We start from the raw sequence: 72,089 nt of genomic DNA on the forward strand, positions 1-72,089 counted from the left end.
TTACAAGTGCCTGCTCCCTTCCTTCAACCCATTGAAAGAACTGGTTTTCCTTTTCAAAATTTAACACTTCAAATTCTTCGTCAACTTCCTGACTGATCATATCTTGTTTATCCCAGTAATAGAAGCAAACAGAATTTGCCAAGTGATGGACAACTTGATTCTCACTTGAGCTAATAAGATAAACTCCACTTTTAGGTGAATAATGCTCCTTCATGATCTTTGTAAACATGCATGATAGATTGTAGTGTAGTCGAAACTTATGTTTTGCACCAAAGGCATGTTTAGTTGGAACTTATTCCACCGTTTAATTGATATATGATCATCTGTTTTAGATTAAGCAAAATGTTTTGGTACATTTAAATTCATTCTCTAAATTTCGTATTTTTACTGGGTGTTTGGTTGGAGGGATGGATATAAGAGGGATGAGAAGGGAGGATAAAGATAAGGGATTGATAGGTGGGACAAGGATAAATAATTTTTATCCAATGTTTGGTAAGTATGGGAAATAAATTATGGATAAGTAATAAATTTATAAAAATCCCTTACTAACTTCTACCATTTCTCCTTATCCTTTCAATTTCATTAAGGGTAATTTGGTCTTTTAAAACTCATTTCTAATCCCTTCCCCTTATACCACCCCCTTAGTTATAGAAATGGAGGGATAATTGGGTGTTTTTATCCCTATCTCTAACCCCTTTTTTTATCCCCATCCCTCTAAACAAACACTACATTTCTTCTATAATTATTTTTTATCCTTGTCCCCCCCCCCTCTTACCCTCTTAGTTTTTATAAAATTTTATTATTTACTTTATTTATCCAATGTAGAGAAATCAGAGAAATTATGTATTTTTCTATTAGAAAACAAGGTGGAGTTGTCCGCTAATTTAACGTAATTTATTAATATATAAATAATTTTAATATTATTTGTTTATTTGATTTTTCATATCTTATTAACTAATTTTATTTAAACTATAATGTCGATGCATTACACAAGGTTAAATTTAGTAGATGGATTATAATGATGTTCTCATGAAGAATGAAAAGTTGTTAACGGAATATTTTACACGAATTTGGCGTAAATCTTGTTCAAATTGTAGTTAATAGTAAGGATTTAGATAATGTTATGTTGATTAAGTCTAATGTGAGTGGTTCATTTCTATTAAATTATAATGGCTCAATCATTATTATAACATCTGGACATATAATTAGTCGTTATTTTGACATTCATGACTATATTATCAGTGATCGATTTTCTGAGATTGAGGTATATAAGTAATCCTCGAGTTAACACACGTCAAATACATATGATTATTCCGAGTATCAAGGAGTTGATGTGGCTTCGGATCGAAACTTCCCCTAGATCCTCAAGGGGTGGATTTTATATAGAGATGACGATTTGCTGGCAGTGTTGATCGGTGGATACACCTATAGTGTAGGTGGAACATTTGTCTTTGAGGTGAGCATCAATAAGTATTTGGAAATTTTGTCAATAATTTGTGATAGAAAATCAATTTCTAAATCGAATTTGATTGATATGTTAGAGTTGCTTGGGAAAAAAAAAACTCTTAGGCAACAAACAAAAAGCTCAGGAAGATGCATTATCCAAAGAAGGTCTAACGGATCAATGGCCGTCCATTTTCGACCAAGAGAAAGATTTAGGTATTTTCTAATTCTCCAAATTTTAAAATATAGTGTTTTTAAATAGTTTTTATTAATTTGATTATTTATTCTATTTATTTAACATAGAAAAATCATTTACTGATGACAAGCTAGAGTTGTTTGCTACTGTAAGTAACCTTACTTCCTTTTGTACTATCGTAGTTTATTTTGTAATTTATGATCTTATGTATTCTAGTTACAGAAAACTCGCTTATGTACTAATCATTTCGATGTCAAGATTGTCAATATTCTTGGCTACTTCTTCCATTATTCCGTAAGTTTCATCTACCATATCTCTTATCAAATAGCAATATTGGTAGTATAATATGATGTTGCAAAGCATGCAAATTTCTGAAGTATTATTGTAGGAAAGGAATGAAGGAACAAACTTGTATAATTCTTTTAAACTTTTTGATAAGTATTATGTTAATATTTATTAATCAAATATATTATAGGCTAAGGATTCTCCACTTTATTTAATCTTTACGAAAATAATAAATAGACAGTTATGCAGGAGTCAAATATGGACTTGGTAGTGGAAGAAATTATGAAATTAGAAGATCAATATGATGGAACTACTCTACGCAGTGATGAGTCTATTTTATATATTAGTTTATTGCCCGTCCCATGGTCATATTTGTTCTTATTTGAGCTCTACGGAGCTATTTTATTACTAATATACGTTTTCTAGTGTTTTTGTAGAGTTGATATTATTTTGTAGGAACTTGCAGATTTATGACAATTCCCGAGCTTATTAAGCCACTACGAAGATATTGGAGTTTGATCGTATTTTATGACCGGATATTTTAAGCCCAAGGCCGAGTTAGAAAAATTTAGTTCGGTGATTAAGGGCTCGATTAAGTAAAAGAGGTCCAAAGTTAGCACAAGAATACAGACCAAGCCAGTGAAGAAACTTAGGCTAATTAACTCTACAAGAGCAAGTCCAAAGCAAAGGAAACTTTGACGCCCAGCTTGCTTGCTATGTTGACCGGGCCCGAGGCGGATCCTGGCCTAATCGGACGAGTTTGTTGCTGATTTAGTATGTCGGCTTGCCTTTCTTTGTAAAGGGATTAGTGGGCTTTGTTTTTAATACCCATTACCGTTTCTTATATAAAGAGGGAGTAGTACGTAGGTTAGGGGGAGGCAGTAGTGAGTTATTTTTGTTTTTTATGCCGGAGTTAGTTTTGTTTTTTATGCCTTTTAGTTTAATTATTTTAGGATTAGTTTTCTTTAAGCGTTGTTTTTCTTTGTTCTTGATTGTTTAACTGTTAATACTTTGATTTTGAGTTAAATTTTACGTCTTTGTTTTATTTACATTTTACTTCTCTTTTAATTGCTTTCTTATTTATTTAATGTTATTGTTTTTATTTATGCTTTGTTTAATTGCTTTGTTTAGTTAAATTTTAATTATGTTTGAGTTGTTAATTTTAGGGTTCCTGGGGGATCCATAATTAATATGAAGGGAGAATTTGTTATTATTAATTGTTGATGTTGCATATTAATTTTGTATTGAATTGTTTTTAATTCTTTACAATTAGATTATGAATCGACAAGATGTGATTTGATTGTAAAAGTATAGCAATATTGAATTGATGAATCGAGCAAATGTTAATTTGATATTAAAGGTATTTTCAATAGGAACTTAGATCTAGTAAATTGCGAGAGCCTGTTAATCATGTTATTTGCAATATCGATTGTTGGTTATTATGTTTTATCTCTGAGTATTAATTATTGGTGAACTTGTGATCCTAGAATTTTTATTATTGATTTCTTAGTTTAATTCATACAAACCCTTATTTGTTTCTTAATAATTTAGATTATAATAATTAATTAGGAATAAAAGAACGTTATTTCCCTGTGAATTCGACGTTATCTCCCTATCTATTTTATTTAGGTTTTAGGAATTACTTTTAATTAGGTGATACGACTTTAGCCTGTCAAAATTTGGCGCCGCTGCCGGGGAAACAGTTTTATTTTTATTTCTAATTGTTGTTAGGGTCTAGATTATTATATTTATTTTTTCCCCTTCTTTTTCTAATGAGTTGAAAATATACATGCCTTAGAGATGGATGATTTATTTTCACGTCTTGCACCACGTGACATTTGTTCTTGTCGTAGTAAACTTTATCATGAAAATCCTAATTACCCTTATAATGTTTCTTTTGTGCGTGCTCCGGATGATTTTAGAATCTTTCTGTTTATATATGTTGATTTTGAGAGATGGTGGGTTTTAAATGATATTTATTTGAAGATTCATGATGAATACTATAATAAGTTGGGTGATACACCGGAGGAAAAATCATTGGTTGAAGAACCGATGGTTGAAGAATCATTACTTATGGAATTGGTTGTTGAAAATCATCTGTTATAGAATTTGTAGAGAAAGAATCATTAGTTGTAGAACCAACGGTTGAAAAGTCATTGGTTGTAGAACCGGTGGTTCAAAATTCTTTTTCCTTTCATGATATGCTTATTCATGAGCATAAAATAATAGTCATTATTGGGTGATGATAAAGAACAAAACTACCTCCATGCTCATTCTATTAATTCTAAATTTTTAGCGGAGGAAGTATAAGGTTGTCGTGTATTTTCATCTCTTTCTTTTGATTTTTCCTATTACCTTAATTTTTCTTTATGTGCTCCTAATTTTTTCTATGTAAAGATAAGTGTGCTTGCAATTAAGCCATATCTAGTGCTTAATGAAATGTTTGCAGAAGCATTTGATAAGTTACTCAAGGCGTTGAATTCTTCCGTTTAGAAATAAAGAATATGGTCGTGCGGGACCTTGATAAACTAGCCCTTTGCGGGAGACAACCATATTTTATTGCTTTGTAGTTTAGTTTTTTTTTCCTATTTTTATGTGTTTTCTTTTTGTTTTATTCTAGAGAGGTAAGGAGAGTGTATCTTATGCTTGTGGGAATTTTTATTAGTGTAGGTTTTGATCTAGAAAGGTGTTTATTTAAAAGGAGAAGAAAACTGAACTACATTCGAGTTCGATTGGGCAGAGCTCGGCCCGATCGGGCGGTCGTACGGATCAACAAAACTGCTCATCTTCGACAGGCCATAACTTTTGCGTTTCTTATCAAATTTATACGTATTACCTATCTTGGAAAGCTCTTTAAGTCTACTTTTCAACCAAATTAGAATCACTGCATTATCAGTTATATATCAAAAGTTATGATTGAAAGAGTGCACCTGACTTGATTTTGATGTTTTTTCCCACTAACACTTTGTTTTATTCTTGCACAAGTTTGTTCCAAAGAGATGCATTTCCATCCTCGAGGCTTTGGTGACGTTGATGCGGTGATGATGAGGAGTAGTCACCTTGACTACTAGCTTCTCTTTAAAACAATGAGGACATTATTTGATTTAGCTTGGAGGGAGGTTCTCGTGTACGCATGGTATATCTTTCACCCTCTCTCTTTTTATTTTATTTTTCTCTTTTTGGTGTGTTTAGCTTAGATTTATTTTCTTTCTATTGTAGATTTATTGCTTTTAAAAAAAATGCAAAAATACGTTCCAATGGAAAGATAAATCATGCTTCCCTGTGCACCTTTATTAAAATTGTTTGGAAAATTTGTTTTGACTCTTGGTTATTGATGATGAACATTGTGGATTAGTTTGTCATGATTTGATGTTTAATTGCCTTGAAATCTTAACATGCGTCAATTTTGCCCAACTAGTTGTGAATATAGTGCTTGACTAGTTGATTTGATAAGGAATGTGTATTAGTTTCTGGTATATATGTCAATGAAGTTAAGTATTGGTTTTTAACTATGAGTAATGTTTGTATGATTCACTATTATGCACAATGAGGAGGACGAAGGCATTTGTTCATTTAGGTAGCCTTCAAATGATTTTAGATACATTTGTTCCCTTCTTGCTACCCATGTTGTTGCTTGTGCCCTTTATTGTTTATTTAGCCACATTACAAGCCTATTTAAGCCCCATTGGTTACTAGTCCCAAGATTGTGTTGGGGGAGCTAATAGTGAGTGAGGTGAGGGAGTTGTAGTGTGCACATAAGTTGCACAGTGTGGGTGAATAAGAGGAGTAATTTGTTCTTTTGATATTGTGATTGAAAAAAATGAGAAATTGTTGTACAAAGTTGAAAATTTCAAATGTGAGATAATAAGGGAAAAAAAAAATTGTTTGAATGTTCAAGTATTCTAATTGAAGGTTGCTCAAGAAAAAAAAAAAAAGTTGCAAGAAGAAAAGATAAGTTTCAAAGAAAAAAAAAATCAAAAAAAAAAAAAAAAAACAAGAGTTCAAAGTTTGTTTGTTCACTCAAGTGTTTAATATCATATTTGAATGAGTAGAATTGTAAGTGTGGAAAATTTGTGATATGATAAGATTGGTTGTTTGGTGAATTTTTGTAGAGTTGAGTTGGAGATTTATGGTCATTATATGACCTTGGTTTTATTTATTAGGATTTTGGCTCCCTTAAGCATGGCTTTACTCTCACATTTTCCCAAATATTTCCTACCCTTTACCTAAGCCTTACATTAAAAGTTTTGAAGACCTTCCGACCTTTGTGCATAGAGTTGTATGAATGTGAAAGTAGTTGTTTATCAATGCAACGAATGATTTGACACATTCCGAGTCGACTAGGTTGAGTGCATGTCTTTTTAAACACACGAGTGCGTGAGCTGGGAGGGCATTATTCACATATTAAGAGGTGGTTGGAGAGCGATCGAGTACATCTTTTACTCGCCACATAAATGAGAGTTGAGTGTGTGAGGACTAGTATTGAATTCTATATGCTCTTGTGGTTTGCTCTATTTGACAATTGTTAAGGAATATTGGTAGTTGGATGGATTTGATTGATTGACTTTGATGCATGTTGTCAGATTTGCCTTGATCGTATTAATTGGTTTGAAATATTTTTGGAGTGAAGTATTGATTTATTTATTCATTGCTTTGTTTAGGGACAAGTACAAGTTTGGCTTGGGGGAGTTTGATGAGTCTATTTTATATATTACTTTAATCCCCATCCCATGGTCATATTTGGGCTTATTTGAGCTTTACGGATCTATTTTATTCCTAATATACATTTTCTAGTGTTTTTGTAGAGTTGGTATTATTTTGTAGGAATTTGCAGATTTATGACAATTTCCGAGCTTATTGAGCCACTATGAAGATATTGGAGTTTGATCGTATTTTATGACCGGATATTTTAAGCACAAGGCCAAGTTAGAGAAATTTAGTTCGGTGATTAAGGGCTCGATTAAGTAAAAGAGGACCAAAGTTAGCACATGAAATACAGACCAAGCCAGTGAAGAAACTTGGGCTAATTAACTCTACAAGCCCAAGTCCAAAGCAAAGGAAACTTTGACGCCCAGATAGATTGCTATGTTGACCGGGCCCGATCAGACGGATCCTCGCCCAATAGGGCGAGTTTGTTGCTAGTTTAATATGTCGGCTTGCCTTTCTTTGTAAAGGAATTAGTGGGCTTTGTTTTTAAAGCCCATTATCGTTTCTTATATAAGGAAGGAGTAATACGTAGGTTGGGGGGAGGCATTAGTGAGTTAGTTTTGTTTTTTATGCTTTTTGGTTTAATTATTTTACGATTAGATTTCTTTAAGCGTTGTTTTTCTTTGTTCTTGATTGTTTAACAATTAATATTTTGGTTTTGAGTTACGTTTTAAATCTTTGTTTTATTTATATTTTAGTTCTCTTTTAATTGCTTTCTTATTTATTTAATGTTATTGTTTTTATTGATGCTTTGTTTAATTGCTTTGATTAGTTTAATTTTAATTATGTTTGAGTTGTTAATTCTAGGGTTCTTGGGGAATCCATAATTAATATGAAGGGAGAATTTGTTATTATTGATTGTTGAAGTTGCATATTAATTTTGTATTGAATTGTTTTTAATTCTTTACAATTAGATTATGAATCGAGCATAGGTGATTTGATTGTAAAAGTATAGCAATATTGAATTGATGAATCGAGCAGATGTTAATTTGATATTAAAGACTATTTTCAATAAGAACTTAGATCTAGTAAATTGCGAGAGTTTGTTAGATCTGTGTTGATTAATAAATTACAAGAGCCTGTTAATCATGTTATTTGCAATATTGACTGTTGATTATTATGTTTTCTCTAGGAGTATTAATTATTGGTGAACCTGTGATCCTAGACTTTTTATTATTGATTTATTAGTTTAATTCATACATACCCTTATTTGTTTCTTGATAATTTAGATTATAATAATTAATTAGGAATAAAAGAATGTTGTTTTCCTGTGGATTCGACCCTACTTCTCTATTATTTTAGTTAGTGGTTTTAGGAATTACTTTTAATTAGGTGATACGACTTTAGCCTATCACGCAGAATGATGACTTTTACGACTCAAGATTATGAAACCAGAGCTAACCCTGTTCTTAACCTTGGGGGGGGGGGGGGCACTAGAAGACTCATGGTTCTTTATGTTGATATGCTTAGTGCATGGTGTTTATAAATTTATTTTCGAATATAAGATAGAAATCGTGCAATGTTTCATCAAGAAAATTAAACTTTTTGATATGTATTGTGTTACTCAAGTCTAACCATCAAGAATACGGTTACTTTACCTAAACACAAGAATTGGTTGTAACCCTTTTCATTCTCAACTCGATCAATGTTTGCCATGCTATATTTGAAAATTTTAAGAACAATTTATATGTGTATTTGTATACGTATGGTGTATTCAAATACAATAATAACCATGCGAATTGACTAAATTACCCCTATGCTGGTCCTGCACGTTGCTGGGCTAAGCGCTACCCTATTTCTATATACTAGAAATAGTTTTACTTTATACTATTGGTGTATTAACTTCAACCACATTTTCTTATATTATATGTATGAAATTCAAATGTTATAAAGTAATTTGTAGTTGTTATTTTATTTGTGTTAGTGTGTATAAGTAGGGTAGACATACAACTTTTTTAATTGTGCATTAAATTTTAAATTAAATATGCTTATACGGTTTTGGAGTTGTATGTATATCCATGAAATAATGAAAAAATTATTAAAAAAATGCCCCATTGTGTAAAAAATTGCTCGATTTGTTTGTTTACCACCAAAAAAATAATAATTTACCACCTACTAAAAAATTTAATTCTATATTTTACCACCGAGGGAGCCCCAATTTATCATCTTGATAAACAAAATTCGTTTATTAAGTAACAAAGTTGTAAATAAATCAACAAAAATGTTAATCAACATGGCAATTTCACAATTATATCAACAAAAATGAGGCCCATATTTAATAAAAATTATTGATTTGATGACAGTTTTGCTATTTGATAAACAAAATTAAGTTTATTGTACATCTAGCGTACAAAAAACAAATTACTACCTCAATTAAGTATTATGTGCAATTTTGAAATATTTTATACCACACAAATAATACCTCAAAGTTAAACATAATACTTAACAGAGGTAGTACTTCATTTTGACTTCTTATCATGAATCCCAATATCTACCTTACCATTGCTTCCTTTTTTTAAAGATGTGCTACACAATTGACCAATTGAACATGGTAATGTGTATTTTTGCCCTAATTGTAAATCATATGTTTTGGCAATTTCTTCAATAAAACCTTTCAGCCTTTTGTTGTCTATCACTTCGTATTTATTTGTTGTCTATCACCCAACTTTCAAAATATAACACAAATTCTCCAAAAAGGCAGATGTATATTAATTTATTACAAAACGGGTTAAAATTATGTTAAAAGTAACCACAAAAGTTATTATTTTTCTATTAATAAGTTTTATCTAACAAAAAACTATGTATTAGATTAATCATATTAGTCTTTATAGTATGTAATCACGTATCTATAAAAAATTACACATTAAAATAAAATTCAAACCAACGATAAATTAAAACTTACTTTTTAAGTGCTTAAAGTTACAATAAATATAGTCAAAATTACGCTCAAATTGACCGTTTTACGTTAAAATTAATATACACCCGTGGTACACAAGACTTATTCTTATATTAGATTTGAACTTATATACAGTATTCCATAAATAGATCAATAAATGTTCAAGCCACTTTTGCAAATGGCTGAAAATTATAAAACATAAATAAATAAATAAATAACAAAAAAAAAAAAAAAATAATAATAATAATTATAATAAAGAAAAAAAAAAATTGCAAATGGCTGAAGTGAAATTAAAATTGCGGAAAATTGATATGGTAAGGGCTACAGAGAAAAAGAAAATCTATTAGACAATCATTTTAGTCAATTACCAACTTCAAAGCTGGCATGCAGGTGCAAGATTTTGGGTTCAACCTCAGATCTCAGTCTTGCTGATGCAGTAAGTTGCACCCACTGTTCTTTTTGCCACAACCGAGTTCCTCGTCCCATCCATAAGTTGTGGCTTTGGAGGTAAGAAATCCAGCTTGTTTAAGCTGCAGAGTCCATTGCAAAGAGGTACTGCCAAAAATTTATGGGAAGAAAATAATATACTTCGTAAATGATTCCTGCTGCAAAAAAAATAACAAACAGTATTTCACAGATTATGGAGATAGAACTCTCTGAGTAATGTTTTCTTGAATTAGTAGCTTTGCAAGCATTTTGCAGCACTGGACAATGTTATATAAATATACTTCAGATAAAATAGATATGCTTCCATGATCATATAAAACATGATTTTTTCTCATTTTGATATGAAAGACTCATATAAGTTCATTGATTAAATTTGTGTAAAGTAGCAACGTAACCCCTTACGTATTCACGTAAACCTTAGTTAACAACCCTCTTGGCCCAGCATACTATAAATAAATATCAATAAGTCAATGAAGAAAACAATCCCATACCTTACCTCTGATTAGCACAAAGATGCTTCAGTTGTGATTTGTGTTATGAGCAAAGGATTGTTTGAAGATGAATGTAGACAGTAGACTGCCGTATTATTCAACTATCCAATTTTAGCCTCATTATTTACCACAGTGCTATCACTATCATTAGGAGCACTGCTCGTAGCTTTGTTGCCCTTCTTAAGCCTATCTTTGTTGATGTATGGAACATCTTTAACAACCTTCCCAGGAGGGTAAACATCCTGTGTTTTTTCCTTTGACGTGGGCTTTGAAGCATTTACTTTGACTTTTGTCAGTTCAACATTTTTAGGAGCACTCTTGGCAGCAGAATCTTGAGAGCCAGAACTTTCTTTGGGCACAGTAGTAGGTCGTACCTTTGTGCTTGGTACCAATGGATCCGTATCAGGAATTAAAGCGCGGCGACTAAGGCGAAGCTGCCCCTTCTCATTCACCTACACAATGTAGAGAAATTTCCATTCAGTCAATTGTAGCTTTACCTGAATTTGTCACCTGAAGACATTTTTTTTAAGCAATCTAGCCGTGTATCCTATCATATATGTGTTGGGGATTGCCTCAGTATGGCAGACCGATTCATAGTTCTGCCATTTGTTATGGAACCATCAGCTAGCTATTTACACAATTTTGAGACTTATTATGATCATTAAAAGCACTCGGACAATAAAATCATTCTTTCCACATCCAATAATTATTTTGATGGAAATTTCTCTTGGGTAGTAATTTTTAAGCTCTCATAAGAAACAGGTACGTATACATTTCAATGGAAGGATAAAGTACACAAAATACAAGTGAGAACAGAAGATTAACGCAGTGTATACATTGAAGATAGCCGAGCATTTAATATTTAATACATAAAGTAAAAATTAGGGATATCATTCCATTCACTGGTGTTCTAAGGTTAGTCATTTTACAGACAAGTTATTCGCTTGTCTCTGGTTCATGTTTCCGACAGGTTTAATAATTGACGACATTAATTACATCTGTTTTGTTTTCCTTATAAATATTCCTAGTAGAAGTAGCAATTTCTAAATGGTTAATTTCCCAAATAGCTAAATATATATTAGGGAAATTAACAATGGTATCCCTATATTTTGGGCTTTTCCCTTTGGTAGCCATACTTAAATCTGAATGTCAACGATAACCCTACAGTTTTGGTTCTACCTGAAAATGAGGCATTAATAACCATTTTCCTATATAAATAATTATTAAATGGGTTATTTTCAACTAATCAAGGTTTTCAGTGCCTAAAACGACATAGTTACTAAAAAATAAAAATTCAAAAAAAAAAAAAAAAAAAAAAAAAAAACTGAAATGAACTAGGATATTGATGTGAGACAAAAGCAAAGCAGTTTTTCAAAGGGATCTTATGTCATTTGAGATTAAAACGGCAATTTCATGAAATGTCACTGAGCACTTAAAAAATTCATAAAATGCCATCGTATTTTCCAGAATTCACCAAATGCCACTGACAAACAGTAAAATGTCATGTCATGCCATTAATGAGGTATCTCCGTTAGTTGACCGTCAGTGTCCGTTGGTTGACCGTTAGTTGACCCAGCACTTGCCACGTGTCACCTTCTGATTGGTTCTTTTTTTTAAAAAATAATATTTAAAAAAAAACAAAACCCAAAAAAAAAAAAAAAAAAATAATAAAAAAAAAAAAAAGAAAACCACCATCTTTCTCATTCCCTCTCTGTCATCTTTCCACCACCATTAATCTTTCCACCACCATTAAAACCCACGTTCAAGCTCGAAGGCAATAACCCAACATGCTCATTTCTTCACCATTTTCTACAAAATTACTATCAAAATGCTCACAATCAAGAATGCAACAACATGGGGCAAACAATTTCATCAAACAAGCATCATACGAGAAAGCCCCAAATCGATTTTTCAAAGGGGTTTTTCGAATTTTTCAAAAATGTGTATGAATTCGACAATGAAGCAAGGATTATACATGGAAATACTTACATTACAATGAGAAGAAGAAATTACACACAAATTGCAAAGGGGAGGGGAATGGAGTTTCGGGTTGTGTGAGTGGGTGGGTGGCCGAAAACAAAAAGGGGAGGGGAAGGGTGTTTTGGGTGGGGTGGCCGGAAATCGAAAAGGGGAGGGGAATGGGGTATTGAGTGGGGTTTTCTAGTGGGAGGCTGGGAGGCTGCCGGACTTCCGTTCTCCTCTACGCTGTGCTGCCGGACTTTGACTGGTGGCTGCGATTTTGGGGTTTTAGTGGTTGTTTCGAGGAGAGAGAGGGGGTTTACGAGGATGGGGGTTGTGGTTAAAGGGGAAGGAGGGGGGACGCGACGGGCAGGAGGAGGGGGTAGCTGGCCGGCAGGTGGATTTGGGTGGATTTTCTGGTGGGGTAAGGGGGGATTGGTGGTGGCTGGGTTTGGATTTCCGGTGGGTGGTGGGGCTAGGTAGTCAGGGAAGAGGTGGGGGGTGGAGGCTGGGGCTGGGTTTTCTGATTTTATCAACTAACGGTCTACCAACGGACACTGACGGTCAACTAACGGAAATACCTCATTAATGGCATGGCATGACATTTTACTGTTTGTCAGTGGCATTTGGTGAATTCTGAAAAACACGATGGCATTTCATGAATTTTTTAAGTGCTCAGTGGCATTTCATGAAATTGCTGAGATTAAAAGAACCTTCACCAGTTTGAAAAGTCATTTTTACAATTATTTATAATAAAAAAATGGTCATTATTGCCACATTCTCAAGAATAACAAAAATTTAGTTTAGTTATAAAAAATAACTTCAAAATTTAGGGTTACCGTTGAGAAATCCCCGTTCTTTTTTTTCCCCCCTTGCAAAACATGTACTACACATTACATATACTCAGTTTTAAAGGACAATATCTATGCATGTGGTATTACTCTAAACTATTAATCTTTAACTTTCAATGTTGCTGGGTTCAGCTAGTCAGAGTGCCAGACACAAAGCAGGTTACTTCAGCACCAGCCAAAAAAAAAATAAAAAATAATAATAACAATTAAAACCAACATTTGAAACACATTTTATTCATGCTCATACTTCAGTGTCAACTGCTTATTTAATCTTTTTCCGCTTATTAGCAAAAAAGAACAGTCAGTACGCAAAACTATCAGTAAGACAGTAAGAGTATCTAACAACATTGATGAGAGATCTGAGATTTGGAAGGTTGTAAGGGAGGGCAAACCTCAATAAGTTTGACATCAACCCGATCTCCAACTTTAAATGCCTGCAAATGACCACTAGCATGTAAGACCTTGAAAACACAACTTCATTATAAAATTCACTCAGCACTTACATCTTCAGCTTTAGCGAGATAACTGGGACTCAATTCACTTATGTGGCAAAGCCCCTGAAGAGAAAGTAAGCTCATCAGCATTAATGTCAAAATTTTAGACTATGTTGCTGACTCAGAAAATACTCTCCCTGTTCTATATTGGGGACTTGTTCACGCAGGTTATGCAATAAGATTAATCAACTTGTCAAAGTATTACCATGATAAAAATAGTATTGATAATCAGCCAATTATGTCAACATATAATTTTTTTTTTTTTTTTTTTTTTTTTTTTTTAATATTTGAGAAATGTCAACAAAGATAATTAATACGAGTAGGGGAAAAAGAAAGGTTCATTTGATGCAAATAAAAAGGTCAAAATGACTTTGAAAATAGGAAAATTTGTCAAAGCAAACCTTTTCGATACCACTTTTTGGGAGAAATAACCTTCAGCTTCAGACCTTAAACCAAACCTTACCTTGCTTTCCAGAATTGACCGACCACTTTTCTGCGTTGGCCCACACGTGCTTAACACATGACCTTTATAACCACTATTTTCCACCCTATCTTCCTGTATTTCATCTTCTTCACCCATTTCTCCATTTTGCCAGCACACCAAATCTTTAATAATTTAAGTACTTATATTTTAATTGCTCATTACATATTGGAAATTCTTCAATTCAAGTATAAACTTCAATCTAATTCTCAATCTCCTCTCAAAGTTACCAAAAATAATTTTTTTAAACCCCCTTCCCAAATTATCAAGCTCTTCATCTTATACTCTTTGATTCCCCACTAATTCTCAGTGGGGTAAATTTTTTCAATTAGCAAACATATATAGCAAATTGCAACCATTAATATACAGGAGGATTAAAAAGATTAAAAAAGGGGGGGAGGGACTTGGTATCCCATTTTGTGGAAAAAAGGACAATCATGTTTCAAGTCAAGATATACGAAGATGCTGGGATTAAAGCCAAGGTATTCACGGGAAAATGGAAGTTGCTTCCTATCAACTCATTGCTTTCCTTTCTTTTAATTCATTAAAAAATTGGGGACAAAAACCCTAAATTTCGATACAAGTATCAATTGCAAAAATTAGAGAAGTTGGAGATGAAAAGTGCATTGCCTTTACTGAATTGGGTTGAATTAAGATGGGAACATATAAAATGCAAGGTTAATGGAGAAATTAAGTGAATTTGGATTTTGGACCTTCAAAGTTCCATTGAAGAGAGAGAAATGGAAGCATGGGAGAGAAAGGGGTGTAGATAGGAAATTAGAATTATGTGACCGGCACATGCAAGTCAGTGCATGTAATTCGTTGGTCAACATCGGAAAGAAGGTAAGGTTGTTTTCGCAAAAAAATAAATAAATTGGTTTAAGGTTTGAAGTTGCTAGAAAACTTTTAAAAGGTTGTTTCTCGAAAAAGCTGATATTTAAAAGGTCTGCTTGAATTTTCCTTGTAAATATGATGAATTTTGCACAAGCGGGAACATTAACAGCAGACACCAGACAAAAGTAACAAACCAAATGATCGAAACATAATGCACCAAAGCAAATCACCTCACGTCCTGGAGCGATCTCAACAAAAACACCATAAGGAGCAATTGATTTGATTTCCCGATTCCTGGCAAGGAGGATAACAGCCAGTAGTCAGTTGTCTTCTAGAGTCTAGATACTGTCAAAATAAATTATAATAATAACAATAATTTTTTAAAAACACTCTAGCCATGTTTAATATAAATCTTTTAATATTGTAAGAGATAATGACAGGGCGAATTTCATGGTATATGATTACCTATAACAACTTCCTTATAAACTATATGAGCGGATAAACCAAAAGCCACTATTTTGAGAGCTAAAGCCTAATTAATTTTTTTTCTCCACCAAGTGCAAACAGCAGAAGTTCCCCCTCCATCAATATCTGTTTCACTATTATCTTATGCTGTCACAAAACAATTGGCCACTTTCCTAATAACTTAGATAGACACTATTCTCCTCACCTTTTTTTTTCACTTATCTCAGATCTAATAAATTCATATACATTCATGGTTAAGTTCAAGGTTAAGTCCAAGACTAATAAGGTTAAATAAAATAAAATAAGTGAAATTCAGGTGAAGAAAAAAAAAACTACCTTAATCCCATTGAATAAAAATAGAGAACTCTTCTGCCAAACGACAAAATATTGAGACAGAAATGACTTTCTACAAAGTATAAAAGTGACCTTAACTTGTGCTAAGTACTCATAGCACTTTTGATACTTTATCATGATGCACAGTCTTTAGGCAATAATTTAATTGAATGTGAGAGAGTGTAAAACTTAATTAAATTTATAATGGCACCATTTATCACATTATATAATAAAATTTATAGTTTGAAAAAGAGATGTATTAAATTTATAATGGCACCTTTCCCAGCTTAGAATTTTAAAAACTAAACTGGACATATAAGAAGGGAAAGTATAAAAACTATATGGGATGTTTGAAGTAATAAATGGAGTAAAAATTTCAGTCACATGGTAGAATTTGCTACTAAATTACTTCAAAAAGGACAAAACGTGTCAGCCATATATAATAAATTCCCTTTTCTACTGAAAATTCCAAACGTAATATCCCCTAACTCTTTTATGACTATGATTGGATCATGCAGTACATTGAATAAGAATTCTTTGCTGTGTTTAAGGATGTAACAAAGACCAATACATTGATTTCCATCGGTCAAAATTGACATTATAATCAACCAATATTAACAAGTTTTCCTCTGAATACAGCAAACCTGTAAATATCCCCAATGGTGGGAACCATTGTCAAATTACCGATCATGACCTTAGATTTCTCAAGGCTCTCCAAGTCCTTTGCAGTAATTTTTACCTGAAACCATCAGTTAAGGCAGTAATTAATTGGATTCAGCCTTTGTGGGCAGACAGACAGACATAAATGGAAATATAAACATGCGCTTACTGTTCCATCATCTTGTGTGTCAATTGTTTCAACTCCAGTTTCTTCAATAATGTTCCTCACTGTTTTTCCTCCACTACCAATGATAAGATTAACCTTCTCTGGCCTCACCTATATTATATCAAAAACAAGATTATGACAATTATGTAACATAACTGACAAAACCAATGAAGAATGTAAGGGACTGCTTACTTTCATGACATGGATTAGTGGAGCATATCTAGACAGCTGTTTTGATGGAGGTGGCAAGCATTTTGACATCTCAGCTGAAGAAAAAGACAAACTAGATCACAATCATAGCAAAGAAGCATTATATAACAAAAAAAGGTAACACAAAATGTACTGGAGTTCTAATAAACAATGATAGCATCTAAAAATGGTCAAATTGCTCTGCATCCCGTTGAAATATTAAGAACATTTTACAGTATATCTAATTTGACATGAAAAATAATAATAGCATTTGATGCTTTGCAATGCGGCTTAGATTTGATCTCATCTTCTTTAAGATTAATTTCACTTTTTTTTTTTTTTACCAACACTTCAGCTCATTGGTTTACAGGTTTGTAGATAATTTCCCAATAAATGAAGAATACAAAGCACAGCAACAGAAGTCTCATATACAACATTACATCTCAGCATTCTAAACAAACGTATACCTAGAATAACCTTCCGCCCATCTCTAGCCTGCAGAAGTGCCTGTTTCATAACAGGTAATGTTATGCCTCCAACCTGAAATTAGCAGAAGAAAAGGTTCATCCTTAGGAAATGTTTGGCACAGTATCTGACAAACTTTCAATCGCAACATGACAATTATTTTCTCTGCATAGATAGAATGAATATTTTTTCGCTGTATAGACGGAATGAATAAATGTTAACCTTGATGTCCATTTGGAATGCTGTAATGCAATCATCATTTCCTGCAACCTACAGTAACGAAATTAGTTCCAAAATAGCACACATGATGCATGCATCATAGTGTTACAAATTCTTGTAAAAAAGGATTACTTTCTGACTTCACCTTGAAGTCCATATCTCCAGAGGCATCTTCAGATCCTGTTATGTCTGATAAAATGAGGGGAGTTCCATCACCTCCAAATTCTTTTGTATCTAAAACCATGCCCATAGCAATCCCTGCGATTGGACACTTTACTGGAACCCCAGCATCTTGTAGTGCCAAAGATCCGCCACAAACAGACGCCATGCTTCAAAAAGCAACATAAAATTTAAAAATACACTCAATACAGGTATCTAGTTGAACAGAAACCAAACCGCTGGGACATATAAAGGAATACTGATTGAATTATTATTTATATGCTCATGAAAGCACTCTTTACTATAACATACAACCATAACCTTGAAAAGAATATTTACCTTGAAGAACCATTGCTCTCAGTGATATTACTCTCAACACGTATTGTATATGGAAATTCACCATCTGAGGGTAGGATAGGTTCGAGAGCTCTCTCTGCAAGTGTTCCATGACCAATTTCTCTCCTGCTAGGAGCTCCTACTCGTCCAGCTTCTCCAACACATGATGGGGGAAAAGAGTACTACAAAGAATACCATACAGCACAAGATCAGTGACATTCCAGTACTGCATCTCTATATTAAACTCCAAAGGAAGTGAAGACAAATGACAGTTGAAATTTTGACTAGCTGCAATACATGTTACAAATAAGTGGTAATAATTAACAATGCACATAACATTTCCACGCCATAATATTGCTTGGAAATTTCTAATGGTTGCTTTTACCAGTGTACAACTAGATTTAGGTATGTTCTCTTCACCTTATTGGACCCGAACTTATCTGAACTTATTGAAACTTATTAAACCTGATTGAACTTATTAGAACTCATTAAACCTTACTCAAATTATTGAAACTTATTAAACTTTATTCAACTTATTGGGACTTATTATTATAGTATTACTATTGCTATTACTATGGAGTTATTAAACCTGATTACTATTACCATTACTATTACTATCACTATTACTGATTAGTGATTACTATTACAGCTATTACTATGGAGTTATTATACCTGATAACTATTACTATTACTATTACTATCACTATTACTGATTAGTGTTCAATTTGATGATGGCAACGATGTTTGATTGTTAAAGGCTACTTATGTTTAAGGCTTCTTTCAATGGATGTTAGAGACTGCTTATGTTCAATAATTTTTTTTTTCAAGGTTGTCATGACTATGGATGTTAGACACTACTTTGAAAACTTAACTTCTTGACAAATGTTGACATTATTAGGTTTCTTGTCCCTATTTTTTTCAATATTTGGCTTGTAGAATGGACGAATCGTTGGTCGAAAGTTGCATGAAGTAAATAGCCATGCATGAGCTAAGAAGGTTGTTTACAAGCATGGATCGAATACCATTGCATGTTTGAGGTGAACCTGATTCTCATTGGTACATAGGTTATTGAATGGTCACCCACAATTGTGCAAAGAACAATTAAGGGTTGATAAGCACATAATCATCAATCTTGTGAACGCTCATGGAAAAACAACTAATCTCATATGGGAGGTTTGTGCTTGGTGCAGAGAGGCTGACATATGTTTATACATCCTAGCAAAAGCACAATATATCATGATGCAGCTGATCAACATCAACACTAAATATCAACTATTTGTAAGTATAATAAAAGGGTATAGCAAGCATTGGTCACATTGTCAAAAGATATCGTTCGACCATATCCAAGTCTAAATGAAATTCCACCAAAAATTTCCGACAATGCTAAGTATTGGCCTTTTTTCAAGGTTATAATCTCTTCCATAGTATGTTGAATAATGTTGTAAGTTGAAAATTTTATTGTGCACATAGGACTGTGTTGGTTCTTTAGATGGCATCCATATAAAGGCAGTTGTGGGAAACAAAGCTGGACAAGCATATAGAGGGAGTAGTGGATTCAAAACATGGAATGTTTTAACTTCTTGCTCTTTTGATATGATTTTCACATATGTTTGTGTTGGAATCGGAGGAAGTGCACATGACACGATAGTTTTAATGCATTGTTTAGGTAAATCTAAAATGGGATTCCACCACCCACCTCCAGGTATCGAATATTAGTTATGTTCATTTTGTATTCAAAGTTGATTATTAGAACATAGCTTGAGTTTCTCCGTTGTATGAACAGGAAAATATTATTTGGTTGACTCCGGATATCCAAATACTATAGAGTAGTTGAGTCCATATCAAGGTAAAGGTTTGAGAGTTCATACTCCTAATCAACCAACAAACACAAAGTTAGAACATTTTAATTATTGACACTCCTCATACGTGGTATTGTTATAAGAATTTTTGGTGTGTGGAAAAATAGATGGAAGGTTCTAAACATGATGCAAAAGATGGATGATGTATACTAATTTGCTATCATAGTGGCAACATGCACATCACATAATTTTATTCGTTTACATGATTTAGGGATTCTAATATCGCAAGTTGTTGAAAACATGGAACTAAGCGCTGTTTTGAATTTGATTGACAAAAGCGAACAGATGCAATGACAATTGTACGTGCGAAAATTGCCAATGAAATATGGCGTGATGTATGTACAAGAAACGTGATGTTTGAAGACAATGATATGGATGATGAAGAAAGATACTCCGATGACGAATTAGAAAATCAAATGATATGATGCATGTAAATCTGTCATTGTTATATGGAAAGAAAATTTGTTATAGGAGTTTTCTACATTTATTAAGGAAGACTTACAAAATATTTTGAATATTGCTATTAATAACTACTAATCTCTTATTAGAAAATTATATGTATTTTGTTTGTATGGTAAATATATATAGGATTTTTTAACGTAAATAGACTACCCTTTGGCCGGTTCTCCCAAAATGGACAAACCTATAAATCTGCCCATATTGGACAGAAGTTTGCCATTTTTCGCCCATAATGGACTGAGTTTACAGGCAACCGGTTATTCAAGTCAACATTACCTATGTTGACTTCTAAAATAAAAAAAAAAAAAAATTAAAAAAAAAAAAAAACTCAAACCCCAATCCACTGCCAACCCCTCCTTCCCTAACCCCATTGCCAGCCACCCCTCCTCCCTCCGTCTGACGGCTGCCATCATTATCGACCACTGCACCACCATCACCACCCATGTTCGCCACCAACAACAACCTCAAGCAATAGACACAACCACCAACCACCGTACGAACCACCGAAATCACCTTATCAGACACCGAAACCACCATACCAGCCACCGAAACCACCATACCAACCCACCCCACTACCACCAAGATCCAAAAACCCACCTTAGACCTACCAAAAACCCCGCCATAACCACCACCCACCCCGAACCACCACAAACTCACTTATAAAACCGGTCATAATCCCCCTAAATTCACCTCCCATATTTACCAATTTTGCATTAGATTTGAGTTTTCAAACTTAATCTACATTCCCCTTCTCGCTTTTCAATTTCTAGGGTTTTAGTTTCAATTTCGACAAGGGGGGCGGGGACTCTCACGAGGAGGGGCAGCGACTTCGACTTTGACGAGGAGGAGGGGCAGGTTAGGTGGGGATCAAGTGGTGGCTGTTATGGTGGTTATGGAGAGGCGGTGGTGGTGCTGTGCTTGGAGGTGTTGCTGCCGTTTGGTGGTGATGTTGTGGTTGTTCTTTGTTGTGGGGGGTGGCCGGCAGTGGGGTGGTTTTGGTTTTTTTTTTTGTTTGTAAAAATTATCAAAATTTAAAAATTAAAAAAAAAAAAAAACTTAACCAATAATTTAATGACAAGTGGACTTTTACCTGGTATAACAGGTAGGGTGACCTGCTTGGTCCATTTTGGGAGAAAAAATGCAAACTTCTGTCCAATATGGGCAGATTTTTAGGTTTGTCCAATATAGGAGAACCGGCCAAAGGTTTGTCTGTTTATGTTAAAAAATCCATATATATATATATATATATCTATTGGTATTATACAAGAATTTACTTATATAAGCTAAAATTAGGATTGCTTTCCTAATACTAAGTTGGCGGTAAGGTAGAGTAGTGTGTATGAGAAGAACAAGTCTCTCTGCTTGACACATTTCTTTATCTACTGAAATATAGCTAACTAATCTATTTTAATCTATTAAATTAATAAATTAAAATTAATTGAATCTGTTTAATTTTTAGCAATGATGAATAGGGTAAAATATATATTTTCTATATAAGAATTATTTTAAAATGTCATACTAAAATACTACGATGGTACATTAATATGATATATAACATTTATTTCTTAAAAAAAATTAATTTAATATATTACGATTGAACTTATTGAAACTTATTAGACCTGATGAAACTTATTTCAACTTATTAGACCTTATTGAACTTATTTGGACTTATTAGACCTTATTAAACTTATTGGAACTTATAAAACCTGAATAAACTTATTATAACTTATTGAAACTTATCAGAACTATTTGAAGTTATCGTAACTTATCTTAACTTATTTTTTTAAGGTGAAGAGCATAGGACATAAATCCATAAATACTACACCAATCCAGACCATAAGAACAAACAAGCATCTTTCCCATAATAGAATGGAGAAACCTACTAGATGAATTAGAATGGAGATTTACTGAGTTAGTGCCAAGAAGAGTTAGCATCCAGACTATAATAGACTTCAGCTTCAATGCTGTTCATTTTATTGCTTCATTTTCAACATGCCTTCCAATGACTAAAAATTTCTCTCTCCTAATACAGTGTTCAATAACACTAAATTTGTTCGAGCTTAATACTGTTATTTAGACACCTATGCACTACAGACAGCAGCATTAAAAACTGCCTTGTTCCACAATCCCCACAACTTCCCCTGAAATACTAGCTCATGCATCTAAAAAGTTCTAATAAAACTACCAGGAGTTATAAGGAATATATAATATTTACCTGAAGGTAAAATCTCTTTGATTCATCATCACCCTCTAGACTGTCTATTCTTTGTGCCATTTGTTTGTCACCAAGGGTCACAACTGCCAGAGCCTGCACAACAGATCATTTTGTTGAGGTATAATTACAAAATTCTGATAATAAGGACAGGGATTTAAGTAACAAATTCTACTGAATACATGTGGTAATACATGATGAAAGATAAGCAGCAGAGCCAATATGCCACCTTTAAAATTCAGATTATCGTTTCAGACAATGAAATGATTGGTATATGTTCTAGACTACAGAAGCGATGAATGTGAAAGAAGTATTCTGATAAGTGAGAGCTTTATAAAATTATACGAAGTACATCTAAAGAAGACACAAAACCTACTAAACAAAGTGCAAAGTAAGAAAGATCATGCAGCTGCAGTAGCAGATTACAAAGATCTAATGTCTTATGTCAAGGAAATCAAACTTTCACACTGAAACAAAAATGCTTAGTTGCTAGGAAAGACAACAGTAACAATCCTAAAAAGTCCTGCAGATCAGAATTGCACAACACTAAAGCCTATTAGTTGAACCTAGAGGTGGACTTTTCCCAAGAAACTCACAAATATTTACTAAGGCATTAAAATACTAGATATAATTTGAGGGAGGTCAATTTCCTTTTGTCATAGTAATAGTTGTATGCAAAACAATATAGAAATGATAGTAGTAACTTGAAGTTGGCATTAGTAACACATAAATGTTATAACAATAATATTGATATTTGTAGTAGCATAGTTAACTGTGATAACAATTAGAAAATTTTGTCAAAAAACACCTTTTTAAAAAAATAAATAAATAAAATTGTAAGCCGGCACATTATTCTTTTTTTTTTTTTTTTTCGCGAATTATCACCTTATGCAACCGGCATTGAATTTCTTTTAACGGTGTTGGCCACCCACATGCTATGCTCGTGACCACTAAATTCACCCATTTTAACTACACCAGTACACCACCACCTGACCCACCAATGCCGCCCCACCAAACCTCTCCAAAATCCACCCAACTACCTCAAAACTACCCAAACACCTCCAAAATCAATCACCCACTGCCAAAAACCCACCCTAACTCCCTCTAAACCACTCAACCACCTCCATAACAACCCACCTACCCCCAAAAGCCCCCCAATAAAAAACCCTAACCTCCCCTAAAACCACTTCATCTCCTTCGAAATCAAGTCCACCCACTCCATTAAACATCTAAAAAGAAAAGTAGCTTCCACTGTGCACCACTCTAGGGTTAAATCAAATTAGTACTTCAAACAAAGATACTCATTTTCATAGTGTTCATACTCAAATGACACTGTCTCCCATTTTCTAAATATGGATAAGCAATTAGGTACCTTTTTGTTACAGCTTTGGATATCTCCTTTGTTATAATAAAAAAGGATGCAAAGCCTCCAACAATTGGCATCTTAACAGTCTGTCGAATATCAGTAAGGCACCTAGTTGACCAAAGAAAGCCTTCCTTTTTTAAGAGACATCCACAGATATATAACTCTATCTGAAACTTATAATGTCTTATTATTTCCCTTCTGCTAGTCAACTTACTAAAAATCCTTTTTCAATTTTTCCTTCATACTATGACAGCAGAGCGCTAAGCTTTGTTATACTGAGTTCCCGAAGACTAATGTTCATCATACTGATCTCACTGAAAGGAAATTCTAGAACATTTGCCATATTCTCAAGAACTTTACTTCCTTAACAAGCACTCTTTCCTCTGCATTAATACACAAGACCTGATCTAATTCTCGTGCCTTACACCCCCTAATTCTGGCTAACTTAAATACATTGCTCACTCCTTTTGTATCCAACTGTTTGAAAAAGGCTCCATACGGCTTCTTTGCCATAATGCTATTCCTTAGCCCAAATCAAAAGCATATACTTTCCCCTCCCCCTAACAGTTTCAACATAAACCCCCAAACTCCTCTACACCACGATCAACTTCAATAACCACCCACACTACCCCATTGCTTGACCTCTACAGCTCTACCACCAGCACCGCCATATATCCCATCACATCCCTCTCATCTCCACCAACCACCCAAAACCCCGTCGATTCACCACCTGCCCTCTCCACCACTACCCACCAACCAACTCCATTTTTTCCTCTTCTTTCTTGATAAAACCCCCAAATACATCCGGCAAGCAAAACCTAAACCCATCAAACATTAACCACAACCACCAAGAGAGAGAGAGAAATCGTTCACATCTATTAGGATTTTTGACAACTGAATATAATAACAAAAACATTAATTTTGTAATTTTCATGGTCGAATATAACCATAAAATCAATGATTGTGCCAGATGGTGGTGAAGGATAGCGACATTTCCAGCGTGCGAGCAATGGTGGTGTAGTTATGGCGGTTTTTTATTATGGCAGTGGTGCATATCCTGGAGATGATGGAAGAAGATGCAGGAGTGAGAGTTGGTGGTTGGAGTAGGGTTTGATTCCATCTTTTGTCTAACCAAACACACATGTATATTAAGGGGTTTTAAATCTCTTTCGTTACCTATCCCATTCTTAACTCCTTTCCCATACTCATCTCCATCAAACGGCCCCTAAGTCTTTGTAAGCAATGACTTTGGCTTTCTTTTTGATCTTGAATTTCAGCATATTACTTACATAGTAAAGCTCTACTGTAACTTTGTGCTACCTTTTGGTACTGCCAAAATTACTCATGTAGTGCCACTCATATGATGTACAACTGTTTCCCACATCTGGTTTACACAGCCTCCTCCCAAAAATCTAATTGTCAGCATACTCATCACCTTGGTGTGGAATTGGAATGGCATCACCTTGTCATCTTTCAAGGTCCACCATTTTATTACTATAAACTTATGACAACTCTCTCTTTCATTAACCCTAAAATATCACATCTATAACAAAGGGACCAAGTAAAACACTCATTCAAGAGTACCTTACAATCCTTGCAATTACACCTATTGCCTCCCTAAGCATGATCAGTGTGTATTAGTTCAAGACTTATTCAAGATTCAAAGTGAAAACCAAGGGTGACTTTGTGCATTAAAATATCAGTTATTAAAGCTATACTTCAAGAAAATATTATAGATAACTGTTTTCCAAAGATTTGGGGATTTCTAAATACTTCACTAAAGTAGGGGTTAGGATTGCATCAATGTATATGGTCCACATGAAACTATCAAAATCTATCAAGTGAGTAAAAACCACAACATGCACAAAACCTTTCCATTACACTTGTCTTTGATGGCTAGCTGTAGTAAAGAACACACATTCAAGTATTTAATGGGATGTCAAAATTTATCAACATGCAGCGATAGAATTTGAAAGCACATTAACTATCAAAAATAACTAAGAACCTGAAATGAATAGCCAATACTCCCTCTGTCCCCAAATGTTTGTCACTTTTGATGAAAATTCACGGGAATTAAGGTGGAGAATGTGAAATAATGAAAGTATATGGGAAAGTGAAATTCCCAACCAATAAAGTAATAAAACTGCATGGGAAAGAGAAATTCCCAATTAAAAAAAAGTAATTAAAGTACATGGGAAAGAGAAATTGAGAGATTCAAGAGGGTAAAATATTAAAATTAGTCAAAAGTTGGCATATTTGAAAAAGTTGCCCGGAATAATCCCCCCTTTGTGGCGTCCGCCCAAAATAATCCCACTTTTGGGTTATTTTTAAATAATCCGACCTTTATAATCAATCCGCTCATAATGGTCCCGAATGACCAGTAACCGGTTGAAGAGGTAGTTTTTTTTTTATTAAGTTTGATTTACACGTGTCACAATTTGATTTATCCAAAATTTTAAAAAAAATTAATCAAAAAAATTAAGTAAAATCAAATAAAAAAAAAAACCACCACCACCTAAGCCACACCACTTCAGCCACCACCATCCCCACTACCACCCAAACCCAGACCCGAAACAACCGCCACCCAGAAAATGACCGCGCCGATCGGGATCCCACCCCAGCCAAGCCAACCCAACTCCAAAACCCCCTTCGAAAAATCGAAAACCCACCAAACCAAACCCCAGGATACAAGTTGGGGAGGTCGGCGGGGCCTGAATCGAGGTCGGGGGAGGACGACGTGATCGGAATGGGGGACAGTGAAGGTCGGCGTGGCCGGAAAAGGGACGGGGGACGGGCAAGGGGTTGGGATCGGGACGGAAAGGGGTTTTCGAGGGTGGGGATGGTTTTATAGCTCGCACACTGCTTGGGTTCTCGTGAGGGAGGAGGTTGGTGGTTTAGGGGAGGGGGGTCTGGCGCTTTCTACGGCGTTGTCGCCGGTGCCGTGGTTAGAGGTTGGGTAGCCAAAGCCGCGGGGCATGGGATCAGACTTAGGCAGCAAGGACGGTGGTGGGTGGTTTCTAAATTTTAATTTTTTTATTTTAATTTTTTTTAAAATTTTATTTTTATTTTATTTTTTTGACCAATTACAAGCCGCCACGTGTCCGGTTGGGACCATTTTGAGCGGATTGGGTATAAAAGTCGGATTATTTAAAAATCTCCCAAAAGTGGGATAATTTTTGGCGGACGCCCCAAAGGTGGGATTATTCCGTGCAATTTTTCCCAATTTTTATGGCAAATGTTAGGGTAAAATAGGAAGAGAACTTAATAAGGAAAAAAAAAGTGTATAAAAGTCTTTTTATGTATCTTAATAATTATGAAAATATGAAATGTGACGAACGTGTACGGGCACCCAAAATGGCAAAAGTGACAAACATTTAGCGACGGAGGGAGTAGCTTTTTCATTGAATTTAGAATTTCTTCACATGCATTTCAACAGAAAACTATTTATGTTGCTGTTAACTATAGCAATCTGAGATTACAATACATAACATTAGTTTCTGCTTGAAAAATGCTTTTTTAACAAGCCTCATAAAAAAGCATCTGTATAGCCCCCTTCGAACTTCTCTAGTTAAGGATGTAATATCTGTCAGCATATTAACATGCTCGATCAATGCTAAGGGCCAAAATCCATATTGAGATGTAATTGTTGCTGACATATCTCTAAGTATGAAGGTTTCTACTTGAAACTTATGGTTAGTCTAAAGAAAAAATAAATGAACATACTTAGAAGCAAGTTGATGTCTTATCCAATGTAACGGAAATGATGTTTTTCATACAAATTAACAAACCTCATATTTGTATTTGCCATACTAATGTGTTCAGAGTGTACATACATTACAGGGAAACTAGTGAAATGTAACACCCAATTAAAACGAATGATGCATTTGAACAATCAAGCAAACCTGTGTCTCTCCTCTCGTGAAAAGAGCACTTCCATGAGCTCTAGGAAGCAACCCACATCTAGAATTGATAGGACGTATCTCTTCAGAAGTTCTCCCATCACTTCTTCGTCCTCCCTGTATATAAAGAGTGTTAAACAATTGACATCCATCTCATTCAGACAGGCTAAACAAATTAACACAGTTCATTGCTCTACTTGAAGAGGAAAAAAATAAACATGAACCATATAAGCAAAATTGGTGTATCTCATTTTGAGTCGAATATGTGTGCATCAATAACTAGATTGGAGTATATAGACATAGGAGAACCCTGTACACAAAATTATGGGGTTGTTTTCAAGACTAAGGAAAGTTATCAAGAAAGAAAAACAGGAAAGGAAATTAAAACCCCTCCCTCCCAGCACCTCCTTTATTTGCTAAATTTCTAAATACAATACCACTTCTATTTGCCAATGCGTAAGTATGGCAATCAAATTTCCTAATAGCTCACTATTGAGAAATGTGACGGTGGGATCCACGCATTAACCTTTTTCATTATATGAAATTATGATAGCTTAAAGTTATCTAACCAATGTGAAAACAAGAACATGTGTACAAGAACTATAACTTCTTTTAAGAGAACTTCAATTTGTTCTGCAGCAACAAATTGCTCAAAATCTCAGCACTCTCACCAAACTTATCATCAAATCAAGCAGAATTAGGACAAACATGAACAACCTATCGTTAACAGTGACAAAACAAAGAATGCTAAATCCTTAGAGGTTCACCTCAACAATACGTTTTCGCAGGTATTTTGATGTAGTTTCTTTGAAAACCAGCTTCACATCTACCTCAGAGAACAACTGCCAAAAAATAATATTGTTAATTATGCTCCATACTTTATGAGACATAAAAATAGACTGAGTTGCACCAAGCAAAAAGCACGAAGAGACTCAGCATACGTACTAAAAAAACATTTTCTATTATGATCCATACTTTATGTGACACATATATAGAGTGAATTGCATCAAGTAAAAAGCACTAACAGACTCAGTATACCTATATGCAATTATGAAAATTGTCACAGTTCATTGCGAATTAAAAAAAACCCAGACTCGGGTATTTCATCAATCATGAAGCGCTGCTCCCTATCCTGTCCTCTCTCCTCAGACCTTGAAGTTAGAAGTTTAGCTTTTTTTTGCAGTTTGGAATATTTTACATATTTTACAGCAAACTGATGCTGATGCTGATGCTGAAGTTCTAACAATTTGAAAATGATTGATATATCTCCAATGTAATACAATCTAGAAAATCATAAGCAAATATATGAAATTTGGCACAGCCAATAGTGAATTAAATTTGGCAATAATGCCCACACTGGACACGCATCTTTATATAATCCTGTTGATGAATTCTCCCTTGATGTCCTGTTATATGATATTCTTGGCTACCTAACTGGACATGGAAAACAATATCCACATGCTGGTTTTGCAATTTAAAAGGCTAGATAACTGCTTCCAATCAAAGCAGCTTCTACACAGGAAGTTACCATCAAACTCTGGTATCACAAGGGAAAGATTGCAAGAGAGTTTTAAAACAGCTTCAATCAGAATCATGCACTATGCATTGTTTCATTTACAACGACCTTTTGAGAACTGAAGTTATAGAATTCAGTGAAAGCTGCTCTATTACGTAAGACAATTGTATTATGATGATTAAATTGCTGTTTAGTAAATATTCATCTAATATTTGTATTTAAATCACGTCACAACAAGCTATAGTCAGTAAAGTTACTGCATGAGCCATCACAATCCGTTATCAAAGCATTACATATAATGGTATTGAAATCACTTAACAGAAAAATACTGACTCATTATAGACGCTTATGATTATTAGGACCTCACATCTCCTCATACAGAATAGATAACACAAAAATTGTTACAAAGGAAGTAGGAACGTTCAAAGAGTATAAATTCCAGATAATATTTGAAACAAAGGCATCAAAAACAATATATTAAATATTGATAATCCACATTGTAACATCTGACATCATTCAGTAACACTAACAACATATTTATACAATCCAAAAACCATTACAACAATCATAAATTTTTTGCAACAGCAACTGCAATCCTAAGAACTTGCATCTTTACTGGATTTTTAAAGACAGATCCAAAGTTACAACTAGTAATTACAGACATAGATAATGGTCCCCTAAACCCTTCTCCACCCTGCTGGCCCTATCCCCAGGAATAGAAACTACATGCATGCAGTATTCCACCCTGTAGACATCAAGAGCAACACCTTGCACTTGTATGGAAAAAAGGCTTACATCAAACATAGTAAACAGGCTTTCAAACCTAAGACAGGTTTAAGTGAGAAAGCTAGATCTACAGGGCATATAGCAATAAAAAGTGGCTTATAACATAACTTGTAATTCATGACACAAAGTCATAGATTTGACTGGCATATACTTTTCCATCTATAGAGGTCCAAAAATGACACCAGCTAACTCAGATAACCATGAGCAAATTTCCAGCTATAATTGAATAGTATTGCTGAGAATTGAAAAGAGAGATCAAACAGATAAGAACAAAAGCATAACTTGACGACGACAGAAACATGCCAATCTGTGCTGCCATAATGCAGTCTGTCATGTTTTCTAAATCTACAATTTCAGAACTAAAAGCAGAAAATGATCGTTGAAAATTTCAACCTAAGCCTTAATGGTTAATTCATACTTCCTCCGTTCTATTAATATTGCAACAATGGACTTTTTGCACTATTCATCACTCTTGTTTGACCATATAATATGATTTATAGTTAAGTAAAATATAGTCATGTGGGATCTTGGTGGATTCGTCTCATAAAATACTTACAATATCAACATTTTATAATTTTTACTCTTACACCATTATAGATATTTAGCATATAAAATGTGCTTTGGAATGTGTAATTTCATCCTTGTTGCAATATTAATAGAACGGAGGAAGTATTACTATAACCATTACCAAGAAAACCCTCGAAATCGGGACCCACAGATGCATCAATGTCAGCAGAGAACGAGCAAACAACTAGACATCTAGATGCGTTGAGATTCAAAAACCAAAGAGAACGTCAATGATTCAAACGATGAAAAGAGTAAAGTCTTTACCAAGGGAGTGGAAATTCTTGGAGATGGCTTTATATGAACATCACCTTCATCAACTTCACCATCAACAACCACTTCCTCATCTTCCTCCTCATCCACGTACAAATCTGGCAGAGTTTCAGCAGTTACAGAAGCCCCAATCTTTCCAACATAGCCCCTCTGAGTAAGAATATCTACAACTTTCTCTTCCAACGATACAAGGGCCTTCCTTCTCGGTAATTTTTTCTTTATTTGCAGTGCATGTACCAATTCATCTCCAGCAATTTCCTTCCAAGGGGATATAAAAGTCAAAATAGAGGAAAGCCCAGTTATGCATTGTGCTGATTCATTTCTTGCGCATAAACAAAATTAGTCAAAAACTAATACAAGCAGAACAGATGTCCTTTTAACATCAACAACTTAATAATGAAGCAGCATAAAGACGAAGACAAAGGAATGATTGACACATAAATATTTAATGATTAAATGGACAAAGTATTCACATCAGACTACCCCAATACCCAATTTGCTAGAGCAACAGAAGAAAACTAATCCTAGTTATACTAATCCATTTGTCCCAAAATACTATTGACACCTATCAGGGCTCATAGTTTTAGGATATAAGATGTTATGGACATGGGTGCAAGTATTTTCTATGGTTGCGGATATCAGGCATGGTAATTAAAATTTATTGACAAGGGGACATCATCCTAAATGTGGACCCGGGAATGTGGATACCATAGTTAAACTACTCGTAATATTGTCTTCAACTTATAGCAAAAATAATCTCATTTTTAATTTTTTATCTACATCAATTTCTACTTAGTTATTAAAGAGAGTGTGTACATACATATATGTATATGCATCCCTCCCAATCCCCACAATGTCAGACTAACAAAAGCAGTAAAAGAGAAAAAGAGTAATATACAGCCAACTACATGACTAACTTTTATGGTATATAGTTCATGTGAGATATTATTAAATCCATCTCAATGTGTATTCTCATAATAACAACTTTTAACTGTATTTACTTATTGATAATTAGGCATAGTAATTGTTGAACTTGATTGTTGGCAAACGTGATAGAATATATGTATCCCTAATCCCTAACTTTTAAAAAGTTCAAGCAAACTCTTATGAATAGTATGCATACATTTATACCCCTAAAAAAGTTTATTTACTTATTTGCCCTTATTAATGTTAGATGCCTCTTTTTTGAAATCTTTTGAATAGTGTGCAAGACATTTATACCCCTAAAAATATTTGTTTACAAAATTTCTCTCACGGATGTTGCCAACAACTAAATTTGTGATATAAGGCCAAATCGAAAGAGCTCCCCAGACATAGCTGCGCGTGAATAACGTGCGTTAGCTACCCTAGTGAACTAAAAAAGAAGAGAGAAAGTAACTGTTAACAGCATTTTAGGATGGATTAGAAAGGAAATTGCAAATGGTATTATGGGACAAAGAATATAACTACGAGATGAAAATAACAATTAAGCCTTCAAATATCAAAAAGAAGAATGCTTGGGTTGCCCCTTTATAAACTTGTCTAATACCTTCCTCGATGAATTAGCCACATTAGTGACTTTCTTTAGTGCAGCATTATACATTATCACATCAAATGCATAATAAAATAAAAATAAAAAATAAAACCATGGATGAATGCTTCAACTCATATACCTCAACATGCTTGTACAGTTCTGGGGGTGGCAATTTTATAGCATCAAGCATTTTAGGTTTCCCGCGCTTTTCAACCAGAGCATTTATTTCCTTGCATATAGCCCGCACTGCTTCCTGAAATGACATTTTTCTCACTTATAAAGCTGATGACTAATAAAATATGCATGTAAAATACAGAATGTAAAGATCAATAACTATAAAATAAATTTCGGGGAAGAACCAAATCTTTTCATAATGACTGTACCCAAAGTCAAGTAAGTCAGAGTGCCACAGAGAATTGATTTCTCACACGGTACCATTTTGGTACAAAATCACATATTTTGGTACCAGCATATTTGTTACAAATACCACATGTTGGTACAAAAAAATTGGTGCAAAAAATTCAGTTTTGGTACAAGTGAATAGTTGGTACCAATGTTACAAGGTACGGGGTACGATTCAAAAAGTGGTACGAAAACGAATACACGGAACGCTGCCCTTTGGTGATTCCGGTACGATGGGTACAATTATATATATATATATATATATATATATATATATATATATATATATATATATATATATATATATATACATATATATATATATATATATATATATATATATATATACATACATATATATATATAGATATATATATATATGTATATATATATAGATATATATATATATGTATATATGTATACATATATATATGTATATATATATATATATATATGTATATATGTATACATATACATATATATATACATATATATATGTATATATATATGAAATACGAAGAAGTATATACTCTGTATATTGATAAAAATGAAAATACTGCCTTGCCCTTGGGTCAATCGTATCTGATATCTTTTATAAACCATAAAGGGCAAGTAAAACTGTAAAAGGGTGGGTGTCATAAAAATAAAGAGAAAACTAATAGAGTGTGGGGTCCAATTGTCATATATTTAATTTAAGCCATTCAATTTTCTGACTTTTCTCTCCTAATTTTCACTTAATTCATTAATAAAAAAAAGTAGTATCCAATGTTTTGATTTCTCTCCTCTCTCCTATGTCTGTCTTAAACCTCTATTCTCCACCATTTTTGAAGCTTCAACACTTGAGCTTTGACCGTCAACAACCTTTAACCCTAAAAACGCAAAAGCATAGCCTCAGTCTTCGAAATCGGGTCGTCAATTTCACGATCTGGGTCGCGACCACAAGCGACCTGAGTCGCGTTTGTACCGTGTTCCGGTACGAACGAACCAGATCGCAATTCAGGCCTCCGTACCACGAACCTTGTAACACTGGTTGGTACTATGTGAAATTTAGAAACCTAACACAGTGTGACGCTAAGACTACCCCACCCGAAGTCTGGCAGCAAAGACCTAAACCATTATGAATATACCACAGAAGGAATGGAATTCAATACCCTTTATTTGGATTTCAATATGCATAACGGTTGGTATTCAATACGAACAATGACAATATGAATTTCAATATGTTGATTATGAACACCTAGGCCCGAGAGTATTCAATACATGTATGTATGTATGTATGTATGTATGTATGTATGAATTCAGCTTGACCAGTGTAATGGTTCATGTTGAAATTCATATAAAGGGTATTCAATTCCATTCCTTCTGTGGTATATTATCCATGTTTTTGGCCAAATACTATAGGTACCAAAAGACATAGAATCTTCGCACACACTATTGCATTAACCAGGAATAGAAAATTCCACAACTTAGGGAAAAAAAAAAGTATTTAGTTATGTCATGATGCAGTTGCAAGAGAATTGCAAGACCATCTGAAGATATTGAACACAGTTGTTGAAATCATAGCAGGGACCTATGGAAAGTGAAAAGAAAAACAATATCCAGTAATGAAAATAAACCAGACTTCACAGGAAAATTAAGCTAGACACAATAAGCAAGCTAAATTATAGCATATATCACCTGTCCGACTTCTACAGCTTCCAGCACCTTTTCTTCTGGGAGAAAATTGCAATAACCCTGCGAAAGATTCATTCCGCTTAAGGGTCTTCAAAAGACAGCAGTAATTCGAATTGTGACAGTGACTGATGGGATGAATACAAACCTCTATCATTAGGATAGCACTATCTGTGCCTGCTACTACCAAATCCAACTCTGAATCTTCTATCTCATTAGTTGTAGGGTTTACAATATACTTCCCACCAACAAGACCAACACGTACTCCAGCAATTGTCTTTGTATGTGGTAATTCTGACAGAGCTCTGCATATTTAAGATCAGAAACAGTTTACATACTGTACATTACATCTATCAGACAATCCATGAACACTTATCGTATCAGAGTTCTTATAAACATACACTGCTATTCCAGCTGCTGTGACCGCCAAAGCATCAGGAGGATGCAGCCCATCATAACTCAAAACCTTGGCACAAGATATATCATCTCAAATAAGAAAACATTCTATCGATATGTAATGGAAGAAATTCAACAAGAAGTCAACAATACAAAATGGTATTCTTGATTCATTAGATATTTAGCAAATAAGCACAAAAAGTTCGTCAAAAAAAAAAAAAAAAAAAAAAGCACAAAATGAAGAGCACAAGTCTATTTACTTACTATAGACGGATACATAAGCCTTTAATCTAGAAGAGAGATATATTGATATGGAATATATATAAATTCATCTTTGTCCTTGATGCATCATTTTGCATAGATTATCTAATAGGGAGGGACTTCATTATTGATATCAGTGATATTCTATCTCAAAGTTTTGTAATATTGATAGAAAGAGTCTCAATAGATGTGCATGTGTTAAATTCTCAATGATGGAAAGATATTATTGAGAAAGGAAAAGTTTGAGAGACACTTCTGGCCTTCTGGGATAAAGATGATGATTGCAGCGTACACCAAAAAAAAAAAAAAAAAAACCCTATAGATAGAAGCACAAAACAGAACTATCAAAGAATTCTTACCCAAGATAAGACCTGAGTTTCATGGTAAAAGCCCTTAACCATAGTAGGACGCAAAGGCCTATCAATCAGTCTACAAACTAGAACCTGCAAGTAAAGTCAGTCAATTCTAAGATATTCAAGATGCATAAGTACCCAACATAAACATATAGATGCCCTTAGGTTTGAGTTATCTTTATCATAAAAATTCATAAAACCTAAGGGTGCCATTAGAATTAATGTATTTTGCTATCATGTACGGTATTAGGTAATAAATCTTGGCTGGATCACTACATTACGACTGCACTGTAATGGGTTTGTGTTAACCGTGACCAAAATTTTAGGCCACAACTGCTGCAAACCACCTGCATTACCAGTGAAGAACATTGTAACACATCTACTTGTAAGACATATCTTGGATACCGCTATCACAGCATCATCCAAGATATAGAGTTCATTTTCCTTTAAAACTTGCATCTTAGATGTCTATGAATGGACTAGTGATGCTGTGTTTTTTTAAGTTTTCTCTGTCAGATGTACAGCATGGTTGAAAATTATTTTCTCAACATACAATTTTTTCCATCAAGAGTCCTGGTATGCCCTTCTCATTTTTTGTATATCATTCTACAAAATAATTTTTCTTTATTCTAAAAAACAATGCAATTCATAGCAAAGAAACTGAACAGCTTACGGACTGCAGAACAGTGTTTTGACTAAAAAAAATTAAATTATAATTATTTAAAAAATGAAAGAATTTAACAGTGCCCGCCAAATAAATAAATACTCCCTCCGTATTTTATTACATGCTCCATTTCCGTATTTTATAATGGAAATGGGGTTGGTTGAAAGATAAAAAAAAATCTGAAAAAGCAAAAGTGAGTATAAGTGGGGAGGAGAGAGAATAGACTAAACTATGAAAATACTAGGGATTCCAACGCGCGCCCATAGTTAGCCCTTTGAGAATAATTATTACCGATGTTCTTTAGCCCTATGTATGTTTGTGTAATAGTTTATAAAAATATTTGCATATAGACGATAAATGTGTTGGATATTGTGTAGTTATGCATTGTTTCTAAACTTTAATTGAGCTACTTTGATTTAGTGATCAAACGATAAAAAGATGTTGAGTTCGATGTAGAAATATAAATGTCTAATAAATTCTAAATAAAAAAAAAATTAAAACAAAAAGAAATAGAGAGAGTAAAAGATGGATTAAAATATTAAAATAAACATAACTCTTTAAATCAATTTAGGGAAATTCAAGAGACAATTATAAAGCTTTTGAAATCAATTAGGGGCAAATATGTAAAAGAACATTTTTAGGGATATAAATGTCCATGCACTATTCATAAGAGTTTTCTTAAACTTTTTATTAGGTAGGGATGATATTATGGGACCACAAGTGGGGAAGAAAATAGTAAAATATTATTACAAGTTTCCAAAAAAGGAAATGGAGCAAGTAATAAAATATGTCTGCAAAAGGAAAGTGGAGCAAGTAATAAAATACGGAGGGAGTAATGTTATAATAACAAAGGCATAGCCTTCAAACATGTTGAGTTAAATAAAAAAATAAAAATAAAAAATCAAGAATCAATCAAAGAATCAAAATCAAGCAATGCAATTTACAAGAAAAGATAATAGAGGAAACAAAAATGAATCACCTAGCATCAACTAATGCTAGAGTCTGGAATGAAAGTGTGAACAGTGATTTATTTAGAAATATCCTATCCACGTAACACTACTTAATACTTTTGAGTCATGTTATTGAGAATTTTGAACATACAAACTGAAAGTACACAAAGTATGCAACACCAATCTTAGCACAAAGTACACAGTAATATAAAAATTGGAAAAAAAAAAATTAATAAAATGAGAAGATTTATAGTGCAATGTTTAATACAAGTAGAACTTTTCCTTACAAGATTTCTATGACATCTCAAAAGGGGGCAATACAGGAGGAGGACTAGGTGTCTTCAGAAAGTAACATATTGATATGTATCCTTGTTTTAGCATGTAATGTGAGGAAAAATACCTCAAATTTTCAATACCATTAGTAAATCGTACTCTAGTTAACATAAACAAATTTGAATAAGTTCCAATAGGTTCTGATTCAAAAATTAATCAGCTAACTCGTCGACTAAGATATTCTTTTGATTGTCACTGAACCTTCATCAGCATCATATGGCATGAAGATGGCCATGGATGTGGACTAAAATGAACTTATATAACACAGAAAGTTTCTTATCAATCAAATAGCAGAGCTAAATACCTCATGATCCTTCGGCCTCCCTTCACGCTTGAAAAAACCGCCACTGCATTTGAAATTTTAATGCCAGAGGAGACAAGGTGTGTCAGATTTTCATATAAAAATTTTGGCCCCGAAAAGAGTTAAAATGTCATTCCAAGAAGGATTATACCACTTTACCGCACACATAAAGCAATTAACCGACTAAGTTGACATGAAAAATTTCAGGACCTTATAAAGGAAATTGTCAAAAGAATCAAGACCTGGACCAGGATACAATCCTGGACCGATTAATTTCAGAGAATTAAAAAGCTGTAAATAGAGTTTCTTTGTAATTTTTCCAAGGGACAAGCCAGCCATGATGTGAGACAAGGGAAAATTATATTCCTAGTAGAAACCAAAGTACTTTCATATGTGTCACCCTTGATTATTATACTGAGATAGAAATTACCTTGTACGACCAGCCGCTGAAAACCGCTCTTGATAATTTACAGAAAGGGGGAAAAAATCAGATGGCTCACTAGGTATATCAGCCATACAAACGGTAGTGTAGACAATCTGCAGGAAGAAACAGAAAGAAAGTAATAGTAAATCAGCCTAAACCGATAAGAAATCAAATATATACAGACTACACATCAGTAATAGTTCAGTATCCAGGAAGCATGAGCATTATTAATCAACGGGCTACAACAAGCAATGGTAAAGTTTTGAACTTGCCGTTTCGCCATCTGTCACTGTAACAGCACCACTAGCTTGTCTCCCAATATGACCTGTTTCGACCAAGATCTGTTAAACATCCAACAAAACTTTCAGAATGATTTCTATGGGACAGACAACCTCTACAGTATAACTAAGTCATTTAAAAGAATCATATTGTTTGGTAGCTGAGGGATTTTGCCATTTCCTAGGTGTTTCAAAATCTTGCTTATACATCAATGCACAATCTTTTACCATCATCTGAAGCAGTTGTATCCATTTGATACTTACTAAAAGCTCCACATCCAAATAGATGAATAAATCTCTAAGGATGATAAAATTCTGACTATACTGTTTTTAAGAAAAGCTGGGAATTCTCAATAATAAGAAATCTGCGGCCCAAATACTTATATAGTGCTTAATCCTCCACCACAATGGACAGTCAGCAATGAGAAATTTATATGATTGTGTTAGTGACAGTTGATTATCATGGCATTGATATATTTTCTCTAAACACTGTGTTGCAATTTCTCTTAATTTTCCCAAATATCCTTTGTTTCACTCACCCTCTTCCTATGTTCTTTCTCCTTCCCCCATCCTGATCCTATCTTAATGCCAACATGATTCCATTTTATCGCCTACAGTTTAGCAGGGGGCATTACTGTTGGTGTCAAAGAAAAGATCCTGCAGCCAGTCTTACTCAGTTCACTAGCCTCTGAACTTATAATTTTCCAACAGGACCAAAATTTATTCAGAGAAAATCAACAGTCAGATGTAGAACTACATGGCTGTAAGCCTACAGCACAAGATCAACCTGGAAAAACTTTAGAGACCTTAGAGGGTTCATAAAAGGTATTTCAAGATCAACAAATCAAGTCAATCCAGAATCCAGATACTTAAATGACGGTTAATTCAATAGTCCCTCCGTTTTTTTAAGTACCCCATTTTCCAAAAGCAGCTGTTTATTTAAGTGCCCCATTTCTAAATTTAGAAACCCCACTCACATTATATATTATTTCTCTCACTTCCTTTTGACCCCACTATCATTTTATAATATTTCTCCCTCTCACATTATACCTAGTGGTCCCCTATTCATATTTCTCTTTCTTACTTTTCCAAATTTCTTATTACTAACCATACCCCACTTATATATTACTTATTTGCCTAAAACTCCCCGCACACCACAATAGGGTAATTAAAAAGAAGGCAGTGGAAAAAGTAGGAAACAAAGCCAACTTCCTATTCCCATCTTTCTTTGTCCTTGGACCCCTTCTTCTGTCAAGATGTTAAAATACGGTGAATAAGAAAGAACAGTGGATTGAAGACAGGAACATTGAAGCTTAGATATAATTTTTTTATATGCTTCAGCTTTAGTGTGTGGAGGGGGGGTGGGGGGGTGGAAGGGGGGTGTATCTTCAATGAAATTGGCAATTAACTTGATTAGAATAAAGTATTTTCCAAGTCTTTGAAGTGATCAGGAAGAAATATGAATGTCTTTCAAAGTTATGTGATTATTGAACCTGATAGTATTGAGGAGACAGATATGTTCATAGCAGGGGATATATAAAGGAAAAGCAATGGAAAAAGTTGTATAAAAGTGAGATACAATTCTAAAAACTAGAAGAGCTTAAGTGCTTAACGAATTTAATTCGCATCACATATATTGCACTCTAACCTAAAAATGTTCCATTTCAATGATTGCATGGAACCAAAGGGTCATGAGCTTTAATTGGGCTAATCAAGGTGATTTTAATTAGGAAAAGAGGAAGCATACTGAAGAGCTGAAAGATGCACAGCAGCCTAACTTACACCAAAATAAATATTAAATTTAATTAGCTGCACCTCACTTCAGTGAGGCGCATGCTATAGGTCTGCGCTTTGATCCTAGGCTCTAGGATTCCTATTGCCTTAGTGCACATTGAGCTTTTATAAACATTACTTAATACCCAGATTTATTCCCAACATTTAAACAAACACACCTACAAGAGCAAACTTGCTATGCTCAGATAAGAAATAACAATGCCCCTCGCAGCTAATGCAGTTCTGGTGTTTCCAGCCCCAACGGTCTTACAGAACTCATTTGAAACCTTCCAACCAAATAAGAACCCCCAACCAGAACAGCACAAGCAACCACAAAAACTTTATCCCACCACTTTCAGAATTCAAAGGAACCCCCTATATTGAACGCTACAATTGCAATGAGAAATATTTCCCTACCACTTAAAGCACTGTCAATCTTTGACTAGTATGACTACTATGGAGGCAGAGTTGAGGTGTCAATAGGATATGAGACAGAAGCAGGAACAACAAGATGCATATAACTGTAGGTATAAATCTGAAAAGGTATAACTGTAGGTATAAATCTGAAAAGGTTTATCTGTATGCCTGTAGTGGCTTTTATAGCTAACATGAGCAAGTAATAATGAATTTCTTAAGATTTTGCTTGATAGTGGGTGAATTTATAACTCATAGTCCCATAGAAGCAAAAGAGGCTGGTTTTGCACTCAAGGATAGTAGAAATCTACCATTGCACTCAAAGAAACTTGTTAGGCCGCAGGAGGATAGCAAAACACATTAATCAACATCAATATTAGCCCAATTCTTCTAAAAAAGTTTTTATAAGGTGGGGCACAGTGGTTAGATATACGGGGTTTCACTAGTCTGGTAACAAAGAGTACACATTGGATTGACCCTTGTTGCAATGTGCAACAAACATCCGCTCCTTTAAATAAGAAAGAGCACACCCACCCCCACCCCCTGAAATATTAATGAGCTAAATTTTAATCAGTCCATTATATTTTAAAATCTACTTGCTAGCCACTATGAGTTAGGGAAACACCACTTAGGTTAATCAATGTTCCACAACAGTGCAATAGCTCACAAACAACAACATTGCTTCCCTCACAAGAATATGTTATGGTATTTTTTCTTTACGGCATTTCCATGCTGAGGATATGGTTAATAACATGAAAGAGCACCAGCTATTTGCTAAGGAAACTACATGCGTATTTGGCCAATCCCTCAATAATGACTACCCTAGTAGAATTCCTTGGTGACTTCTATTTTAGGTATTCCCACTTCAGATAATTGAGACACATATATAATGGCTCTATTTCGGAAACCTGCACCCCTACTGAGTGTACTCGTTCATTAGTACGCCGACATGCACAGGCACACAGCACAGCACAATCAAGCCAGGTGCAATGGTTTTCAAAGAATTGATCCATGGGTCATTTTGTTAGTCAACAACAGCAAAGCATTAATCCCAAAAGGATTGGGTCAACTGCATGAACCAAAAACTAATCTCCTCAATAATAATTGATCCAAAACATATAATTAATTTGTTCATAAAAAGGATTTTTCTACTCATTTGAGTATATTAACATCATTAAAACAGTCAATTGTGGATAACTTCCATTAGGAAGAGTCACCCAAAATAAAACAAGCAAATGTGGGCAATAATTGGAATTCAAAGCTAACAATAAAAATTTTCACAGCATTTGCTAAGAAGCTTCTCTCCCATAAAAATTCCAATAATTAACCACACAAACCCAATTTAACAACACAAACCAACTACACATAAACACACTAAAAACCAAATAAATATAAATAAATAAAATTAAAATCGAAAAAGCTAAATAACTTAAAATAAAATAAAATAAAAAACCCAAATACAATTCAATGTTAGAGACTTACATGTCTATCTCCAAATGGGATTTTGACAGAGTAAGGTTGAAGGGAATCATGGGTATACTGGTCAGAAACATGGGTTTCAGACATAGCTCTAAAATTGAAGTTTTTGCCATGGAAATTCCAAGGAAGAAGATGGTGTAAAGAAGGAAAAGCTTTGGAAGTTTTAAAGCGAGACAAAGCAGAAGTAGATAGTAGAAGCTTGCAGTTCTTTGAATGTGAAGATGGAAGTGCAGAAGAATGTGGGCAAGAATGAGTTAAGGAAGATAATGAATTTGCTAACATTTTTGAATTGTGAGATTGTTGAGGTGCGCCGGCGTTCTACGGTTGAAACTACAAAAGAGAGTGGAGATGAAACTACAGAGGCAGAGTGACCCTTTGTTTGCCTTATCTGTTCGTTCATTTCAATTCAAAGTACACCTACCAGGTAGAAGTGATCAAACGACGGGCAGGACCTGTTTGGGTCGGGCCGAGGGTAAATAATTCAGCCACATGTGTTCTATTTACCTGTCATATACTCCGTACTTCGTAAGAATTTATTAGACTTTATTAAAATTTATTTTAGTTGTAATTTGTATTTAAGTAATCCTTATCAGAACTTATTTTTCATGAATTGAATTTAACTTAACTTCTTTGAGCTTATTACACTTGAAATAAATGAAAAAAAAAAGTGAACAGAACTAAGCGGGATTTTTGGACTTTTTGGGTTAGGACAAAAAAAAATATTTCCTCCGTTTTTTTAGTTGCATTACTTTTGTAATTGCAGACTTCTAGACATTTTTTTGAGTAGAGAGATAAAAGAGAAAAATATAAAGAGGGTTCATATGATAGGAGAGATATAGATGAAATGTATTAACCAAAAGAGAAAGTAATGCATCTAAATTAAAACTTCCATTTTTAAAAAGTGTTGCATCTAATAAAAAAGGTGAAAGAACCTACAAAACTTAGAAATGCATGTCCAAGGTCTACGGAAGAATAAGAGAAAACCAAGTTAACCTCCTTGATAAACGTTTTTCGTTTATCAAGTGGCAGTGTTGTAATAAAATAGTCTTGGAATTTGTAAAGTATGAATAAAAAAACGTTGTCCCCACTCAAGTGTACTGGTATGTCAAAAATTGAGGGAAAAGTGCCCTTGACGGACGTTATGTAAAGGTTGTTAGCTTAACTCAACTTGAGTTAAAGGGACACCTACCTTTCTTTCTCTCCTCCATTGTTAAAGACTTTTCACCATGATTTCTCTCTCCTCCACTGTTGAAAACCTTCCTCCATGACAAACACCTACCCTTAAGGGTTAACAATTCCCTTACTTCCTACATTTTTCTTGGGGTTTTTCTTTGAATTTGGTGGTGAAGCCGCTAGGAATTCCCGATTTTGATCATCTTTGTGACTTTACGAGGGAGCTCACCAAGATTCCGAGTCTAAGAGTTTTCTTTATTATGAGGAAGAAGATGAACTTTAATTATTGCCAGATTTAATGAAATGTATTGGATTTTATATGAACTTTAAGTTATGTTGTACTCCATATTATTTCTTTTTGATTAATAAAAGCTACGAGAAGCATCTAATTAATCTTTTGAATACAAACTAATTGGCTTATAAGGTATGTTTTCGAATTGTGATTATCTCTAGTTTGCGAGATTTCTGTTTCCTGAATTTGGGGTTGAAAAGGCTTTCAATCACGTTTTTAATTGTATTAATTTTTCTTTAGTGTTATATGATTAATTTTGCTACTGTTTGAAATTCTTTGTTTATGTTAATTTGTGCGAAAAGTAAACCCCAATTTGTACCCTAGAAAATCGACGAACCCAAGAGATTGGCAATTTGAAGGAGATTAATTTAATGGAAAAACACTTGAATTTGCAGATGTTGGTTGCAGAAGGAACACCGGCTACTATGGTTAAGAATTGAAGCTTAACGACGTCCATGTCTGATTTATCTGTGTAACCATTAAAATTACCTTCATACCCCTAACTAACGACGCTAAAAGACGTTTATAGCCCTAGATTTATCTAGGAGATGAACCGGGGCCAGCTCAAAGAATAAATAATTTATGGGCCAAGCCAAGCCTGACCCGACTTCAATCATTTTTATTCAAGCATACTATGATTGTAGGTATTGTTTTGGGTAAAAATACCCCGGCCACGTGGCCCAATCAGAAGGTGACACGTGTCACCCTAGGAGAAGTTCTAAATGAACCATACTCCAGTTGACATGTGGCACTCCCAGTCAGCATGGAAAAAGACTGCCTTCGAGCCCGATTCCCTTGACAACCCATCTTTTCTAGGTTTCTATAACCTAGGAGAGTGGCACGATTCCCAAGACCCTATAAAAGGGAGATGTTCTCCTCAACACGAAAAAAACCAGAGCAGTCAATGATTGTAGATTAATTAATTCTCACCACCGAGAATATACCTGATCTCAGAATGCGAGAGGATCCCACCTTTTTTTCCGCACTTTTTACATCTTCCGAACACGTTCTAACTTGATCGTCGGAGGCAAAACTCCACCCAACCGGAGTCTCCGTCGTTTTGCAGGTACAGGCGCTCGGAATCCAGTCTTAGTGTTGTAACTCTCCCGAGGGACACTGAAAATCCCGAAACATTTGGCGCCGTCTGTGGGGAGAGTACTTCTAAGATGGCTTCACATGAGTCTGTACCGCCTGCTAATGAGAAACGGCCTATGGCCGAAGTTCAAGTATGTTCAGACCAAGACAGTGGTGACGACTTTGATGTCGACACCTATGTAGCTGCTGACGGTTAACTCAGAACCAGGCGCACCCGCCCCATGGAAACAAGGGAACGGGGCGAAGAGCAAGTTGGTCCAAGTGAGCCAACCAGACAGCCGTCTAGACAACCCCAGGCGGCAGAAGGCGCAGCCCCGGTTACTAGAGACGAACTCATGGAATTCATGATAAGTTTCAAAAGGCAAATCAAGGACTTGATCAACAAGAAAACGGCTGGCTCCAGCAGGGGTCAATCGGCCAAGAAACCTTCTCCCTCAAAGAAGAAAAAGTCGGTCAAGGACCGAGTGCCTACTCCGCATCCAAAACCAAAGGAGGGGAACCGGCCCTTGATTTATCTGTCCAAGATCCGATTCCCTGAAACAAGGAAGAGGAAGGTCATCCGGCATGTTTAGCCGGATGGATCAAAGAAGACTTATTCGGATGCCCGGATGTTAATCCAACAGAAGAAAGGTCAACAACTGTCTGAGTCGGCTTCAACGTCGACTTACCCAGACAACTTTCACAATACCTCAATGAGGTATTCGCAATCAAATCGAGAGAGTCAGTTAGGCGGCTTGTCCATCCACACTGGCCCTCAGATAATCCATTCGGCTCCGTATGTGCCTCAGCAGCCATACATGCCGTATGGACAACCATACATGCAGCCGACCCTCTTTGGGGGTCAAGAGGCACAAAATGTCCAACGTTTGGACTGACAGCTCCGTTGCTCAAACTTAGGGAACAACCTTCTGCGTTCTCTAAGGAGATAACCGAGGCGGCACAGCCAGCCAAGGTTAAGAATGTCATGGTGGGTACTTATGATGGTACCACCAACCCTGAGGATCACCTGATGGCTTACACCAACCTCATGTACTTACATGCGTTGGATGATGCCACCTGGTGCCGATGCTTACATTGAAGGGAATCGCCCAACAATGGTTTGGCAACATGACAGCGGGCTGCATCAATAGCTTCAAGACACTTGCGTACTTGTTTGCTTTTAACTTCTCTATGAACATCTCTGCGAAGAAAACAAGTCTTGACTTGGGTGCAATACAGCAGGGGGATAGAGAAGGGCTAAGGTCCTATGTCAGGCGGTTCAATTTGATGAGAATTCAGCTTCAAGGGTTGTTTGACGAAGTGGCTTATACAGACTTCTTTACGGGTTTGAAGGACGGGTCGACCTTTAAGTTCGACCTCGTCAGAAAGAAGGTTGCTACTCTCCAAGAAGTTCTGATGGAGGCGAAAGCCTAAATACAGGCAACTGAACTTTGCGCCATCAGTAAGAAGTCGGGCCCCAACGAGTATGACAAAAAAGAGAATCGGCCTGCTCAGCCGGCTAAAAAAGAAGAGAACAAAAAAATAAAAGTAATCTGGGTGGCTGATGATTCTAATCAGCCGTCCCAAAAGAAGAAAGAGTTTAAACTATACGTTCCCAAGTACGAGTTTAACAAGGAATGCTACTCCATCCTCATGGAGATCAAAGACCGGGTGACAATTGAAAAACTGGTTGCAATGAAAGGTTCCGTCAAAAAACCAGAACAGAAACAAGTACTGTCATTTCCATGAGGATATTAGCCATGACACCAACGACTACTATAGCCTCAAGCAGCTGTTAGACCGACTGACTGATAAAGGGGTGCTGAAGTCCTACATTAGGAAGTCCAAGGTAATTTAACCCTGAGGACGAAGCAAGGACAACCGTCCAAAAAGGCAGCCCAACCTGCTCATAGTTCAGACATTGATGAAGAGCCGATCTATACAATAGCAGGCGGCTTTGTTGGAGGGGGTCCAACCATCCGGGGCACCAAAGACTATATCAGGCGGATGGATGTCAGCTCAGTTGATGAGGGCCAAGCGTCTAAAGACACCTTTCCTGAGGTCATTATCACTGAGAAGGACAGGGGTAAGGTCAGGCGACCATATGATGACCCCATAGTTATTGAATGCAAGGTGGCCAACCAAAGGGTAGGTCGGATCCTTATTGACACCGGCAGCTCGTCTGACCTTATCAGCCACAAGTGCTTGTCAAAGCTCAAGTACAAGCCCAGCAGTATGCACAAGGTATCTCACCCCTTAGTTAGTTTTGGGGGTGGAGTAGTGCATCCGGTAGGGAGGATTAACCTACCCATCCGGCTAGGGGAGAAGGGGGAAGGACGCCACATGGTAGTTCGGTTCTTGGTTGTAGAAGAGTTGACCGCCTATAATCTGATATTGGGCCGTCAAACATTGAACGAATCCAAGGCTGTTATTATTCCATCCCTCATGCTCCTAAAATTTGAGAAGGATGACGGGTCTGTAGGCTCCCTAAATGGGGATCAGAAGACGGCAAGAGAGTGCTATCTCTCAGACGTCAAGCCTACTGTGGCCGCATCCGGCCAAGGTGAAGAGCCTATAGACCTTGATGAACTCAAGGAAGCCGCGCCTGCTCCAATAGCAGCCAGCAAAAACAGAAAGGCTGACCAGTTGGTGGCCGTAAAAAAAGAGAAGCAATAGAAATCACTGATCGGGGAACGGTCAGATGAACTCCGTCCCCAGCCGGCCGGTGAACACATTGACATCGTTCTGGACGCCACCTGTCCGGAGCATACTGTTAAGGTTGGGACGGTTGCTTTTGCGAAGTTGGGTGCAGACTTGCACAATCTACTAAAAGAATTCAAAGACATCTCTGCCTTTGAAGTAGAAGAGATGCCAGGCGTCAGCCCGGATCTAGCTGTTCATAAACTTGTCGTGGATCCCAAAAAGAAGCCGGTTAGGTAAAAGAAAAGGAACCACGGTGAGGAAAGTAGTCAGGCGGCAGCCGCCGAAGTAAAGAAGCTATTGGATGCTGGGTTCATTCTGCAATGTTACTTCCTGGATTGGGTTGCAAATGTTGTTCTTGTAAAAAAAGCCGAATGGTACCTGGCGCATGTGTGTTAACTACACAGATCTGAACAAGGCATGTCTGAAGGATAGTTACCCACTTCCAAAGATCGACAGTCTGGTCGATTCTACAGCCGGTCATGCCTTGATGAGCTTTATGGACGCCTACTTAAGCTTTCATCAGATACCTTTGTGGAAGAAAGATTAAGAGAAGACGGCGTTTGTCACTGATCAAGGGTTGTTCTTCTATATTGTGATGCCGTTTGGGTTGAAAAATGCGCTTACTACCTTCCAACGAATGATTAACACAGTCTTCATTAATCAAACTGGGAGGAACGTAGAGGCGTACATTGATGACATGATAGTCGAATCCAAGCTACAGACGGATCATCTTGCTGACCCTCGAGAAACCTTCACCACCCTCAGGCGGCACAAGGTCATGCTTAATCCCAAGAAGTGTGTCTTTGTTGTTGAGTCTGGGATGTTTCTCGATTTTTTGATTGACCAAAGGGGATAGAGGCCAACCTAGAGAAGATATAGGCGGTTGTTGACATGAAGTCACCCCGCACTGTCAAGGAATTTCAAAAATTAACCGGTTTTCTGGCGGCATTGGGGAGATTCCTCAGCCAGTCAGGTGACAAGTGCCTCTATTTCTTCTAAGCAATAAAAAAGAAGACTAGATTTGAATGGGGGGAGGATGCTTAGGCGGCCTTTCAGAAGTTGAAAGGACACTTGCACTCGTTGCCAAGGCTTGTTAGCCCTCTGCCACGGGAGGTGCTTTACATGTACTTAGCCGTCTCAGACCATGCCCTCAGTATCGTTCTCCTTGTTGAGAGAGACGACACCCGGCTCCCGGTTTACTTCATTAGTCATTGACGGGCGTTAGAACGGTCGCACATTCCACACTCAATCAAATAAATTTATAAATCCTAAAACTAACCCCTAAACAAGTCTAGTGGTAAGTTCGGAGTCGAACCACAAGGAACGGTAATGCTAGATTGTTCTTAATCTAATGCCTAAGCTATGCCGAAGTCGATTTACGGATAAAGGACACTAAAACTACACTAAAACACATATAAAGAACAAGGTATGATAAAGTCTACTAGGGGAAAAGATCCACTTAGAACAATTAATAAGCTAATGAGAATCCATTTGATAATCAATCATGCAAAGAAAGAATTATAATGAGAATTAACTACACTCAAAAGTAATCTCTCAAATTCCTAGCCTAGATCCCTCATTGACTAGGTGCATAGAAGAAAATTACCCAAAATGCAATCAAATATATCAATTCTAATTCACAATCCCTTGTCAAACTAAAACCAATATGCAATTAAGTGTGCTATCATGGGAGATCAATCCAATCTAAAACAAACAACATGCCAACATCAATTCAATCAATTTAATCACACAATTATCATCAAATTTATCTCAAATAACTCAAATAATCATTACAAAGTCTCACTCAACACCTAGTAGAAGGGAAACTACTCAAGCATAATGAAAGCAACTAAATAAAGCAATAAGAGAAGAGAAAGTAAGAAATGCTCATTGATATAAGGTGGAGATCTTCAAATTCCTCATTTGATTATCCAAAATCCATGAAAACCATTGTGCTCCTCACTTTCTCTCTCTAAAATTTTGAGAGTTTCTCTCTCTAAAACCTAAAACTAACCTAAAATCTATTCTAAACTGAAAAATCTCCTTTTTTTTAATGAGCAAAAAAAACTATTTATACCCCTTACAAAATTGCTTAGGAAGCTCCGCAAAAAGTCAGCTGAAACGGGAAAAGGTCCGACCGAACTCTGTGTAGGTTCGGTCGGACTCAGGGTAGGTTCGGCCGAACTCAGGGTAGGTTCGGTCGAACCTCCCTGATCCTTGTTTGGTCGAACTTTCCTGGTTCGACCCCTCCTGTAAACATGCTGAAAACTTGGTTGAAACTGCCTTGGAGGTTCGGTCGAACTTTTCAAAAGTTTGACCACACCTTGGTTCGACCGAACCTCTTAGAGGTTCGGCCACACCTCCTCTTGAACTTCCTCTTCTTGCTTCCTCTTCTTCCCTTTTGCTCCTCTTGTCTTTGTCCATGCCTCCATACTTGGCCAAGGGGCCTCCTACCGTGCTTAGGACCGTCATGGAACCTGCAAAAGATAGCAAAGATCACGAGAGCATGGGGATGATAAAATTATGCATAAAGATTATCAAAACAAGCGCAAATAAGCATACATTTCATCCATAAAAGAAAAGGAAGCCATAAGAGGAGAAAAGAGGTAGAAAACCTAAGAAAAACAGGAGAAAAGAGACCAATACACTACCCCTAAGGGTAACATAAATGTCACTCATCAAACACCCCCAAGCTTAACTTTTGCTCATCCTCGAGCAAAACAAAACAAACACAACGGAAAACGATGTATATTTTTTTTTTTAAAAAAACAATAAAATAAAATAAAACTAGAAGAGAAAGAATATACACTAACTCACTTTCGTATGAATCACGAATGCATTTAGCGCATGCATCAAGCACTTTAAACCCCATAGATCGCTCTAGAGGACGAGTAAGCTCTCGTAAGGGTGTCCTAAGAGTTTAACCCATAACTCTTGACAAAAATCAAGGCAAGGCAATAAATAAATAAAATAAAATAAATCGAAGTAAGAGAAAAGTTACAAGCGTTCTAGAGTGGACTTTTATGATGGAACAAACACTAGTGAATGTCAATCTTTCTAAAATAATAAAGGTATGCACGTTCTAAGATGTCCAAGGTTGATTGAAACATAACATATGCTAAGCATAGAGAACTAAAGGAAACACATTCCACCTTTTGTTTCAACCAATCAAACCACGTTCTCTCTACTAGTTTCAAATCCACTTTCAAGTTAGCTTCTCATGATTCCACGAAGAAACCGGAAAATAAATAAGAAATTAAAAACATTGAGAAGGTTACCCGACATCTTGGCTATGCAAACTCGCTCTATAGGCTTGATTCCTATTTCCCGCCATCATTGAATGACTTAACCCTCTAGGATCAAAAGGACTTTCAAGGTATTAACATATAAGCTAGGAGAGTAAAGGTGTGGAGAACTCTTGAAATTGGTGGTAAACCTATGTGAAGCACGGGTGGAACTTCTTCCACAAGATCCAAACGATTCCAAAACAAAAGTGCCAAGTATGCTTATTAAATAACTTTCCCCCAAGCTTATTTAACACAAAATAACAAAAACAGGGAGAACAACAATAACAAAACCCTTTTTTTTTTGTGCTTTACATTCTTCTTTACTTTTTTTTTTTTTAATAATTCCTTTTTCTAAGCTTTTTTTTTTTTTTTTTTTTTTTTTTTTAAATGTCCTTGCCTCTTTTAACTTTGGACGGATTTTTCTCAAAATGTATTTGGTTTTATGCAAAAAATTATATACAACACATACTTGCTTTGCAAATGAACTTATAATTCTAAACTTGCACCATAAACAATAAAACAAGCTCCAAAACAAAATTGCTTCACAACTAAAGGTAGGATTTAAAGTGAAACTAAGGCTGGAAGGCTTGTATTAAGGTTAGAGAAAAGAATGTATATGGCTCAAATGGGCTAGTAATAGGGGCAATTGCAAACCAAATCCAAAATTGAAAATTAATCCTATAAAAAGAGAAATGTCTTTGTCATCCCCTAAAGTGGCTCAGTCGCGATCATGGGAGCTAAAAGTCAAGTTCTAGATACGAGAATGCAATAGCCAAGGATCCAAATATGCCGCTCAACAAAGTATGATGAAGGCTTGAACAATTTACCTCACTAGGGATAGCAATAACTAACTCTTGATTTCATATCCACCATAGAGAGCAACTCCATCTTACCACAAGCAAGTGAACTAGAGCTTCATGGTCCCAAAGTTCTTAGCCAACTACCTTAGCATACCATATCCTAGAGTCAACCTAACACATTCTCAAACCGTGCACACCTTTATAATTTAGGAATAAAGACATTCAAGAATACAAGTCCAAGCGTATTATGTCAAAAGTAAGAACAAAACAAAACACATTGCAAATTTGCCTTGATAGAAACAAAATCTTTTTGGAATTTTCAAAATAAAGAAAATGGAAATGCATATACAAATGTGCATGGCATATATGAATCAAAATTCCACCAAACATGATAGAATACCCTCCCCCAAGCTTGAATGAGGCAACATGCTCAAACTTTAAACCAAAGAATCCATGGGAGGAGAAAAGAAAGAAAGTCATCCAACCAACCAACATATGTCTAACAAGTCACAAATCATTAGAGGAAGAGCAAGGAAGGATATTACCGGATATTAGGTGGGTATAGTACCCGCAAATGACCCAATTAAACCTTCTTGAAGCCGACTACCTCTAAAATTGAATCTTGTTTTCCATGTGCTAGCAAAAGTGGAGTCAAACTTCCTTGATTCTTGATCCAAATCAATGCACCAAAGTATATCAAGTTATGTACCTAGAAAAAGGCACACAAACATTTCCATGAGAGAAAATCTATTCTAAAAAGAAAAGAAAATGAAAGCAATAAAACACGGGTTACTTCCCGAGAAAGGCTTGCTTAAGGTCCAAGCTTGACCGCTCTAGTAAATAATATTGCAACGATCGCAAGAGCTTGTCAAATGCACTACTACACATCTCATAAGATAACAAGTAAGCAAATGATATAAGAAGGGCATGCACCAAGATTAGTGCACACAAAAGAAGGTGAAGAGGGAGTTTCCAAGAAGAACAAGAATCAAAAGAAAATTCAAGAAAATAAGAAGAAGAATAGAAAGGCAAACTCTCTTCACAAAAATCTTTTTGGGTGGAAAAATCACCCTTTTCCTCAATTGAAGACGAATGAGGGACATAAAAATCTTCATAGGCAAGGGGGTCCCCAATAGGCTCATTAACAAAGGAAGGAAGGGATATAGGAGTGTAGGGGATATGGTTGAAATTTCTTGAAAAAGGGACATGAGAGAAGGGGATAGGAGCAATGGTCTTACAAATGGTCTCTTCTTCACCACCATTCCTCAAATCACCAATTTGAGTATGAAAATCAATCATAGAATCCTCAAAAGAAGAACACTCATGATCATGATCTCCCTCAAACATCCAACTTCCAAGAGGAACTACATAATCCCCTTCACTACAATCATGAACAACAACTCCCTCAACTTCCTTAAAGCCTAAAATCTCAAAGCCATGCATGAATGGATGCAAATTCATTTCAAAATGGTCTCTCTCCCATGAAGCATTCTTAATGAACTCACTCAAAAGGCTATGGGTTTTCATTTGACACTCAATAAACACATTAGACATAACCTTAAATGAATCCAAATACTCATGGATAAAAGGATCACAATCATGCACTTGAGACTCATCAAGATGGGAAAAAGGGTTAGGATTTTCAAAATCAACACTCTCTTCATTCTCAACTCCTTCACCATCACTCATATGCTCACCAATGGGATCCTCACACTCTCTTGGTTGCTCAAAAAAATCATCATCATCATCCTCAACACACACATTAAATTGGGATTTTTCACAAACAAGCATCAAGGGTGACAATTGGCTTTCTAACTCTTCTTTTCTTCTCCTTCCCTCCTCAAGACGCTCCTCATTCTTTTTCATTATCTCTAATTGACCTCTCATAGAATTAAGAATCATTTCCTTACTAGGCCCAAGCTCATTATCAAGCTCAATGCACCTAATTTGAGATTCAAAAGTAGCAATAAGGGATTCAAAAGGTGTTGAAGGTTGAGGCTCAACAAGAGAAGAAGAAGTACAACCAAGATTGGAAAAATCAACATTAAGATCATGAGCATATACATCACATTGGGGAGTGGGGGCACAATCAAACACATGAGATTCATCATTAAGGGAACGAAGCACATCACAAGAAGGCATGGTAAATAATGAAGAATATTGAAACACACCATTAGCATCAACTTGAGCATGCACCTCATCATCATGAACAAAAGAGGAAATAGAGTTGAAATCATGTGTTTTAGGCTCACTTAAGGGATCATGTAACAAATCATGGGAATTCATGCTAATATTAGAAGTATCAACACATTGCATATCAATAATAGAATCATGATTACCCTTATTATAGACATCCCAAGCAAACCAAACATAAAAATCCCAAGCATCATCAATTGATAATGCTCTAAATTCACCATTATGCATGCATTCAACTTCATCCCTAGTTTGCTCATTCAAACCAAAATAACAAATCTCACAAGCCTCCCAAAGACTAAAACAATCAAAATCCAAATATCCCTCAAGTCTATTGAAATATTCACAAAAAGGCTCATTGTCATATTGAGGAAACGAGTTACTTGCCATTTTTTTTACAAAAACAAGCAAAAATTAAAAAAAAAATAAAATAAAAAGAAAAGTATACACAAAGACCTAGACTCAAGCAATCAAAAACAATCAAGCATTGACACCGTTCCCCGGCAACGGCGCCATTTTGACGGGCGTTAGAACGGTCGCACATTCCACACTCAATCAAATAAATTTATAAATCCTAAAACTAACCCCTAAACAAGTCTAGTGGTAAGTTCGGAGTCGAACCACAAGGAACGGTAATGCTAAATTGTTCTTAATCTAATGCCTAAGCTATGCCGAAGTCGATTTACGGATAAAGGACACTACAACTACACTAAAACACATATAAAGAACAAGGTATGATAAAGTCTACTAGGGGAAAAGATCCACTTAGAACAATTAATAAGCTAATGAGAATCCATTTGATAATCAATCATGCAAAGAAAGAATTATAATGAGAATTAACTACACTCAAAAGTAATCTCTCAAATTCCTAGCCTAGATCCCTCATTGACTAGGTGCATAGAAGAAAATTACCCAAAATGCAATCAAATATATCCATTCTAATTCACAATCCCTTGTCAAACTAAAACCAATATGCAATTAAGTGTGCTATCATGGGAGATCAATCCAATCTAAAACAAACAACATGCCAACATCAATTCAATCAATTTAATCACACAATTATCATCAAATTTATCTCAAATAACTCAAATAATCATTACAAAGTCTCACTCAACACCTAGTAGAAGGGAAACTACTCAAGCATAATGAAAGCAACTAAATAAAGCAATAAGAGAAGAGAAAGTAAGAAATGCTCATTGATATAAGGTGGAGATCTTCAAATTCCTCATTTGATTATCCAAAATCCATGAAAACCATTGTGCTCCTCACTTTCTCTCTCTAAAATTTTGAGAGTTTCTCTCTCTAAAACCTAAAACTAACCTAAAATCTATTCTAAACTGAAAAATCTCCTTTTTTTTAATGAGCAAAAAAAACTATTTATACCCCTTACAAAATTGCTTAGGAAGCTCCGCAAAAAGTCAGCTGAAACGGGAAAAGGTCCGACCGAACTCTGTGTAGGTTCGGTCGGACTCAGGGTAGGTTCGGCCGAACTCAGGGTAGGTTCGGTCGAACCTCCCTGATCCTTGTTTGGTCGACCTTTCCTGGTTCGACCCCTCCTGTAAACATGCTGAAAACTTGGTTGAAACTGCCTTGGAGGTTCGGTCGAACTTTTCAAAAGTTTGACCACACCTTGGTTCGACCGAACCTCTTAGAGGTTCGGCCACACCTCCTCTTGAACTTCCTCTTCTTGCTTCCTCTTCTTCCCTTTTGCTCCTCTTGTCTTTGTCCATGCCTCCATACTTGGCCAAGGGGCCTCCTACCGTGCTTAGGACCGTCATGGAACCTGCAAAAGATAGCAAAGATCACGAGAGCATGGGGATGATAAAATTATGCATAAAGATTATCAAAACAAGCGCAAATAAGCATACTTTTCATCCATAAAAGAAAAGGAAGCCATAAGAGGACAAAGAGGTAGAAAACCTAAGAAAAACAGGAGAAAAGAGACCAATACACTACCCCTAAGGGTAACATAAATGTCACTCATCAGTCATGTTCTTCGAAATGCTGAACTACGGTAGCTAACCGTTGAAAAGTTTGGCCTTGCTCTTTTCATGGCAGTCAAGAAGTTGAAAGCTTACTTCTTGGCACATCCAGTTGTGATCTACACAGATCAACCCCTCAAACGGCCAATGACAACTATGGATTCATTCGGTCGAATGAGCAAATGGGCTGTTAAAATTCAAAGCCTTGAAATATCTTTCGAACCAAGGAAGACAGTGAAGGGTCAGGCGTTCGCCGACTTCATTGTCGAAATGACAAGGCCGGCTGAGTCGAAGAATCTTGACCAGGTTTGGAAAGTATACGTAGACGGGAGCTCTACTATTAATGGTTGTGGTGCAGGCGTTATATGTCAGTCTCCTGAAGGGGATAAGTACAAATATGCACTACGGTTTTAGTTCCAGGCCTCAAATAATGAGGCAGAATATGAAGCCCTTCTAGCCGATATCCGCATGTGTAAGGCAGCAGTGGCAAGAAAAGTTGATGCCTATTGTGATTCACAATTGATCGTTAGCTAATACCATGGTGACTATGAGGCCTCCCATCAAGCCATGATCAAGTATTTGCAGGCGGTCAAAGAAGAGGCTGGGTCACTTGAAGAATTTCATCTAAGTTAGGTGCCCAGATCAGAAAACAATCAGACGGATGCTCTTTCAAAACTGGCATCATCCGCAACTTGTGATACGCCTAGGTCAGTCTTTTAGGAAGTTATGGAAAAGAGAAGTATTGAAGAGGATCCCATTGGAATACTAGACCGAAGTTCAACCTGGATGGATGGCATCAAGGCCTATCTACTAGACGACACTTTGCCGGATGCATATCTAGAAGTGGCTGCAATGAAAAAACGTGCGACCAACTTTGAAATTCATAATGGAGAACTTTTCAAGAAGGTATCTTCAACCTCTTTTGAAATGGCATCACCCTAGAAAGGGGGCAAGAGGTTCTAGAGGACCTGTACTCGGGTTTTTGTGCATCACACATAGGCGGCAGGTCTCTAGTAAAAAGGGCCAGGCAGCAAGGCTATTTTTAGCCCACTCTTGAGGCAGACGCCATGGAAATGGTGAAAACATGTGATAAGTGTCAAAGATTTGGCAAACTCATACACCGTCCGACTACTGATCTGACGACTATTCACAGCCCAGTGCCATTCGCTAAATGGGGCATGGACATTTTGGGTCCGTATACGCCTGCTACAGGCGGACGACGGTATATTTTAGTTGCTGTTGACTACTTCACCAAGTGGGTAGAAGCAGAGGCGGTCAAAGGCATTAAGACAAAGGATGTCATCTCCTTCATCTGGAGGAATATCATCACCCGGTTTGGGGTACCTATGTCTATGGTCTTTGACAATGGCCCTCAGTTTGAGACGCCTACCCTCAAGAATTGGTTGGGAGATCAAGGGATCTCACATTGCTTTGCATCATTCGGCCGTCCCCAAGCAAACGGCCAGGTTAAAGCCTTTAACAAGCTTATCTCAAACGACATTAAGAAGAAAATTGAAAGGGCTGGCGGTCTATGGGCAGATGAGTTGCCTCATGTCCTATGGGCCATCAGAACAACTAAAAAAGGGGCTATCGGTGAAACCCGATTTCTTATGACATACAGCGCAGAAGTCGTCTTGCCTATATATTGAGCACTATGAGCCGACTCTTCGAGTCATGCTTTATGAAGAAGAGGCAAATTAGGAGGCCATGCGGCTAACATTGGACTCGCTCCTGGAGCGCAGGGGCAATGCCGCCTTGCGTCATGAGATTTACCGTCTTAGAATGACAAGAGCTTACAACAAAAAAGTACACAAACGACCCTTGAAAGTAGGGAACTTTGTGTTACGGAAAATGAAGGCAACCGGTAGGGCAAATGAGCAAGGATAGTTTGCTCCCAATTAGGAAGGCCCTTACCGGATCTAGAGCGTAAAGGGGTCAGACGAGAGACTGCGTGACTTCGTGGGGGATCATCTTGCGGCGACCCTCCATGTGTACGCGCAGTCTTGGCCGTACTCGGTTCTTGCCGATGAGTTGTTGGCTGATGAGTTTGACCGGCAGTGTACTCCTGATCAGCTGGCTCGAATATACATTGCTCACATTCTTTTCTTCACTATTCTGAGTGATTGGGGAGAACGTTTCGCCATTGGTTTACTTATTTGCCTTAGTGATTTTGGGTATGGGGGTAACTTGAGCTGGGCGGAGGTGTCGTATGCCCGTATGCTTACTGCTATGGGCAAGGCGACCCGAGTGATGGATCTGGCGGCAGCTACTGAGGTGCCCCAGATCTCCATTTCATGGCACGGTCGTATCCTTGAGGTACGTGTTCCTTTTGTATATACTTTTCATTTTCTCTTTCTTTTTTTTTGTTTGATCACATTTTGTTTTTTCTTTTCTTTTTAGGCCTGGGGGTACTCGTACCTGCCATTCTTAGCCCCCAAGACGCTCGGGCCAACTCGTTTCCCTATTGGCCATCGCTTGGCCATTATAAAGAAGAAACGAGCTACTGCAGCCGACGACTTCCGCCAGAGGATTCTTTCGGCGACTCGTGCGTTGGTGAGTATGGTTTTAATGTCTTTATTTCTTTAGTTGTCTCTATTTTTGACATAAGGTTGTGTTTTGTAGGTCGACCTTCGCCCTTGGGGCTTGGTCGTAAGGGTCTCTGAGGCCGTCCGGGCAGGCGCTGTTCGCTGCCGTTTTCAGGCGCTCTATCAGGGACTCTCCGCGCTTCACCGGACGAACGCGTGGTTTTTAGGCGAGCGCGTCGTCTGGCAGTTCTAGTCTGAGGAGCCTTTAGTTCCCGTGGATCCTCCGATCTGGATGCTGCGTCCGGATCTGCTGTCTACTGAGGACCAAGCTCAGGCGATCCTTGGTTATCCAGCGGAGCAGCTGGTGTTGCCTGGAGCGTCTTATCAGGAATTCGTCGCATCCAAGCTGACTCCATTTCCAGCTTCCGTTCCGGTTAGCCTTTCTTTCTCTATATTCTTTTATGTTTTTTCGACGTTCGGACATTTGACGCTTTATTTGTTTTTGCTTTATTTTCTTTTAGGAGGGTCAGGCTGGGCGATTGGGTGCCTCCCGTGATAGAGATCTCGTATACCGATGCCTTTGTATCTGTGATTCACAAGACTCTTCTAGCAGCGGAGGATGAGGATATATTGTTCATTCTAGAGACAGTCGAGTAGGTATGTATTGTTTCGCATATGTAAATGAGTTTTTTTTATTTATCATATACGTTTTATAACTGTCCCATTTTGGAACAGGTTCTGCGGGAGATCGTGAATGGCATGATGAGGACCCTACGTGCTTTTCGAGATGCTTATAGGAGAGCCCATGAGGCTTTGTCATCCCGTGATCATCGGATGGTTGCGGTTATCTTTATTTTCACTTTTTTTTTATTTCATCAAAGTTATTACATGTATGCGTATTAATCTTTGATTTGGATTTTGCAGGATGTTCAGTTGCCTTCCGGGAGCCGCTGAGCACCTTGATTCCATTGCAGGATGTTCATTTTTTATACATACGATTTTTTGTACATATGATGTATTTTGTATATATCGCCATTTGTCTTTCATCGTATTTATTTTCCATAAATATGTATGCAAAAATTTGCAAAAAATTTCCAATGGAGAGAAACGGTTCCCGACTTATCCCCCTCGAAAAAAGAACAAAAAAGGAAAAAGATAATAAGTAAGAAAGAAAAAAAAGAAAGAAAAAAAAAATTAAAAAAGAAAGAGGGGGAAAAAATAAAAAGAAAAGGAAATAAGAAAAAACGAAGTAAAATAAAAAAAAGCAAGCGTATGAGTTAATCATAAGAACCGTAATAATGTTTCCATTATTCGCTAAACGAAATACAGAAGTAACCAAAAATACGCTGGGACAGACTAGGCGTGCGTAACTCTACAGGTTACGCGCGTATGTCGTGTGCATGTTAAATGGTTGCGTGCGCCATCCGCGCGCAACTTCGTGGGTTGCGCGCGTCACCTGCGGGTGAACTTTCCTTCGAGCGAAATTTGCCAAAAATCGGACTGTTTTGGTCTATTTAAACAAGGTTACGTCTAGGCTTTTGATCATCTCACATTCATTCGACACCAAAACAATAGTATTATTCAAAAGAATTTATTACTCTCTCTTTTAATTAATACAATGGTGAAAACTTTTGAACATGATTGAAACAATGGTGACCTCCTTTTCTAGTGAGGATAAATTAGCTTTCAAAATATATCACCTAGATGCCCTATTAAGCTACATGCAACTCAACATTAACTATAATTTCCTTCATGCTGCCGTTAATCATTGGGACTCAAACCATCATCTTTTTCTCTTCAAAGGGGATGAAATAATCCCATTGCCTATCGAGTTTAAGTCTCTACTAGGCTTCCCTGCAAATACTCTCCCTGTGACTTATGCCCCTAACTTGTCAGATTCTAAACCTTCTTTTCAACGATGTTTTTGCTTGAATGACAATGATATGGCCACGATTGATACGGAGCATGGCGTGAATTTGCTTCAATTCATCGAACATTTTGTAACTCCTCGAAACAATTTGACTAAACATGTTGGTGAGCTTGGGTAGGAAAGAATTTGGGCATATAACACTAGTAGAAGAAATGAATTAGGCAACGCACCTTTGGCACCGGTTCTTGAAAACCGATGGCAAAGGAAATGGGCGGGATATGCTTAATGACTTTTGGCACCGGTTCCTCTTAACCCGGTGCCAAATCAACTATTTGGCACCGGTTCAAACCGGTGCCAACTAAAAAACAAAAAAAAAAGCAGAAAAGGGATTTGGCACCGGTTCTAAACAAAACCGGTGCCAACTGTTTAAAAAAACCGGGTTAATGCTAGCTTTCTTCTTCTTTCTTTTTCCCCAGCTTTCCCTCTTCTTCGTTCATTCTACTCTTCTCCTTATGCACTCCATTGAAGCAGCTGGCATTTTTGCTCCCTCTCCATCTCGTTTTCCCTCCCATTTTCGCATCTCCTGCTCATCCCTCTCCTTCTCATTTTCCCTCCCATTTTCGCATCTCCTACTCTTCCCCCCTGCTTTCCCTCTTCGTTTTCGCATCTCCTTCTTCACTCCATTGAAGCAGGTCTCTCTCTCCATTGAAGTGGTTTACGCGCATTCTCACTCCATTGAAGCAACACCTACATTGAACCAAGCCTGGCCTCCGTTGAACTCACGCCATTGAACAACTCACGCCATTGAACGTGCTCTATATTCTCCATTGTGGCCGATTCTGAGCTTTCTCACTTCCATTGAACAAGCTTCGAGGTAAGGTATTTCTTGTAGTTGTGCGATTTCATTGATTTTCTTTCGCAATCTAGGGTTTTTCGTTAATTTTCTTTTCAATTTAGTAATTTCAGGGTTATGGTAATATAGGGTTTGTAGTGTAATTTGCATCTGTTCAAGACTGCTTTGTAGTGTAATTTGCATATGCTCTTTTTCTTTATGAATTGGTTTAAGAGCAGCTTTGTTGAATTCTGCTACTGTAAGTTGCTAGTTTCTACAGAGGCTTTTGGGTGCCATGGCGTAGTTGCTGCCATGTGACATTCTGGTAAAATGTTAGGACATTTGCACAAGACCGAGACTATAGCTGAGGTGTTTCTCATGCTAATTTTTCGTATTTATAAGTGTTGGAATACAAATTTTGTATAAATTCTTTCTTCTATGGTGAGTTTTATTAAGATCAATGCATAACCCCAGACTTTTGTTTTTTGTTTTTGTTTTTTGTTTTAAATTTTTATAGGTTCATATGTGAATTGAGCACAAGTTTATAAGCTTGAAGACTACACATTTAGCTCAAGTGAGAAGTTAGAAACAATACATCCATTGTACTTGCTATATTGGTATGAATTATACACTTTACTAATAAGCTATATTTCTTTCTCTTTATTGTTTTAATAAAAGTTTTTTCATGCTGTTACGACCTGTGTATTATTTAATGACAAATAAATACAACAATATATGAAATGCTTGCATCATCATATGCCTAGATACCCGTTCAAGGCTTTCTCATTAGGAGAAAGTCTTGAATAGTCCCCGGTTGGGACTGTTCTTGAACATTTACTCTCACTTAGGTGGTGAATGTATGTCTTTTTTTTTCGATTTTAAGGAACATCTTGGCTTACCATTTCCTCACCATGTTCTCTGGATACATATGTGGGTAAGTTATTACCTACATCGTGTACTTAGAGAACTGGGGGAAATACTGCCGGATTTTCCTTAAAATTGGAAAGTCGACATACATTCACTAGTGAGATTACACGTTCAAGGATGGGTTAGGTTGGAGTGATAAGGACCCTTTGGAAGCATATATGCATTTTTGTATCTATATGAATGTTATATGCATGGTGTGTGTTTGAATTTGATTTACATATATAATAGATGTAGCAATTATACATTATTCATAATATGTTGCCATGTTTAGAGACAATTTACTTAATGGAGAAGGATCGTGGCTGGATGTATGGTAGATGTGATACATTGGAATTCTTTGATGGGGTTCAAAAGTTTTGCGAGAGGGCTTCATCTTATCAGCGTAGAATGGGTGTCGATTGGCTCTATTGTCCTTGTGTTGATTTTAATAATGTGAAGGTGGTCAATAGTGTTGATATCATTAGAGATCATGTAGTTTATCGTGGGTTTATGCTTAAATACCATGTGTGGATTTGGCGCGGTGAAGAAGGAGAGTACAGTGGGGATGTTGATGGGAATGATGTGCATGATGATAGAAGCAATGACATTCGTGTGGACGAGGAATGTAGGAATAATGAACATACTATTGATAATGGTGATGAGGATGGATTTGAGGATGATCATGTGGATGAGGTCGAGGATGAAGGGGTGGATGAGATGATGCGTGGTGTTAAAGGTGACGTGTTTGAGTCATTATCGGAGGCTTCTAAAAAGCCTTTGTATCCTGGGTGCAAAAAATACTCCAAAATATCAGCCGTGCTAACACTTTTTAACATTAAGTTGAAGCATGGGTGGACGAACAGTAGTTTTACTTCTTTGTTGACCACATTAAGTGAGATGTTGCCCGATGGGAATGAAATTCCTAAGTCTTACTATTACGCAAAGAAGTTCATGTGTCCATTTGGTTTGGAGTATAAGAAGATACATGCATGTCCTAATGATTGTATTCTTTATCGAAATGAATATGAATAATTGGAGGAGTGTCCACGATGCAAGAAGTCGCGCTACAAGCGCATGAGTTACAATGGTGGTACGAAGGGACCTTTTGCTAAGGTGTTGTGGTATCTTCCCATTATTCCAAGGTTTAAGCGTCTATTCTCAACACCAAAAGACGCTAAAAACTTGAGGTGGCATGCAGAGGGAAGAAAGAAAAACAGAATGCTGAAGCATCCAGCCGACTCCCCGCAATAGAAGAACATTGTTATGAAGTTTGGGGAATTTGGTGATGAAGTCAGAAATTTAAGGCTTGGTTTGTGCACGGACAGGATGAATCCATTTGGCACTCTTAGTACCCAACACAGCACATAGCCGGTACTTTTAGTGATCTACAATTTGCCTCCTTGGTTGTGCATGAAACGGAAATATGTAATGCTTTCACTTTTGATAACGGGGCCAAGGCAACCTGGAAACGACATAGATGTTTATCTTGTGCCACTTGTTGACGACGCATCTAACATGAAAAGATTTGTATCCTTGAATGGAGAATTGAAGCTGACAAGTATGAAATCCCACGATTGTCATGTTCTGATGCAAGTATTCCTACCAATTGCAATACGTGGTATTTTACCAAAGCACGTGAGGGAAGCTATTACAAGCCTCTGTTCGTTTTTCAATACAATATGCAGCAAAGTGCTTGATCCTTGTACACTTGATGCTTTACAGGCGGATGTGGTTGTGACTTTGTCCAAATTTGAGATGTACTTCCCACCCTCATTTTTTGACATAATGGTACATTTGATTCTTCACTTGGTGCGTGAGATTAAATTGTGCGGTCCAGTGTTCATGAGGTGGTGCTATCCTTTTGAAAGACGCATGGGAAAATTGCAAAATAAGGTAAGGAATCGGGCTCACCCGGAAGGAAGTATGATTCAAGGGACCGTGGCTGAGGAGATTGGTAATTTTGTGGCCGACTATATAGCCGTTGTTGAACCTATTGGTATTCCTACTTCTCGACATGAAGGCAGACTTGATGGTCATGGCACAATTGGGTCGAAACGAATGTCACCTGATCGAGATAAGTTCTTACAAGCACACCTACATGTGTTGCACCATGTTGCAGATGTTCACCCATATTTAGACGAGCACATGGCTAGTTTGCGTGATGAATTTCCATCGAAATGTGAAAGGGCACTGATGCAGTTGCATAATAAGAAGTTTGTGAGTTGGTTTCGTGATCGAGTGATGGGTGAAATGGATGAGAGTGTCACAGATGCAGTAAGGTGGCTTGCTTATGGTCCTAGGGATGATGTTCGCTCATTTGAGGGATATGACATAAATGGGTACACATTTTGGACTGAGCGTTAGGATTTAAAATCTTCCTCGACCCAAAACAGTGGTGTAACGCTTGTGGCATCGTCAAGGGAGTTTGCAAGTGCTAAGGATAAATCACCCGTTGATGCAGAGTTGTCATACTATGGTCGAATTCAAGAAATATGGGAGCTTGATTATTGTAAGTTCACGGTTGCTCTTTTCCAGTGTAAGTGGGTTGATAATATCAAGCGTAACGTCAAATATGATGACTTTACTCTTGTAGATCTTGGCCATCTAAATGATAGTGCGGAACCATTCATCCTTGCATCTCAAGCTAAGCAAGTGTTTTACATAACTGACCCAGTCGATTCAAAATGGTCTATTGTGCTAGCCGGTAAAAGAAGAATCCTAGGCATTGGAGATGTCAAGGATGAGGAAGAATATAATGCGTTTGATGACTCTGCACCTTTCAATGTTCCTAGACCTGTTGTAACAAATGACATGGACGACCAAGCCAATTATATGCGATCAGACCACAACGAAGGAATATTAGATTGAGGTAATATTTTTCAATAATTTTGAAATTGTAGGCGTTGAAAGTATAAATCACAGGTTAGGTGAAAATGAATGAAAGTGTTAACTTACTTGCCCATTTTTCACATTTTCTTTTAAATGAATGAAGTAACTTTTACAACATTTGAAATACGGAATAAAAACGACCTACACTTGCCCATTTTCTATGTTGATTTGTATTATAATTCAGCAATTTATATTTGATTATAACTTTACCTTTCAAATTTATTTATATTACAACTAATAACGTGTTATGTTTGTAATGGCAGGTGTTTACATCTCATGGCGGACGATCAGGACCGTATTTGTGTCGAGGATGTAGAGGATGATGATGATGATTTCACTGAAGATGAGGACGAGCTGTATGATGTGAACAAGGAGCCTGATTTGGGTGAGGCAGAAGATCAGGCTCAAGATGAGTTGGAGCGTAGGCTTGATGACTTTGAGATTTCAGCTGAACAAGCACCTCCTATCGACAATGCAGTTTCTGAGACGGTTGGTGAGAATCCTACTTCCCACACTCAAAGCCAAGGACAAAGTGGAGGGGGGGTGAAGGCACCGGCTAAGAAAAAGGCGAGGGGTCCGACGACAAGTTTTAAGAAACCCGTCGGTCCCATGGCCCTGGAGTATGACAAGGCAGGCCAACCTACAAGCAAGTGTTTTGTTTGCACACAATTATAAATACCTTCACTTTATTGTTATTTAAAAGGGGAAACTAATACTCGTTTTGGTTTGTGCTTGCAGAGTGTGTTTAACATTCCTAATGATGCCGCCAAGCGAAGGGTGTTTGAATCTTTACTGGTGGAAAGATTCAGAGGCTTCAAGACCCTCTTAGTTCGTATGTGGATCACAAAGACAAGGGTGAGAAGACCAAAGAACAAGAAAGGAGGTGGAAACGATGATGAAGTCATCGAGGAAGAGCAACTCCCATGGCAAAAATGGCCAATTGTATCAAAGGATGATTGGGAAGCTTTCGTTCTTCAAAAAAGTAAAAAGGAAGCAACTGTAAGTTTAAGTAAATTTGATGACAATTGTATAATATATTAACTCTTTTTTTAGTAATGATACTAACATGTCTAATTATGTAGGAACTGAGGGAGCAAAATTCCAAAAATGCATTGCAGAGGCAATACACCCATCGTATGGGGCCTAAAACATTTGGTGAATGGAGGGAAACGTGGGTGAAGAAGGGAGTATACCCCACTGCGCTTCTAGGGTCCTACAAAGAAGCCTCTGATTCCACAACCACTACGTTGATGAGTCGTGCTTGCGATTTCATTTGTTCTATGCATTCGCGTGACAAGAAAACCGGAAAATGGGTCATCAACGCTCCGGAAACCAAAGAAATGGAAGATAAACTCGTAAGCAACTATGAATTAGTGAACTTTATGAAGCTTTAGCATAAATATCACTTTACAAAAACATTAACTATATTCATGTTGAGTACACTGAAGAACTGGTTGAAGGCAAGCTCGTCCCAACAGTAGAGAAGGACCCTTTCACCTTGGCTTTGGGAAAGCCCTACCATCCAGGTCGGGTATTAGGTGCGGGAGGGACCTTGCTAGGATGGGAAAAGGTGATGGGTCCAAAATATACCAAATCAGGAAGATCCCGAGCAAGTGTGAACTCACCGGTGGACTTGGATGCCTCGGTGGCATCAATTAAGGAACAAGTGCCGAACGAGATGCGAGAAGAATTCAATGCTTGGGCGAAGCAACTGAACTTGCCAGGCTTGCCTTTCCCCTCGACTACACCGGTCGACTCATGTAGTCACCCACAAGGACAAGGAGAAGGTGAGATACATCGAGACGATGATGAGATACATGGAGACGATGATGAGGTAGTTTCATATCTATTAGTTTTGGCATATTGAGTTACGTAAGATCTAACGTAGCATTATTAACTTACCATTGCAGGTTCGTACTCCTACACATGCGGACTCGAGGGAGCTTCATAATCCAACGCCGGTTGACTTTCAAGATTTACAGGTAATTTGTTTAGTTCTTTGTAAATGTTCTTAGTTTCTTCGTTTTTGTCGTGCTTCTTCGTTTTTGTATTACTTGCATAACAATTAATCGGGAAAGGAAATGTCCGAGGTGATAGTATTAATTCTGTCAAGTTTATGTGCTGCTTCTGTCTGCTGTTTCTGTGCTATTTCTGTCGTGTTTCTGTGCTGTGATGCTGTGATGCTGCTGTTTCTGTCATGCTATTTCTGTTTCTGTTTCACAGACCATTATCATGCTGTTTCTGTGCTTGCTGCCTGCCTGTTTATGTGCTTGCTGTTTCTTTGCTTGTTATTTCTGTCATGCTGTTTCTGTGATGTTATTTCTGTGCTTGTTGTCTGCCTGTTTCTGTGCTTGCTGGCTGCCTGCTGTCATGCTTGCTGTGATGCTACTGTCTGCCTGCTGTGATGCTGCTGTCTGTCTGCCTGCTGTCATGCTGCTGTGATGCCTTGTTGCCTGCCTATTTCTGTGCTTGCTGTTTCTTTGCTTGCTGTTTCTGTCATGCTGTTTCTGTCATGCTGTTTCTGTGCTTGCTGTCTGCTTGTTTATGTGCTTGTTTCCTGCCTGCTGTCATGCTTGTTATGATGCTGCTATCTTCCTGCTGTGATGCTGCTGTCTACCTGCTGTGAGCTGTGTTGTGCTGTTTCTGTGTTGTGTTGCTGCTGTGCTGTGTTGTGCTGTTTCTCTGTTGCCTGTGAGTTATGCTACCTGCTGTGTTTGCTGTGAGCTATGTCTGCCTACTGTGAGCTGTGAGTTGTGTCTCCCTGCTGTCTACTTCTGATCTGCTGTGAGCTGTGAGCTGTTGTTGTGTTGATGTTTCTGCCTACTGCTGTGAGCTGTTTCTGCCTACTTCTGATCTGCTGTGATCCGCTGTGTCTGTGATGAGCTGTTGCTGTGAGTTGTGTCTGCTATGAGCTGTTGCTGTGTTGCTGTGAGCATACTGCACAACAAATTCACCCAAAATCAACCTTAGCCCATTGCCATACACACTTTAAATACATAATAGATATAATTCACCCAAAAGCAAGGCAAAAGTACAGCAAAAACACATGGCACAGAGGCTGTTTTTACAGCAGCTATGATTCCTTTATTAGAGGCTGTTACATGCTTAAAACTCAACCAAAATACATCATTAACAACTTAAAAATAAACCCTAATGATACCTTAACATAATCATAAAATCGGTTTTGTTTTCGATTTTGTTTTTGGTTTTGTTTTCGGTGTGGGCATTGTTTATAATCGCTTTGAAAGTGTTAATTTCTTCTTCCAAATTACTGCAGGAAGAGGCCCATTGTGCACTTCTATACCCGGGGCTATCAAACAGTGGACCTTTGCAGTTGGTTGCGTATGCTAGTGCACAACCGACCAGTGGTACTGTCCATTCGCGACTGCTTAGGCCACAACATTACTCGGTTGGGAAAAATTCTGTGCTTGCGAGGTTCGAGTAATTCGAGTACCGGTGCCCATAGATGAGGATGGGATTACTACACTCTGGGAAGCAAAAGGTAGCTTTGTGCAATGGCCATGTGATTGGGTAAGGTTGATCAACAAGGTAAGATTTTGGGTTCACTCTTTACTCTATGCCCGGTTGTCTTCCCAAGAGTTGGATGGATTTATTTTCTAACCAATTGCGTGATTTTCTCTATCAAATTTCGAAGAAAAGGGCCAAACTTCAAAGAGAAGGAGGGTGGAGCAGCCTAAAAGCATTGATCAACCGGTACCAAAGAAGAGGAGTGAACAACGGTCGGAGAGTGAAAAAGCGTCGAAGAAGAACTCTTCAAGAGGTTCAGCTATGCAAGCTACTCCACTTGTTGCAGACACGGTCCTTCAATCGCTCTCTAAAGATTTAACTTATCTGCACAACCGTGTTGCTATGTTGCCTAGTGACACTCCCGTTCAAGTTGCACTACCTAAGGCATTGTTCCACTATGATGACGATGCAATTGCATGGCTCAGCAAAGAAGATGTGAAGGAATTTCTAAGTGGATCAATGCTTAACATTTCCCTCATTCAAACATTCATGAAGTAATTCAATGCCGCTCAAAGTATGTTATTCAGATTAGTGGTGACTGTCGTTTATTTTTCCATTAATATTCTATTATCATGCATGCAGAGCATTATAGGAGCACTTACGTGACATTGATTCTCCGTATCAAGTTGGGTGGTTATGCCCCGAGCAGATCTCCACTACTAGAATCTTAGGCAACCACCCTGACGTGTTGTACTATGTTGAACGGAGTATCAAGGAATCAGTGCGTGCGGGAGACAAGTTCATATTGGCCCCATGTTATGAGGAGTACGTCTAACCATGTCAAATTCATTTGTTTCCCCTAATTATATGTTGTACATGGCTAATAATTGATTTGTTTGTGTATTGTGAATTTATGTAGTTTGCATTGGACCCTACTGGTGATTTATGTTTCCAATAACATAATCTTCCTTTTTTATTCAGCTCGATTGCCTCATCCAAAAAATCTCCTCATGAAGTCCATACTGCAAAAGTAAATAAAGCTACCTAGTGTTGATTATCATTACCTAACTCATTTATTAATCATATTATTATTATTATTATTATTATTATTATTTATAATATTATATAATAATTATTATTATTGTCATTGTTATATAATAATTGTAGAATTAATGCAGGATGTACCGATTCTCATTATTATTATTAGTATTAGTATTAATATTATTATTTATTGGAGAAAAAAAACACAGTTAAAGGCACCGGTTCATGCTTCAAACCGGTGCCTATTATATTGAAAAAAAAAGCGCGCCATGGGTAATTGGCACCGGTTAACCGGTGCCAAAGAGTGTATTTAGCACCGGTTAACCGGTGCCAAATCTTTAAATAGCCACTGGTTTTGAACCGGTGCCAAATCTTCAGAGATTTGGCATCCCTCAAATACTCAACGGTTCAAAACCGGTGCCCATACGGTGGTTTGAACCGGTGCCTATATATGTTTTTCTCCTAGTGTAAGTTAGAAATAATCATGTTCTTGTATGCATTAAATTTTAGGTTGTGATGTTGATCATGTGAATTGATTGAAAGCATGTGATTATATGAATAGAATAAGTGAAATTGTTTGATTGAACATTGAACCTAATTCATGCAAAAATTTTATTGTTTTTAATTTCTTTGGGAAGGGAATTCTTTTCTAAACCTTTTCCCTTACAGGATGCCAACTCTTCCTAGCAAACTTTCCCAAATTGGTACACTAATCAAGAAAGACTATGAACATTCGTTTGACTATGTCAATAAATTCAATGCTATTGTACCCACATGAGCAATGTCTTAGGAGAAAAGCACTATGATCTTCCTGATCGTGTTTCTACTATGATTATTCATTGTCTTCGAGATGAACCCCCATATCTTGCTGTTAATCAAAGTTTTCCGATTTCTATTTACCAGGGTACATTCCAAACTACTCTAAATATAAAAATTTCTATGGACAGTGGTACCCTGATTACAGATACTTGATTTCTTACCTTGTTAAAGTTGAGAAAGATTATTGTTAGCACTTTAACATTCCATATCCCAACTACTACTATAATATTCCAGCAGGGAATAATTCCCCTTCCACTAGTCATCAGTCAGGATGTTCTTCTCCCACTCAGGGTAATCAAATAGGGATAGGTGGAGGGCAGGAAGATGGAGAGATGATGGATGAGAGTAACCAGACTGTTGATAGTTCAATTATGGAAATTCCAAATCCAAATCCAAATCCACCTCCAACTCCAATTATAATTGATATTTCATCTAACGATGAGGAAGATGAAGAGTTTGTCCAAGTAGAGCAAGAACCAGAGTCACCTGAACCAATGGAGGAAGAGGATGACCCTGAATTCGATCCTGGAAGCTACAAACAATCTACCAACAAGGAGGATAATGTTCGAAAGGGCTAGATTTTTGTAGTTTCATTTCTTTTAGGATTCTTAGATTCGTTTCCGCATTTTAATTATTCCAGTTTCAGTAAAGCAATAAGTGGCATGTCCACAGTGAGCCTGTAAACTTATGTAGTTGCATAAGTTGTTTAAACTCATTTTATTTCAGTATTCCATTCATTTTCTTATGCAGCAAGAAAATTTCAATTATTTCCTTGTCAATTAATTCATTTTATTGACAAATCATTAATTTTGTTCCCAAATCATTTATTTGTATCACTACTCCAGTTAGCCATTTCTTGCTCAAAAGTATTCCAATAATTTATTTCTAAACTCTGGGAATCCATGGGAATTATTTTTATTTATTAAATGTGTGGTTGGTTAGCAATCAATATTTGGTTGACAAAGCTGCAAATTTTGCAAATTTTAATTCCAGTTTGTTAGCTTAAAATTTAATGTGTTTGTGTCAAGGGTGTGAGTTAGCTGGATAAGTATCTAACTTTAGAGCTAGCCAAGACCCTTTTTGATAAACACCCCTTTGTTTTAATTTAGGCGAAGAAAGATGGCAGGAGGGAGTGGTAATAACAACGACGGAGGAGAGTTGAGTGAAGTTGTGAGGCAGTTGGCAGCTGTTGCCATACAACTAGCAAGGAACTCAACCAATAACGTAGATGCTCAGGGAGAGCTATTTAAGAAGGTGGCGCAGAGCAAGCCACCGACCTATCAAAGAGAGCCTGATCAAACTATACTGGAAAACTGGTTGAGGGAGTTCGAGAAACTGTTCGGGGCAGTAGGGTGTCCAGAGAACTCATAAGTAGGATGTGCTACCTATTACCTTAGGGGCGAAGGTGACCTTTGGTGGCAGCAAAATGAGGCTACCATTAAGGCATTACCTGGATTTAATTGGACTATGTTTCAGGAGAAGATTAGGGACAAGTTTTACCCTATCTTCTTACAGAAACAAAAAGCTGAGGAATTTTCTAATCTTGCTATTGGGAAATATGTCGGTCACTTAATACTACACCAAGTTTATTGAGCTGTCATGATTTGCTAAGGAATGTTTCTACAGAAAAGTCTAAGGCTAGAAAGTTTGAGAGTGGTCTGACTACTGATTTGCAGTTAAAGCTGTGTGGTCAAGTATTTGAAACCTTGGATGAAGTGTATGGGAGAGCTGCACACCTATATGCCTTAGAATTAAGAAAAGAAAAGAGCTAGTTGAGATAGAAGGGAAAGAAAAGAGAAAAGAGGTGGGACAGAATTCTGGAAACCCGCAAGGTAACCAGAACAACTTTAAGAAGCAAAAGTACGACCACAACAACAATAATTTCCAAAGAAACAATCGCCAAGGTGGACGAAACTTTAATGGTGAAGCTAGAACCCTAGCCAGGGAAATAACAGGGAAGCAGGGCATTTCTATTGCAAGATGTGTAAGAACGACCAACCTGGAAAGGATTGT

The 72,089-nt window shown here is 36.7% G+C and overlaps 1 protein-coding gene across 6 annotated transcripts; it reads right to left on the minus strand.

Moving 5' to 3' along the window:
- Positions 1-9,805: 9,805 nt before the first annotated feature.
- On the minus strand, positions 9,806-42,634 carry LOC110735016 (probable polyribonucleotide nucleotidyltransferase 1, chloroplastic). 6 transcript variants are annotated; one of them, XM_021915133.1, is made up of 25 exons: positions 42,226-42,634; positions 38,551-38,619; positions 38,285-38,391; positions 37,858-37,900; positions 35,613-35,696; positions 34,998-35,062; positions 34,745-34,901; positions 34,603-34,659; positions 32,663-32,776; positions 31,005-31,268; positions 28,639-28,713; positions 27,875-27,988; positions 22,610-22,702; positions 18,080-18,258; positions 17,727-17,910; positions 17,585-17,632; positions 17,365-17,437; positions 16,901-16,974; positions 16,712-16,819; positions 16,527-16,621; positions 15,315-15,378; positions 13,779-13,832; positions 13,668-13,709; positions 10,471-10,917; positions 9,806-10,132 (listed from the first exon to the last, which is right to left on the minus strand). In XM_021915133.1, the coding sequence occupies exons 1-24, from the start codon at positions 42,502-42,504 to the stop codon at positions 10,567-10,569; spliced, it is 2,793 nt and encodes a 930-aa protein (XP_021770825.1). In that variant the 5' UTR covers positions 42,505-42,634; the 3' UTR covers positions 9,806-10,132; positions 10,471-10,566. The 6 variants fall into 6 exon arrangements, with proteins under 6 accessions (XP_021770825.1, XP_021770831.1, XP_021770828.1 ...); XM_021915139.1 differs by having other exon boundaries at positions 9,806-10,082; positions 42,226-42,504; XM_021915136.1 differs by having other exon boundaries at positions 9,806-10,129; positions 42,226-42,504.
- Positions 42,635-72,089: the final 29,455 nt, after the last annotated feature.

This window comes from Chenopodium quinoa, unplaced genomic scaffold (genome assembly GCF_001683475.1).
Source record: "Chenopodium quinoa cultivar QQ74 unplaced genomic scaffold, ASM168347v1, whole genome shotgun sequence".
Lineage (NCBI taxonomy): Eukaryota > Viridiplantae > Streptophyta > Magnoliopsida > Caryophyllales > Amaranthaceae > Chenopodium > Chenopodium quinoa.

Excerpts from the sequence above, each read along its gene's own strand:
- LOC110735016 (XM_021915133.1), bottom strand. The coding sequence starts at position 42,504 with ATGTTAGCAAATTCATTATCTTCCTTAACTCATTCTTGCCCACATTCT. Across the intron at positions 37,901-38,284 it reads TCAGCGGCTGGTCGTACAAG|TGGCGGTTTTTTCAAGCGTG; the intron begins GTAATTTCTATC and ends TTTCAAATGCAG. Across the intron at positions 16,975-17,364 it reads TGGGCGGAAGGTTATTCTAG|CTGAGATGTCAAAATGCTTG; the intron begins GTATACGTTTGT and ends CTTTTTCTTCAG.